This window comes from Lotus japonicus, chromosome 6 (assembly GCF_012489685.1).
Source record: "Lotus japonicus ecotype B-129 chromosome 6, LjGifu_v1.2".
In the NCBI taxonomy this organism is placed as follows: Eukaryota; Viridiplantae; Streptophyta; class Magnoliopsida; order Fabales; family Fabaceae; genus Lotus; species Lotus japonicus.
Window position 1 is genome coordinate 10833089 of NC_080046.1, and position 71480 is coordinate 10904568.

The window sequence follows — 71480 nt, forward strand, 5'->3', positions numbered from 1 at the left end:
AAGGTTGATCGGATCCTAGAGAAGACTAAGAGAGTGAATCTTAGTGTGAGCTAAGTCAGTGTAATTGTTAGTCACTTGTAGGTTTCAAGTGCAGTTGTAACTCTTACCTGATTAGTGGATTGCCTTCATTCTAAGAAGGAAGAAATCACCTTAACGGGTGGACTGGAGTAGCTTGAGTGATTTATCAAGTGAACCAGGATAAAATCCTTGTGTACTTTTCTATCTCTTATCTTTAGCACTTAAGTTCTCGAAAGATTTGTTAAAATCTTTAAGGTGGAAGCTTTATCTTGAAAACGTTATTCAAACCCCCCCTTTCTACCGTTTTTCATACCTTCAATTGGTATCAGAGCGCAAGTTCTGATTACCACACCTAATAGTGTTCAGTGATCCGGGCCGGTGTGAAAAACAATGGCTGCTACCACCAGTGAAACTCAAAGAGATGGTTACAATGCAAAGCCTCCCATGTTCGACGGTCAAAGGTTCGAATATTGGAAAGATAGACTGGAAAGTTTCTTTCTAGGTTTTGATGCAGATCTCTGGGATATTATTGTGGATGGCTACGAGCGTCCAGTTGATGCAGATGGCAAGAAGATCCCAAGGTCAGAGATGACTGCAGATCAAAAGAAGCTGTACTCACAACATCACAAAGCAAGAGCAATTCTTCTAAGTGCTATTTCCTATGAAGAGTACCAGAAGATTACAGATCGTGAGTTTGCAAAAGACATTTTTGAATCTCTGAAGATGTCTCATGAAGGAAACAAGAAAGTCAAAGAATCAAAGGCATTGTCTTTGATCCAAAAGTATGAATCCTTCATCATGGAGCCAAATGAGTCCATTGAAGAAATGTTCTCCAGATTTCAGTTGCTTGTAGCTGGCATACGGCCTCTCAACAAGAGCTACACAACAAAAGATCATGTCATAAGGGTCATCAGGTGTCTTCCTGAAAGCTGGATGCCTTTAGTGACTTCAATAGAGCTCACGAGAGATGTTGAGAATATGAGTTTAGAAGAACTCATCAGCATTTTGAAATGCCATGAGCTGAAGCGTTCTGAGATGCAAGATCTGAGGAAAAAGTCTATAGCCTTGAAATCCAAATCTGAAAAGGCTAAGGCTGAGAAGTCAAAAGCTCTTCAAGCTGAAGAAGAAGAATCTGAAGAAGCATCAGAAGATTCTGATGAAGACGAGCTGACTCTGATCTCCAAGAGACTCAACCGAATCTGGAAGCACAGGCAGAGCAAGTACAAAGGCTCTGGAAAGGCAAAAGGAAAGTCTGAATCCTCAGGCCAGAAGAAGTCATCAATTAAGGAAGTCACATGCTTTGAGTGCAAAGAATCAGGGCAGTACAAAAGTGACTGTCCAAAGTTGAAGAAGGATAAGAAGCCAAAGAAGCACTTCAAGACAAAGAAAAGTCTGATGGTGACATTTGATGAATCAGAGTCAGAGGATGTTGACTCTGATGGTGAAGTCCAAGGACTTATGGCTATTGTCAAAGACAAAGGAGCAGAGTCAAAGGAAGATGTTGACTCTGACTCAGAATCAGAAGGAGATCCTAACTCAGACGATGAAAATGAGGTATTCGCTTCTTTCTCTACCTCTGAACTAAAACATGCCTTGTCTGATATCATGGATAAGTATAACTCTTTATTGTCTAAGCATAAGAAGCTGAAAAAGAACTTATCTGCTGTCTCCAAGACTCCTTCTGAACATGACAAAATTATTTCTAATTTGAAAAATGATAATCATGCCTTGATTAATTCTAACTCTGTGCTTAAAAACCAGATTGCTAAGTTAGAAGAAATAGTTGCTTGTGATGCCTCTGATTGTAGAAATGAATCTAAGTATGAAAAGTCTTTTCAAAGATTCCTGGCTAAAAGCGTAGATAGAAGCTTAATGGCTTCAATGATCTATGGCATAAGCAGAAATGGAATGCATGGCATTGGCTATTCCAAACCAATTGGAAATGAGCCTTCTATGCCTAAAGCTAAATCTTTGTATGAATGCTTTGTTCCCTCTGGTACCATATTGCCTGATCCTTTACCTGCTAAAGCTGTTAAAATCCCTCTTAAAAAGGGATCTTTCTCTATGTCTAAAAATCATGCAAAAATTCCTTTACACTATCATGTTGAGAAACCCAAGGTGATCAGAACCTCTGGGGTAACTAACAAGAAAGGACCCAGAAAGTGGGTACCTAAGGACAAGATTATCTATGTTGCAAATATCCTTGATAGCTCCACTGAAACACCAATCATGGTATCTGGACAGTGGATGCTCGCGTCACATGACGGGAGAAAGGCGTATGTTCCAAGAGCTAAAACTTAAGCCTGGAGGCGAAGTTGGCTTTGGAGGAAATGAAAAGGGTAAAATTGTTGGTACTGGTACTATTTGTGTAGATAGTAGTCCATGCATTGACAATGTGTTATTGGTAGATGGCTTAACACATAACTTATTGTCTATAAGTCAATTAGCTGACAAGGGTTATGATGTTATATTCAATCAAAAGTCCTGCCGGGCTGTAAGTCAGATCGATGGCTCTGTTCTGTTTAACAGCAAGAGGAAGAACAACATTTATAAGATCAGACTATCTGAGTTGGAGGCTCAGAATGTGAAGTGCCTTCTTTCTGTTAATGAAGAGCAGTGGGTATGACATAGACGGTTAGGGCATGCCAGTATGAGAAAGATTTCTCAACTGAGCAAGCTAAACCTTGTCAGGGGCTTACCTAATCTGAAGTTCGCTTCAGACGCTCTTTGTGAAGCATGTCAGAAAGGCAAATTCACTAAAGTCCCTTTCAAGGCAAAGAATGTTGTCTCAACCTCAAGGCCGTTGGAACTTCTGCATATCGACCTTTTTGGACCAGTGAAAACTGAGTCTATAGGTGGCAAGAGATATGGGATGGTTATCGTTGATGACTATAGCCGCTGGACATGGGTAAAGTTTCTAACCCGCAAGGATGAGTCTCATGCTGTGTTCTCTACCTTCATTGCCCAAGTGCAAAACGAGAAGGCTTGTAGGATTGTGCGTGTCAGAAGTGACCATGGTGGAGAGTTTGAGAATGACAAGTTTGAGAGTCTGTTTGATTCCTATGGAATTGCACATGATTTCTCTTGTCCCAGAACTCCTCAACAAAATGGTGTTGTTGAGAGGAAGAACAGAACTCTTCAGGAGATGGCTAGAACCATGCTCCAAGAAACTGGCATGGCTAAGCACTTTTGGGCAGAGGCAGTAAATACAGCATGTTACATTCAGAACAGAATCTCTGTGAGACCAATTATGAATAAGACTCCCTATGAATTGTGGAAGAACATAAAACCCAACATTTCTTACTTTCATCCTTTTGGTTGTGTTTGTTATGTTCTTAATACTAAGGATAGATTGCATAAATTTGATGCTAAATCTTCTAAATGTCTATTACTTGGTTATTCTGAGAGATCTAAAGGTTTTAGATTTTATAATACTGATGCTAAGACTATTGAAGAATCTATTCATGTTAGATTTGACGATAAGCTTGACTCTGACCAGTCAAAGCTAGTTGAGAAGTTTGCAGATATGAGCATAAATGTTTCTGACAAAGGCAAAGCTCCAGAGGAAGCTGAGCTAGAGGAAGATGAACCAGAAGAAGAAGCTGGTCCCTCTGATTCACAAACTCTGAAGAAGAGCAGAATCACTGCAGCTCATCCTAAGGAATTGATTCTGGGAAATAAGGACGAACCAGTCAGAACCAGATCAGCCTTCAGACCCTCTGAAGAGACCTTGCTCAGTCTGAAAGGATTGGTGTCCTTAATTGAACCCAAGTCCATAGATGAAGCTCTTCAGGACAAGGACTGGATTCTGGCCATGGAAGAAGAATTGAATCAATTCTCCAAGAACGATGTTTGGAGCTTAGTGAAGAAGCCTGAGAGTGTCCATGTAATTGGAACAAAATGGGTGTTCAGAAACAAGCTGAATGAGAAAGGAGATGTACTCAGAAATAAGGCAAGGCTAGTTGCTCAAGGCTACAGTCAGCAGGAAGGAATAGACTACACAGAAACATTTGCTCCAGTAGCAAGACTAGAAGCAATCAGACTGTTGATCTCTTTCTCAGTGAATCACAACATAGTTCTTCATCAGATGGATGTAAAAAGTGCCTTCCTAAACGGTTACATTTCAGAGGAAGTTTATGTTCATCAACCCCCAGGTTTTGAAGATGAGAAGAAACCAGACCATGTGTTCAAATTGAAGAAATCACTCTACGGTCTGAAGCAAGCTCCCAGAGCATGGTATGAGAGACTCAGCTCATTCCTTCTGGAGAATGAGTTTGTAAGGGGTAAAGTAGATACAACTCTCTTTTGCAAAACTTATAAAGATGATATCTTAATTGTGCAAATCTATGTTGATGATATTATATTTGGTTCTGCTAATCAATATCTATGCAAAGAATTTTCTGAGATGATGCAGGCTGAATTTGAGATGAGTATGATGGGAGAACTAAAGTACTTTCTGGGAATACAAGTTGATCAAACACCAGAAGGAACATATATCCATCAGAGCAAGTACACTAAAGAACTTCTGAAGAAGTTCAATATGCTGGAATCCACAGTGGCCAAGACTCCAATGCATCCAACATGCATTCTGGAGAAAGAAGATAAAAGTGGTAAAGTATGTCAGAAGCTCTATCGTGGCATGATAGGTTCACTTCTATATTTAACTGCATCTAGGCCAGACATACTATTTAGTGTCCATCTATGTGCTCGTTTCCAATCAGATCCAAGGGAAACCCACTTAACTGCTGTTAAGAGGATCCTAAGGTATCTGAAAGGCACCACTAACCTTGGCTTGATGTATAAGAAAACATCAGAATATAAGCTTTCAGGTTACTGTGATGCTGATTATGCTGGAGATAGAACCGAGAGAAAAAGTACTTCTGGAAATTGTCAATTTCTAGGAAGCAATCTAGTCTCATGGGCAAGCAAAAGACAATCAACCATTGCACTATCCACTGCAGAGGCAGAATATATCTCAGCAGCAATAAGCAGCACTCAGATGCTCTGGATGAAACATCAGCTGGAGGATTATCAGATCCTTGAGAGCAATATCCCAATCTATTGTGATAACACTGCTGCAATCTCATTGAGTAAGAATCCTATCCTACATTCAAGGGCTAAGCATATTGAGGTAAAGTATCACTTTATTAGAGATTATGTACAGAAGGGCGTACTTCTTCTGAAGTTTGTTGATACTGACCATCAATGGGCAGATATCTTTACAAAGCCCTTAGCAGAGGATAGATTTAATTTTATTCTGAAAAATCTGAACATGGACTTTTGTCCAGAGTGAAGATGGATCAGAACCTCTGACTATGATACTTCTTGATCAGAAGATGTCTAGTCCAGAAGGTAACTCAATCAGAGTGTGCGTACCCATTGGTACTGACTCTGAAGCTGAGACAGCAACACGTGTATCAGTATTTCTGATGCATAGTTCCTTGTGCCCGTGTGACAGTCTGTCATGATGCGTGTAGATGTGCTTCTCTCCTATGTGTGATATATGTATTTACTGTTACTATCTATCTTTAATTTTCAACCGTTGATTTTAAATTGCTTTTTGAATCAACAACGGTTATTTGTCAAAACCCACTATACACACACGATCTCCTTCACTTTCGGTTTTACTCTCTCTCTCTTCTGCAATTTCAAAACCGCTTACCCTCGATTTCTCTCTCGCTCTCTCTTCATCTTTCAACCTTCATCTTCTACCTAAACCTTCAACCGCTCCAAAAATGGTGAGTCAAACCAGAAGAGCTGCTGCAGATGCAACCCAGTTCCCTCATATGGTAGTTGGTCAAGCTACAGGTCAAAGGGGTCCTGAGAATCCGAATCAAGATCAAGGTCAAGCTCAAGAGCAGATTATTCCGATTGCAGAACGGGGCTGTGCCGTTCACTGCGTATATGCTCCTGAGGAACTTCAAGTACTGGCAGAATGGAGATTCGACCTCGACAATATTGCTACAAATGGGTATGATCTTCGTCCTGAAGTCCAAGTTCAAGGCTGGGAAAATTACTTCAACAGGCTTCGAGGACCGGTGTATGACAAACTGATCAAGGAATTCTGGAAGCACGCCGACTACGATGATACTCAGGTGGTATCTCACATTCTTGGAAGGAAAATCATCATTACAGAGAAATCCTTCGTAAATCTGCTGGGTCCAGCAACTGCTCGTGGGTATCAATTTCAACTGACAAAATCGAAGCTGAAACCCAACACCAAGAATACAATCAACAAAGCCCTGTACACCTCTTACAAACAGGGCAAGACCGATTACAAGGTACTGGACCTTCATCCCAAGCTCAGAATCTGGCACAAGATTCTGCTCAACTGCATAAACCAGAGACCAAAGGGAAGTTCCCCAGACTACATCAACTTCAACCAGAAGGTGATGTTGTTTTTCATCCAAGACAAGAAGAAGATCTGCCTTCCCTACTTCCAGTTCTCCTACTTGAAGGAGTGTATCCGGAAGTCTAGGACTACTGCCTCCATCAAGTCAGCAATCAAGTATATCCCTTTTGGGAGATTGTTGTCTGATCTCTTCATTGAGAGTGGCCTCATTCAAGATCTGGTCAATGCTGGATGCACAGAGGATCTGACCACCATTGTCAGTGATGTCTTCACTGCAAATTCTTTGAAGAAAATGGGTCTAGTCAAGAAGAAGATTGCTCCTGCCCATGAAGACACATCTTCTGAAATCAGAAGTAGAAGGGTGCCTCTGAATGACTACCCTCTGTGGACACAGGCAGACAATCCTGAAGCCATTAGGTGCTATGTTGAAGACCTAAGAGCTCAAGGCTATGAAATTGATCTCGATGAATTCTTCAGAAGACTGCCGCCAGCTCCAGAGTTTCCTTCTCCTACCAAGAAGAAAGTTCAGAGGAAGACGATCTTAGAAGAATCTTCTGAGGAATCAGATGTCCCTCTGACCAAAGGGAAGAAGGCTGGTCAATCCAAGAGAAAACATGATGAAACCAGCAAGCCAGATGATGGTGATGATGGTGATAATGAGGATGGTCCTCCTTCTCCTAAGAAGAAGAAGAAGCAGGTCAGAATAGTGGTGAAGCCTACCCGGGTGGAACCAGCTGCTGAAGTGATCAGAAGGATTGAAACTCCTGCAAGAGTGACAAGATCATCAGCACAATCAAGTAAGTCTGCAGTTGCTTCTGATGATGATTTGAATTTATTTGATGCACTCCCCATCTCAGCCATGCTCAAACAATCTTCAAATCCACTCACTCCCATTCCTGAGTCCCAACCAGCTGCACAAACCACCTCTCCACCACATTCTCCAAGGTCTTCATTTTTCCAACCTTCTCCTACTGAAGCACCTCTCTGGAATTTGCTCCAGAACCAACCCTCTAGGCCAGATGAACCAACCTCTCCCATTACCATCCAGTATAACCCATTAACTTCTGAACCCATCATCCATGAACAACCAGAGCCCAACCAATCAGAACCTGGACCCAGAACCTCTGATCACTCTGTCCCAAGCGCATCAGAACGTCTGGCTCCCCGAACCACTGATACAGACTCTTCCACAGCCTATACACTTGTATCCTTCCCAACCAATGTTGCTGACTCTTCTCCTTCCAACAACTCTGAATCCCTTCGAAAATTCATGGAAGTTAGAAAAGAAAAGGTGTCTACCTTAGAAGAATATTATCTCACTTGTCCAAGCCCTAGGAGATATCCTGGCCCTAGACCTGAACGTCTAGTAGACCCAGATGAACCTATCTTGGCCAATCCTTTACATGAGGCAGACCATTTGGCTCAACAAGCTCACCCTGCCCCTGACCAACAAGAGCCAGTTCAACCAGAACCTGAACCAGAACAATCTGTGTCTAACCACTCCTCAGTGAGATCACCCCATCTTCTGGTTGAAACTTCAGAACCTCACCTTGGAACCTCTGAACCAAATGCTCAAATGTTTAACATTGGCTCTCCACAAGGTGCCTCTGAAGCTCACAGCAGCAATCACCCAGCCTCTCCTGAAACCAACCTCTCTATAATTCCCTACACTCACCTCCGACCCACATCTCTCTCTGAGTGCATCAATATTTTTCATCATGAAGCTTCATTGATGCTACGCAATGTGCAAGGTTAGACTTATCTAAGCGAGAATGCTGAATATGTGGCTGAAGAGTGGAACAGTCTGAGCACTTGGCTAGTGGCTCAAGTTCCAATTATGATGCAGCTCCTGAATGTAGAGGGAAGTCAGAGGATCGAGGCTGCAAAGCAAAGGTTTGCTAGAAGGGTGGCTCTTCATGAACAAGAACAAAGACATAAGCTACTTGAAGCTATTGAAGAAGCCAAACGAAAGAAAGCACAAGCAGAAGAAGCTGCACGTCAAGCAGCAGCTCAAGCTGAACAAGCCAGATTAGAGGCAGAACGACTTGAAGCTGAGGCTGAAGCTCTTAGATGCCAAGCACTTGCACCCGTAGTTTTTACTCCTGCTGCCTCTGCTTCCACTCAAGCTCCTCACGCTGCTCCGCATGTTCCTTCCAGTTCTACACAGCCAAACTCGTCCAGACTCAACATTGTGGAACAACGTCTTGACACTCATGAGTATCTGCTAATTGAAATGAAGCAAATGATGATGAAACTTCTGCGTCGATCTGATAAACCCTAGCTTTAGGATCTCTTCGTTTTTATTTTTTTCTTCTTTACCTTGTTTTATTTCGTTAACCTCTGGTTCTTTCTTGTTAATCTTTACTTTGCTCGTTTGTGATTATCTATGCATATATATATATATCTGACATTATGTTTGCAAAATCTTCTTATTCATAATAAACTGCGTTTACATCATACAATTTTTTCTTTTTCCTAAAATCCTAGAATGGAGGATCCCTCCTCATTCTTCTGCACTCCTGGCGCTGCTCTGACCTCTCCTTCTCCAGACGCTCCAGTGCATACTGGATGTTGTTGAGACTGTCTTTTAGCTCATCCCTCTCCAAAATCTCTTCTGCAGTCTTGAGCTTCTTTTCCAAGATCTCTTTTTCTTCCAGCAGCTTTAGCTCAAGCTGGCTGAGTTCTTGCACTTCCTCCACGAAGGCAAGAAATTCCCTCAAGACTTTCTTCAACTCTGGACGCAGGTCCTCCTCCAGCAGTGTCCGTGTTAGCTCTGAGATGGTTGTTGTACCCTCTGGATGCCTAATGTTGAGGAATATGTCCTCTTCAAAGGCTCTCTTTCTCAGCTCCTCTAATGCGATCATGTATGATGCCATTTTTCTCTGTTATGATGTTGTGAAGCTTACCCCTTTCTCCAACGCTTTATATAGGCTTCACTTTTTCTCTGAAAGTTAATGCTCCTACAGTTTCTCGAGGTTAAGTTCTTGGTAACTGATCCTTGTCTTTACTCCCTTGGCCGGTGGTAAACCGTTCCTCCTATGCATTAACTCTTCTGTTTATTTCGCCTAACTCTGATTCATGCATCGTTTTAATTTTTTTTAAACTTAGACCTTCTCTTAGGGGGAGTACCTTGTACTTCAAGCTAAGTTTTTCACACCCCAAGCTTTTTGCTTATGACAAAAAGGGGGAGTACACCCAGTTTTTGATGTGTAAGATGTGTTAGTGTGATTTATTTTTCTTTTGGAGAACTTAAGAGTTCCACCTTTTTGACCATAGATGTGTCACTGGGAAAATACAAGGAATACATTTCACTTCTTCTGAAGTGATATTAGTTTGACTCTGATACCCAAGACTCTGATACCTTATCGTTAAGTTTGATTACTTATGCGCTCTGATTACTCTATTTTCATCTATGTCATAAGTTTTTCACTCTGAACTCTTATATCATTTAGCTCAGAATCTAGACTTTACTAACATTTTCATCAAGTATTAGATTCAGGGGGAGCTAAGCTCAGAATCAAGCAGTGACTATATTCAGAATGAGCAAGATAAACTATTCACATCATGATAAGTTTTATTTTATATCCCTAAACTCTGAGTGAATTCAGTTTATTGTTTAAGAATTGTTCATCAAAAATCTTAGTTTTGTCATCATCAAAAAGGGGGAGATTGTAAGATCAAGTTTTGATCTAGTAGTACAACTCTATGTTTTGATGATTACAAGTTAACCTTTTGATATGAACAATTGTGGTACTCTAACGTGTTTTTCTGAGTGTGCTATTTACAGGCTCTGCCTCTATTCAATCTCACACAAATCAGAAGCACTGTGCTTAAAGGGTGTCCCAAGCAATGCTTTCGCATTGACCATGTTCAACATGAACAGTGGAAAAGCTTCAGAAGTTCTGAAGCTACACAAACTCTGATGTGGACTCAGTCACTAGAAGCTCTGAAGATCCAGAAGTTCTGATAACCTAGAAACACTGAAGGTTCAGATGTTTTGATGGTGTAGAAGACTCTGAAGATACAGAAGCTGAATAGTGGAAACTCTGAAGTCCAAAAGCAAGAAACTCTGAAGACCATGTACTTCCCTCTGAGTTCAGAATCAGAAGATACAATGGTCAGAGGATATGTGCTTTCCCTCTGACTCTGATCAACCGGCTTCACAAGTTCCAACATAAAGCTTTCCCCTGATCAGAAGTCTCATAGGTTTAAAGGTCAAGTCACTATCCAAGTACAAAAGCAACTGTACCTTCCTGACGACCTACCTAACAGTCTCAGACATAGCAGAAGCTGGATTTTCCAAAACTGCCCTCCAACGGTAGCATTTCCCATGCAACGTTCAACCCTAATCCTTGGAGTATAAAAAGAGGCTGAAGACTGAAAGAAGCGGCGAGAAGAATTCACATACGCGCAAGACATATTCAAATTCTTCTAAGCTTTCTTTCATCTGAAATTCATTGAGTTTACTATTAGCTTTTTAGAAGCAAATCTCTTGTAAACAATTCTTTGATAAACAGTTTGTTTAGTTCCTTTAGGAGATCAAGGTTGATCGGATCCTAGAGAAGACTAAGAGAGTGAATCTTAGTGTGAGCTAAGTCAGTGTAATTGTTAGTCACTTGTAGGTTTCAAGTGCAGTTGTAACTCTTACCTGATTAGTGGATTGCCTTCATTCTAAGAAGGAAGAAATCACCTTAACGGGTGGACTGGAGTAGCTTGAGTGATTTATCAACTGAACCAGGATAAAATCCTTGTGTACTTTTCTATCTCTTATCTTTAGCACTTAAGTTCTCGAAAGATTTGTTAAAATCTTTAAGGTGGAAGCTTTATCTTGAAAACGTTATTCAAACCCCCCCCCCCCCCTTTCTACTGTTTTTCATACCTTCAGCAGTAACATTTGTCTTTGATTTCCTTGATTTGCCCATGATTCTCAGGTAGTGAGGTTTAGGGTTCAGAGAAAGAGAGGGAATATTGAAGAGAGGAGTATGAATGAATGCAATGCACACAAAGAGTTTGAAAACCGTCTGTGTAAGTGTGTGGGAGATCGTGTGTGAAGAGTGCGTATAGTGGGTTAAATGGTAACCGTTGAGATTTTAAGAGGTAAAAAGTAAAAGCAAAATCAACGGTTGTAAAATAGATAGTCTGAAAATAGCATAGTGGAGGAGAGTAGGCATCATCATTATAGCAGATACACCACGCGACTCAAGGAACTATGTCACAAATGAAGTGACACGTGTATTGTTGCCTACCACAGAAGTTTAATCAGTGGGTTAAGTGCTTCTGATCGAGTACCTTCTGAAAAGGGTAACATCTGATGACTTCAGAGGTACCAAGGTCAGAAGTTTTGAGGAAAACCTTACTCTGGACAAAAGTCCATGTTCAGGTTTTCAAGAATAAATAAAAACCTATCTTCTGCTAAGGGCTTAGTGAAAATATCTGCCCACTGATGGTCAGTATCAACATACTCTAATGATAGAGTGCCCTTCTGAACATGATCACGAATATAATGATACTTTACCTCTATATGCTTTGCTCTTGAGTGTAGAATGGGATTCTTGCTGAGTGAGATAGCAGCTGTGTTGTCACAGTAAATAGGAACCTTCTTCAGAGACATACCATAGTCCTCCAGATGATTCTTCATCCATATGGTTTGTGTACAGCACGTGGCAGCTGAGACATACTCTGCTTCTGCAGTTGATAGAGCAATTGTGTTCTGTCTCTTGCTTGACCAAGTGACAAGATTTGCTCCAAGGAAATGGCAGCTTCCAGAGGTGCTTTTCCTTTCCCCTCTGTCTCCAGCAAAGTCAGCATCACAAAAACCTGAAAGTGTATACTCTGATGTTTTTCTATACATCAAGCCAAGGTTAGTGGTTCCTTTCAGATATTTGAGGATCCTCTTAACAGCGGTTAAGTGAGTCTCTCTAGGATCTGATTGGAATCTAGCACAGAGATGCACACTAAACAATATATCAGGTCTGGAGGCAGTTAAGTAAAGAAGAGAGTCTATCACTCCACGATAGAGCTTCTGACAAACCTTAGAGGAAACTCCCTCTTTCTCAAGAATGCATGTTGGATGCATTGGAGTCTTAGAGATGTTGCAGTCACTCATGTTGAACTTCTTCAGAAGTACCAAGGTGTACTTCTTCTGATGGATATAGGTGACTCCTGGTCGTTGATCTATTTGAATTCCCTGGAAGTATTTGAGTTCTCCCATCATGCTCATTTCGAATTCAACCTGCATCAACTTAGAAAATTCCTTGCACAGAGAGGGATTAGCAGAACCAAAAATGATGTCATCAACATAAATCTGAACTATAAGAATATCATTTTTATAGGTTCTGCAGAAAAGAGTATTGTCACCTTTACCCCTTACAAACTCATTCTGTAGAAGAAAGGAGCTGAGCCTTTCGTACCACGCTCTGGGAGCTTGTTTCAGTCCATAGAGTGACTTCTTGAGCTTGTAGACATGCTCTGGATGTTTGTCATCTTCAAAGCCAGGAGGTTGCTTGACATACACTTCTTCAGAAATGTAACCATTGAGGAAGGCACTCTTGACATCCATTTGATGGAGAATGATGTTGTGATTCACTGAGAAGGAGATCAGTAGCCTTATAGCTTCAAGCCTTGCTGCAGGAGCAAAGGTCTCAATGTAATCAATCCCCTCTTGTTGACTGTAGCCTTGAGCCACCAGTCTTGCCTTGTTTCTTGTTACTTCTCCTTTTTCATTCAGCTTGTTTCTGAGTACCCACTTGGTTCCTATGACATGGAAACCTTTGGGTTTAGGCATTAAGGTCCATACATCATTCTTGGTGAACTGATCTAGCTCTTCTTGCATTGCCAGAATCCAGCCTTTGTCTTCAAGAGCTTCATCAACTGATTTGGGCTCAATGAGAGAAACAAGTCCCTTTAGACTCAGAAGAGTCTCTTCTGAAGGTTTGAGCATAGACCTGGTTCTGACGGGAGCATCTTTGTTGCCAATAATCAGTTCTTCTGGATGAGAGACAACTATTCTTTTCTTCTTCTGAAGCTGATCAGAAGTTGTTAGAGCAACTTCAGATGCTTCTGCCTCTGGAGCAACATCCTCTGAGCTGTTCTTTGGTTGATTTGCTTCCGAATAATCAATGCTTAAATCTGCAAATCTTTCAAACAGCTTTGACTTTTCTGAGCCAAGCTTATCATCAAATCTAATTTGGATAGATTCCTCAACAGTTTGATGAATAATATTATAAATTCTAAAACCTTTAGATCTTTCAGAATAACCAAGAAAATAGCATTTTAAAGCTTTAGAATCGAATTTACCCAACTGCTCCTTAGTGTTGAGCATGTAGCCAGTACTTCCGAATGGATGGAAGTAAGAGATATCAGGTTGTCTTCCTTTGCATAGCTCATAAGGAGTCTTCTCCAGAATTGGTCTGATGGAGATTCTGTTCTGGATATAGCAAGCAGTGTTGATTGCTTATGCCCAGAAGTGCTTGGCCATACTTGATTCTTGCATCATGGTGCGAGCCATCTCCTGAAGAGTTCTGTTCTTTCTTTCAACAACTCCATTTTGTTGGGGAGTGCGAGGACAGGAGAAGTTGTGAGAGATTCCTTGAGAGTTGAACAATTCTTCAAAAGCTTTGTTCTCAAATTCTCCACCATGATCACTTCTGACAGTAATCACTGAAGTTTGGAACTCCTTCTGAACTTGAGTAATGAAGTTTGTAAACATAGTGTGTGTTTCATCTTTGTGCCTTAGGAACTTAACCCATGTCCACCTGCTGTAGTCATCTACAATGACTAACCCATACTTCTTTCCTCCAATGGATTCAGTTTTCACCGGTCCAAAGAGATCAATGTGAAGTAGCTCAAGGGGTCTTGTTGTAGATACCACATTCGTTGCTTTAAAGGGCTTCTTGGTGAATTTTCCCTTCTGACAAGCTTCACACAGAGCCTCTGATGAATACTTCAGACGAGGCAATCCTCTGACGAGATTTAGCTTGCTGAGTTGAGAGATCTTCCTGAGGCTGGCATGCCCTAGGCGTCTGTGCCAGATCCATTGCTCATCATTAACTGACATGAGACACTTGACCTTCTGAGATAGCAGTTCAGAAGATTTGATTTTGTAAATATCATTTCTTCTCTTCCTAGAAAACAGAACAGATCCATCTGTTTGACTGACAGCTTTGCAGCCGGTTTGATTGAAGATCACATCGTAACCTTTGTCAGCAATTTGGCTTATGGAGAGCAAGTTATGAAATAATCCTTCCACCAGAAGTACATCATTGATAACTGGAATTTTTCCATCTCCTATGGAACCTTTTCCAATGATTTTTCCCTTCTGGTTTCCTCCAAAGCCAACGTCTCCTCCTGACTTAAGCGGTACTAGCTTTTGGAATATAGACTTTATGCCCGTCATGTGTCGCGAGCATCCACTGTCCAGGTACCATGACAGGTGTCTTAACTGAGCTGCATAAGATGTCTGCAACAGGAATAATTTTTGTCTTAGGTACCCATATCTTGGGTCCTTTCTTGTTAGTTTTCCCAGAAGTTCTTGGAACTTTGGGTGCAACAGGAGGATAATACATAGGAACCTGATTATAATATTTAGACATGTCAAGTTTAAACTTTCCCTTTGGTTTTACCACCTTTGGTGTAACCTTTTCTAGAATGACAGTGCCAGCGGGAACGAAATGCTTATGCAATGGTTCGCGTTTGGGCTCAGATGACTCATCTCTCATGGATTGAGAGTAGCCAAGGCCACTGTTCCCATTTCTGCTTATGTCATAGATCATTGAAGCCATAAGACTTTTGTCTATGCCCTTGGCTAGGAACCTTTGAAACGCTTTCTCATATAATGTCTCATGCTTAACATCAGATGATGCAAGTTGATCTTCTAGCATGACATTTTTAGCACGAAGAACAGAGTTGTCATTTTTAAGAGAATAATTCTCTTCTGTGAGTTCAGAGACTGACTTCTCATGAACCTCTGATGAACTGGTTTTAACAGCATACTTTCTTTTAAGCTCTTTATGTTTACTCACTAGAACATCATGTTTCTCCATTATTTCAGATAAAGCAGTTCTTAGCTCAGATGAAGAAAAATTAGAGAATACCTCACCGTCATTCTCAGAGTCTGAGTCATCTTCTGAAGCTTCAGCACCTCTGCTGGTGGTAGCCATCAGAGCCTCCACAGCTTCATCTTCTTCTGACTCAGCTTCATCAGAGTCAGTTGCATCGAAGGTCACGAGAGCTTTCTTCTTGAAGACTTTTCTTGGTCTCTTGTCCTTCTTCAGCTTGGGACAGTCACTCTTGTAGTGCCCAGATTCCTTGCACTCGAAGCAAGTGACTTCCTTTCCAGATGATTTCTTCTGACCAGATGAAGATTCATATCTTCCTGAACTTTTCTTTGGTCCTTTGCCTTTGCTATGTCTGTTCTTCCAGAGTTTGCTTAATCTCTTTGTGAAAAGAGATAGCTCTTCATCACCAGACGCATCTGATAGCTCTTCAGAGGAATCTTCCTCTTCTGCCTGATAAGCTTTCGCTTTGTCAGACTTTGACTTAAGAGCAATAGATTTGTCTTTCTTTTGAGGCTTGTCCTCTTTGAGTTCAATCTCATGGCTTCTGAGATGACTCACGAGTTCTTCTAACTTCAACGAGTTCAGATTCCTGGAGAGTTTCAGTGCAGTGACAAAAGCCCTCCACTCCTTAGGCAAACTTCTGATGATCTTTTTGACATGATCACCAGTAGAGTAGCCCTTATTTAGCACTCTGATTCCAGCAATCAGAGTTTGAAACCTTGAGTACATCTCCTCAATGGTTTCACCAGATTCCATCTTAAACTGCTCATATTGTTGTATGAGAGCAAGAGCCTTGGTCTTCTTGACCTCTTCATTTCCTTCATGCGTCATGACCAAGGAGTCATAGATGGATTTTGCTGTTTCTTTGTCAGAGATCTTCTCATACTCAATATATGATATTGAGCTGAATAGCATAGACTTCGCCTTGTGATGATCCTTGAAACGCTTCTTCTGAGCGTCAGTCATTTCAGAACTGGGGATCTTCACTCCTGAAGCATCTACTGGATCAGTATAGCCTTCCATGACCATATCCCAGAGATCTGGGTCAGTGCCAAGGAAATAACTCTCTATTCTATCTTTCCAGTACTCAAACTTTTCACCATCAAAGATAGGTGCTCTGAGTTGGTTGTTGTTGTTGTTGTCAGCGGAAGTATTGGCTTGGGCCATCGTTTGTTTTTCACACAAGGTTCTGGATCACTGAACACTGTTAGGTGTTTAAAGCAGAACCGGAGCTCTGATGCCAATTGAAGGTGCGAAAAACACTAGAAAAGGGGGGGGGGGGGGGTTGAATAGAGTTTTTGAATAAAGGATATACTTTTTGAACTTTTTCCAAACTCAAAGATAAGAACTAGGTGCTGAGGGATAAGAAGTGAAGCACGCAAGTATTTTATCCTGGTTCACTTGAGATAAAAGCTCAAGCTAATCCAGTCCACCCGTGAAGGTGATTTCTTCCTTCTTCTGATGAAGGCAATTCACTAAAATCAATGAGTGTTACAACTGCACTTTGCTACCTGCTAAGTGACTAACAATACACTGATTTTCTCACTAGTATCCTCTTAAGAAGCTGATCTACCGATCCTCTTAAGACTAGCTAAACACTGAATCAACCTTGATTCAGTCCTCTCAAGATCCGACCAACCTTGGTCTCTTAAGGAACTTTACAAAGTAATGTAAAAGGTTTCGGGTTTACAAGAAATGCTTCTAAAAAGCTAATAGTAAACTCAGATGTTTAAGAACAGTGAAGAAATAATGCTAAGAGATTGGTTCGTATAAGTTGAATGATTTCAGCAAAGTTTCTTAGCTTCTTTCTTCTATCTTCAGCCTTTAAATACTCCAAGGCATATGATGTAGCCGTTGCTAGGGTTTTGTCCGTTGGAGTGGCAATCTTGTAATATCAGACTGCTAGGCTGCACGAAGTAGGTGGCGGACAGACTGAGGCTTGTACGATTTTGTACTATGACAGCGACCTGTCCTTTCACCAGCTGACTTGAGATCTGGAGAGCTTCAGATGAACGTTGGTGAAGCTTCTGATCATAGTCAGACGGAAGCTTGGATCCTCTGACCTTGCAACTTCTGCTTCTGAACAAGTTCCTCAGAACTTCTGAACGTCAGGGCTACAATAGCTTTGGTCTTCAGATGCCAACTTCTTTCAAGTCTTCAGAACTTGAGTCTTCTACTTCTGGACCGTTCCGTTGGAACATCTGGTCTTTAGAACTTCTGACTCCGGTTCTTCAGTACCTCTTGAGAGCTTCCATCTTCAGAACTTCTGAAGGATTTGCCACTGTTCTGAACGAACATGATAATCTTTAGAGCTCTCTTTGGTTCTTCTTCTTCTGAATGAATAGGCTTGGGTCAGATTCAGAACCTGTTTGTCACAACTCAAAGAGACAAACGTTAGGGTACCACAATTGTTCATCATCACAAATCTTAATTGTAATCATCAAAATATAGAGATGCAACCACTGATCAAACCTTGATCTTACACTTCTTCCATCATCTCCACCAACATGTTCTCGCACTTCCTGGCATAACGAATTTTCTAATAGAAAAGTTTTGTGAATCAAATTATTAATAAGCCATTTAAATCCATCATTTAAAGCCTCTAGAGCATAACCAATATCTCTTTTGGCTGCAAAACTAGAAAGAACAACAACATGGAAGAGATTCAAACCCTAAAGCCTTGATTCCCTCGCATGGAAAGCTCACATTGTCGTAGTTTTTCAATGCGGAAGGAACCTCATCGCAATCATCTTTTGTATCTTTGTCTCGAGCAATTTCTGGATCGAAAAGGAAGTCATCGTCTTCAGTGATTTCCTGGATCGACAATGTTAGAGAGTGATGGAGTGGAGAGAAAGATAAAAATATTGTAGAAAGAGTGATTTTCCTTCCTTAGTCCTTACTTTATGTGGCGTTGTTTGGAGATTCCAAAAGTTTATTTGCATTGGCCTAGAAAAGAAGTTGAAATAAAGTCTCCAAACTATCGACCATATACTCAACCTAACACACCCTCTCCATCTCGACCAAGCCCTGCACCTATAATAACTTCAAGGTTGAGAAACCACCACTCAAACCATGAATCTTCACCCCCATGCAAAGGACCTCCAAGTTACCATCACAAATCCACTTGAAGCCCGCTTTTTCAACCTGGACTACTTCACCCACAACCATCGTAACCCATTCACACCACTCTGACGACACTCGTGAGCCATTCGATCCAAACCATCTTAATCGTAGCCTAGGGGAAGCATGATGTCCAATTTTGTACATTTTGATATCCCTTTAATGGAATGACTTAATTTTCAAAAATTTAAAATATGAGACGAAAATTGCTCATTTTCAACGTCAGTAATCTCAATCGCATAATCACACAATAGATGATGAACTATAAGCACAATTAAATGTATGTTTGGTTTCAATTCTAACACTATTAGATATGGATCCGAATTCAGATCCTCTCCTGCTGCACCATCCAGCAAGTATAAAATGAGAGAGGATATACATGTGATTATCACTTGGTTTTTTCTTAAATTAATTATAAACATTGGATTGTAAAATCAGTGGCTCAAAATGTGATGGAGGGGCTGGAGAGGATCCAAATTGATATGGCTAGAGTACCTTCTCTTTCATTTAGAAATTCATTAAGAAAACTAGAATAAAAAAAAATAACATGAAAAAATAAAAGGAAAAACCTAGTCTACAATGTTCCTAACCCTAAGGTTTCGTTTGGAAGGACTGAAAATGTGGAGAAGAAAAAATTGATCAATTAAAAATTACATTCCAATGTATTTTCTCTTTTTCAGTAGAGTAGAATGCAAAAATAAATTTTAAAATAGGGCCCACAGTAAATATTTTCAAGGCTGGCTTGGTGCGAAAACTAGGTGGATAGGAAATATTTTGTATGATTTAACTCAAATACCCCGTCATATTTAGTATTAAAAATATTAAAATTAATAAAAATAGTAAATATTTTTACGGTCCACATTAACTATATTATTCGAGAAAAAGTTAATCATTATATTTTAATTTAAATTTAGGGTAAGTAAGTCATTTTAATCCTACATTATTCTTTTCTCTTAATTACTTTCTTTTAATTTTCTTACATTAAACAACCTAAAAAAATATCTCCCCACAAATGCGAAGCGACACCGTTGCCATCTAGCCTAATAATGTAGCGTGCGCTCGTTGTGATGCAGATACTTGGATCATGTTTTTTTGTTGCTGTTCAGATTCTAGGACCTTGTGGGTTCATTGCCGAACTGTGTTACCTCCTCTCTCATGTCAAATTGGGGTTTATACTTGGTTTTAGGGGTTGCTGCAACAGAACCACAAACACTCTTGGAATCGCGGTGGTGTGGTGAGCGTGGCGATGGCGGAACAACGTGTTTGGAGAGCAGCGGTGGCCCTTAAAGCATGTTTTGTTCAATGTAATCCTCGACGTTGCTAGCCAGAAGCAACACCTCGGTGCACCCACTCGCACATGGTGCACTCGAGCGTGACAACGACATCTATGGCTCCTGTTGCAGCAAAATTCCACCTTGCCATTGATGGAAGCTGGAGCAGCGGTCTTGGGCGCATGGGCTGTGGCGCAGTTTTGCGCACGACGAATGGAGTTTGGGTCTCGGGCATCTCGTTTAACTTAGGTAGGGTGAATGTTTTTTTGGCGGAGGTCATGGCGATGGTCATGGCGATGGACTTAGGTCTGGAGCATACTCTTAGCCTTGGGTTTAAGACTGTTATTTGTGCCTCTGATTGCTTGATTGCAGTGAACTTGCAACAGTATGAGAATGTCAATTTTTATTGGGAGAATGACACGATTAGCCGAATACGACAACTTATGACTAGATTCTCGAGTGTGCGATTCGCCTACATCCCACGCGAGAAGAATAACACTCCAGATTGCTTAGCTCGTCAAGCGGGAAGTACAATACTCAACGGTGTGTCTAGAAGGACCCCTCCTTTTGTCTCGGCGTCGTTGTACCCGGAGACTGTTAGCTAGTTTTTCTATTTTAATGTCTCTTATAACAACACAAAACAAAAAACAACCAAAAAAATCATCTCATTCTCTAGGCTATGTTTGGATTGATGGAACATAATGGAGCTGAGCGGAATGGAATAAAAATTTCATTCCATTGTTTGGATATTTTATGACGGAGCGGAACAAAGTTACCACTGCATTGTTTGGATAATGGACGGGGCGAAATGGGTTATAATTTTTGTTATTCCTATATTACCCTTTTTTTTAGTAAGCAAAAATATATATCTTCATAAATAGATGGGGAAATAGACAAGATTCAACACCCCTCCTCAAAGGGAACAAAAAGCTGGCTAAATAAACTGAATAAGCACCCTAAGCCACAAAGCAAAAAAAAAAAAGAAGGAAAAACAGATGAACCCCAAGACCTGGAGAAGAAAAAGCCCTCAATGACTAAGAGAAAAACCGAATAAGCACCCGAAAGCCTCCGAAAGCCCACCCGACAAAAACCAAACCCCGCAAGGACAGGGAAAAAACCAGCCAAAAGCCCAATATATCCTGCAAGGGAGAAAAACCAGAAGGGGGCGCAGCAACACCCTCACCAGAAAGTTAGAACAAGACCCAAAAAAAACACCCAGAACAACCCAGCACACCAACACCACCCTATATTACCCTTATTTTAAAATAAAAGACAAGCTGAAAAAGCAATTGAAAATTGGTAGCCAATATTCAATATCTTATGATCTGGTGTGTCTAACAACTGGAACATGAATGCTCCTATATTCCCATCGAGTAGTGAAGACATGAACATACCAAGTACCAACAAGTTTCAAATTTACATTGTACAGAACTCAACATCTTTACAAACTATGACAATCTGGTGTCTAACTTGGTTAAAGCTAGAGGAAAAACTTGAAATGGAAAAAGAGTTGTCCATGTGCCCAAGAATATCTGCAGCATGTGTGATTTTATTTAAATGAAAACTGGTTGGTTTGTACTTGCATTCGCATGATATTGTTCGAAATTGACTTCTTTTCATAGCTATGACCTATGGATTAGGTACTCGTTTTACAATTTTGGAGAAAATGAATGTTATTAATTTTATATTTTACAAAAAAAAATCGTGTATAGAAATATTGCCTACAAAATATTTGATACAGGAAGAATCAAAAGATTCAATCTTCAATGGCAAAAGCAAAGCAAAGGAGAAAGCCAGATTGTTATAGAAAATTAGGGCCACCAACTAGGAGAAGTTATGTATGGAGGTTACCATGGGTAGAATAGTATTTTCATAATTTAATTAAGTGATTAGTTTTTCTTTCCATTCATTTCCATCCAATTTTGGAGGAGCAAATATGAAGGAAAGTAATGGAGCATGATGGATCTTGGACCACTGCTTACCACTCCCTTCCATCATATTTTAAAGGCTTAATTGCACTTTTGGTCCCCCAACTTTGGCCTTCCTGTGAAAATCGTCCTCAAACTTCAAAATTAGTTTACACCCGGTTGCAAAATTGGTTTTCCGTTAACTTCCGTCTAAAATCTAACAGAATATTCCGTTAAAAATGAATTTAAAAATAAAGAAAAATTAAAATTGAGAAAAAAATAGTATTTTAATTGAAATCCAGAAATACCCTCACCACCAACCTAACATCTCACCTTCATCGTTCTCTTCCCTTTCTCAGCCCCGCTCTCTTCTTCTTCTTATTCTTCTTCTTCCCACTCAACCACCACACTACCACCACTCAACCACTGCACAACCACAACTTTCACGCCGCCACACTCTGTTCTTCTTCATCCCTTCTCAACCCCACCGATCCCAACATTCAAATCAACTACGAAATCCAAATTTCTCCCAGCAAACACTCCCAAAAGAGAATCAAACCCAAAACTCACAAAGATCCCTTCCCCCTTCCATCTCCAAACCAACATTCACAGCAAAACCAGGAACTAAAATGATCAAGACTTCAAACCAGGAACCTCAAACACCAAACCCTAAACCATAGCCACAGGCCCCAAATTCCAGCTCCATGTTCTACTGCCGTGAGAAGCGGCGTCGATTTGGGTTTTGTGGGGGATGGGCGATTTGGGTTGATGATTTCGTCAAATAGAGGTGGGGGTGAGGGAAGGAGTGGGTCTCGATGATGGTTCACGGCTTGGCAGAGGCTTCAATGATGGTTCATGGTGTGGGTTTGGTTGATGATACAGGTAGTGGGTCTCTTGCACATAAACAACGATGGAGAAAGGAAAAAGCTTGGGAAGGATGAAGAAAATATAAGCGGTGGTTGAAAACAAGTGAGGAATGAGGAGGGGAGGAGGAGTGGTGGTTATAGAGTGGGGGACTAAAAATGCAACTCACTAAATGTTATTTATCAAAAAAGTATTATTTTTAGTTAAAATTAATTTAGAAATGTCATGTCATCATTTTCAGTTAGTTTTTAGACAGAATTTAACAGAAAATCAATTTTGCAACCGGGTGTAAACTTCAGGGTCGTTTTTTGCTAATTTTGAAATTTTGGGACGATTTGCGCAGGAAGGCCAAAGTTGGAGGACCAAAAGTGCAATTAAGCCTATTTTAAATAAAACAAACAATGAATCACTCACTTGTTCCCCACCACTCCACTCCACTCCATCCCCCTCCCCCAATCCAAACAAAGCCCTACTCTCTTTTCTTTATTTTCTTTCCCTTTTCATTTCCTTTTCCCTCACTTTTTTTTTACACACCATCCATAACTGAGAGGAATTGGGTTTGGGGCCCCCCCTATGGGGCTCCGCGCCCCACCCTTTTTTTTAAACCCAAAACTGCCCTAAGGATTTTTAATTTCCGTATTCACTAAAATAGAATACGGAAGTTAAAATTCCGTATTTTATCTCTGACAGACATCACATTTTCCACCATTACTCCTCCCTCCACCAACCCCTTCACCATTACTCCTCCGTCACCAACCCCTCACCAGCCCCCTTAACCCCCTCAATGCCTCCAGACAACCCTCTCTCTCACCCTCTCCTACCTCACTTTCATTCTTCCTATCACCACCACCAACTCCTTCATTGGCCAAGCTCTCCACCATTGGATGCAACAAGATAGCATTTGAGGTAAGTGTTGTTGGTTGTTTGTTGTTATGTTGTAAGTTTAAGTAGTTGAAGTGGTTAGATTAAGTAGTTTAAGTAGTTAGATTAAGTAGTTTAAGTAGTTAGAAGGATGATGTTTTGAAGTTCTGAGACGCGATAAAATACGGAATATAAATTTCCGTCGTGAATACGGAACAATACGGATTATCAATTTCCGTATTCGATATGGATTATAAAGTTCCGTATTCAATATGGATAATAAAGTTCCGTATTCTCTTGCAGGGATGACAGTATCATTTTTCTTTCGTGAATCACAATTGATTGAAGTTGGATTGCACAATGGTCAACCTGAAGCGAGGAGAGCGTCGGAGATCGAAGATTGAAGAGGAAAAATGAGAAGGTTGGAAGAGAGCGCTGAAATGGGTTTGAAAAAACCCTCTGTCGTTTACATACTAATATAATACGGAAAATTAAATTCCGTATTCAATACGGAAGATAAATTTCTGTATTCTATTAAAGGGGGTTTTCCAGTAATTTCCCCACTTTAAGTGGGGCGCGGAGCCCCAAAGGGGGGCCCAAACCCAATTCCCATAGCTGAGTTACTGATCGAAATTGGAGGTTGAAGAAGAAAAAGAATGAAGAGAAACCCTCCTCTTCCATGATCTCCCAAGAAGCTGGAACAGTGTTCGGAGTGATGGCATTCGCGATTGAACCACACGCGCCAATGGTGGAACACTATGAAGGAAGCAATGTCATGCATACAACGTTCGCTGGTTGAAGGGTCAGTCTTCATACTCTTCTTGTGTTTCGGATTTCAGTTTTCACCGCCATGGTTTGGTACAGAAGGGGAAAGTTCGCTTTTGATGGATTTCGGAGCTTAACTTCCAGGGTTTCTCCTCACAATCCAATTTTTCGTTGTAATTCGAGGATTTGGCAATCTGGGTATTCGAATTCACGTTCAAAAGGAGCTATCTTTAATGAGTTCTGTACGTTTTCTTCAATTTCTCAGAGATTAGGCACAAGAGCTGTGGGGTTTAACAGGAGGTTTTACTATGTGGATGCTTACAATGTGCAGCATTTCAAGCCAAGAGGGCCAAGACATTGGTTACAGAATCCTAGACAAGTTTTGATTGTTGTGATGGTTGGTTCAGGGGTTTTGATCACTTTGTATGCTGGGAGTTTGGAAACAGTTCCTTACACCAAGCGAACGCATTGGATTTTGATGTCGAGACCTATGGAGAGGAGGCTAGGGGAGATGGAGTTTGAAAAGGTGAAGGCTGGTTTTAAGGGGAAGATGTTGCCTCCTACACACCCTGAAAGTGTGAGGGTGAGGATGATAGCCCAAGATGTCATCAATGCGTTGCGGAGAGGGTTGAGGAAGGAGAATGTGTGGAGTGATTTGGAGAATGGAAGGAAGGCACTGCATGTGTTGGCTGGTAATGAAGGAAAGGTTGAAGGGAAGTGGCACAGAGAGGATGAGATTCTTGATGACAAGTGGGTTCAGCAGAGCAGGAAAAAGGGTAAGGAACAAGGGAAAGAGCCTGACACATCTCATTTGGATGGATTGAATTGGGAGGTTTTGGTGGTGAATGAGCCTCTTGTTAATGCCTTCTGCTTACCTGGTGGGAAGATAGTTGTATTTACTGGTTTGCTTCAGCATTTTAGAAGTGATGCCGAGATAGCAACTATTATAGGACATGAGGTATAGCTGTGCTTGGTTTAACTACTTGTTTTTTGCTGTTTAACATGTCTAGGAGGCCTAAAGCTTATACATTAAAACTTGCTAATTTATTATTCTTCACTTAGTGGGATAAGACTTTTGTTTTTGTTGTATATGCAGAATTATCAACTTATGTGGCTCTTCTTGTTAATTAGGTTGGACATGCTGTGGCACGACACAGTGCTGAGGGGGTTACAAAGAATCTGTGGTTTTTCATTCTGCAGTTAATTCTTTATCAATTTGCCAGTCCTGATGTTGTCAACACAGTGTCATCGCTTTTATTACGGCTACCTTTCTCCAGACGGTATACATCATTCATTATCTCTCTTTCTAACCAATTGAATTCTTGTGCTGTTCTTTGATTTTACTAGACTCATTTGAGGCAAACATAATGTTTGTCATGGAGTCAATAGCTTTTTACAATTTTCCATCAATTTGACTGTTATAACTTGAGTACTTATATTTTTCTTAGATGTGAAATTTAATTTGAGCTGGATATCACCATTCTGTGAATAGTTGAGTTTTTGTTACTTTACATGAATACAAGCTAAATTAAATAGAATTACTCAAATCTAATAAAATTAGGTATCTATATGCATTTTCAAGTTTAGTATCAGTTTTACCATGGTAAGAAGACAACTCTAGTTGATGGATACATATTGAACGGTGCAGTTGATATTGTCTGCAGTTTCTATTGTATAATAAATAATTGTCCTTTCTAATGAGCTGCTGAATCACAAAGGAGTAAGATATTATTGATTTCTTGATTGTCCTACGTGGGATTTGTGCAAGTATTTCTAAAATCGGAGTGATTGCCATGGTTCCAGGTATCTGAACTCTGAACACTGACAAAAAACTGAGCCTTCACTTTGCTACCTATCATTAAGGCATAATTATTTTTTAGAGAACTGTCATTAAGGCATAATTAACATCTACATTAATAAATAGACTTTGATTCCAAGTACTAACCCAGACTAGTGGATTGAGAAGAAGAGCAAATGACAGATGGTATGACTCGTATGAGTGCTCGGCTTAGCTGTCACATAACTTGTACACATTTTCTGTGACAACTCTCAGAAGCATAAATTCCGTGTTTATAGGTATGCATCATGATAAAATCTTTCAGATAAAGAGCATAGCTCTGCTGTAGTGTTTGTTTTCACAGGAAACATGGAATCCAAGAAAATGAATTGCAATTACTGATAAATACTAAGGTGCATTTGCGAGAGCTTATTTGAGCTTATTAATAGCATAAACACTTAAGCTGGTGTTTAGTTAAGCTTATGAAAATAACATATGGCCTACCTATAAGCTTCTTTCATCTTATTCTGATTGCCTTCTTTGATTGACTTATGAATAAGTCCTTATTCCTACATATGAACTCTTTTGACTTATTCCAGCAAGCTTCTCGATTAAGCTTATGAATAGGGGCTTACATAGTAAGTATTTACTGGCAAAAATGCTTGCTTCCTCAATTTAGCTTATGAATAAGGGCTTACATGATAAGTATTTATTGGCATAAACGCTTAATTATTCTGTAACAGACACAGCCTAAACACAATTTTTGGGAGTGAGCAGTCCAAACCTAACTAATTCATTTGAATAAGAATGCTATGTTCTTGGAGTTGTCTTTGTCCTGTAAGATTTGAATCATATTCAATGTTAAAGTAATTTTGGTGGATTTCAAATCAATTTTTAAATTTAATATTTTATGAGCATGACTTGACATGTGAGATTTCATCCGATGGGCAAGTTATATTATATTTGGCTTTTTTTTTTCTGGTTGGAGTATGGATTGGTCCAAAATGAAAAGGATATCCAGAACGATGATTTTGTAGAATTTCCTCTAAAACTTTTTTTCAATTTTATTTTAAATATTCATTAATATATTAATAGGTTTGTTCACACTGCTTTGTGAATGCATTGATATCAATTTCTTAATATTCATGTTTGACATGACTACTTTTGTTCATTCTCGATTGCACTTGTCTTCGGGCATGTACTTTGAATACTTAGCAGTATCTGCTCTGGTTCTTTCTGCCTGTCAATGTTGCTCCATTCAATTTATACTTTAATGATTGTTTTCAAGTTGCTTGTTCTGGTTCTTCTTGGTAGATTTTTATGTTGAAATGAAAGGTGGTTGTAATTATAAGTTTTTTTTTTATGTAGACTTATTTGGATTACAATTTTTTGTAACTAAACCAAGTTATTTACTATTTTTCAGGATGGAAATGGAAGCTGACTACATTGGGCTACTATTGATTGCATCAGCTGGCTATGATCCCCGGGTGGCACCTAAAGTCTATGAAAAATTGGGAAGACTCACTGGCGAGTCTATGCTTATAGATTACATCTCTACTCATCCATCTGGAAGAAAGAGAGCAGCATTGCTGGCACAAGCTAAGATAATGGAAGAAGCACTAACTATTTTTAAAAATGTTAGGGCAGGACGTGGGGTTGAAGGATTTCTTTAGGACTGCAGCGTCACCGCCTCTACTAACTACAATGCGACTGTTTCTTGAGCTTGTCTAGGATGAATTTTTTTTTTCAGTATAATTTTGTCAATATTTTCAACAAACTTTGTATATTTGTTTGTGTTCAACTGTTCATGATGTGGATTAGCATCCATTAAACTGACAATGCCCTCTTCACGCTTCTCTGAATCTAAAGATTCTGTTGTACAGGATGCTTTTGTACAAGGAAAAAGGAAAATGTAATTTTTTGAGCATAGTAATGATGATATTACCTAACACACTTACTACTCAATTGAGTCTATTGAATCCACTTTCTTCGTTGCTAACCTCAAACTACATCATTTTTATACATGTCAAGTTTACTTAGTGCATGTTTGGTTCTCCTTGGGGAACCTCTGAATCGATTATAGATGGACGAACGTGTGGAGCCAACCACTTTGACATGTTGGGGTGCTGCCATCAAGAAATGATCAAATTTCCATAATCAATTTTGGGGTCAAGCTGGAGAGCCTAGCTTCTTTGGTGGGCAACAATCAATTTTCGTAGTATGGAGGGTGTTCAGGTATACCCTTTACTCCTTCCCTTTATAGCTGAATGGTTGGAAAGTCTATCCTGAAAATGTTGGATGCAATCTTTTTAGACATGAACTTAGTCTTGTAGAAAATCAATGTGCTAGTATTAGCTTTCAGTATTGATTTTTGTGGTCTAGATTTTCTTCTCATTACTTATTTGCCTGCTGTCAAACTCTAAACTTCTTATTTGACTATGCTGTTGTATCTGATTACTTATTTTCCTATGTTGTCTTGGAAGTATTAATGTTATTGTGGTGCTGACATTATGGTCTCGACACCACTCTGTGTATAACCATTGGAACTACATGATTTTTCCAAGCATTATTCCTGAAAATTCTTGATAATGTGTCTCCACTCCAGTACCTATCCATTTACATTGGTCGATAGTAGGATATAGACCTCAGATGAATGTTTTCAGTTTTCTATTCAATTTCCAAATGGGGAAAAGCTTCCTCTTGCTAACCCCTTTAGATAAGTAGTTTAGAGTCCTTGGTGGATTTGACGAATGTTTGATTTGCCAAGGGAGTTTGGAGAACTTCCTCATGTGATTTTAGCTGTTTCTGTTGGAGCAAAGAGGGCAAGGCTTTTTTTTTTGTCTGTGAGCACAGTATGCTTTCGGTAGTAGTGGAATGGCAGAATTGAGAGTTCTTAATGATAAAAATTTAATGTTGCTTCTTTTATGAGAAAGTTATCTTATGAGTCTCATTATGGGGCTTACTGAGACACAAGCATGTCTTATGACTTTGTTTCCTTGTTTTTTCATTTAGCTTTCAGTCTAAAGACTCAAAGGATATCTTATTCATTCCTCTGCAATTGTTTGTTACTGTCTTATCCTATCCTGATTCCTGAAATGTATTTTGCTCTTAGGAAAGGATTATAAACTTATGTTAATGGTACTTACTAGTTACTATTATTAAGTATACGGTGCAACCACGTAAATTTTCTGCACAATTATATACTGTATTGCCTTCATACAGGATTTTCTTCTTATAAGCTCCCATCATATAGTTGTGATATAAAAATTGCTGAAGAAAAATAAGAGGCAACTCAATGGGCCTGTTTTTAGAGAATAAGAGGTTGCTAAAGAAAATGGCTAGGGTGTCAAATTGACAAAACTGTGAGACATAGTTATGGATATCAGAGTTAGGGGCTTCTTTCTCTTGTTGATTGACTCTTGCTGCCAATCCTGTTTTCCATGTCAAAGCATCGAAATTGTTGTCATTTCATCCGTGAATACCTGGCCTAAGATTTCCTCAAATTAATTAATTTCAAATCTCAGCACCAAAAAGCAGATCTGTTAATAAAGATTCTGCCCCTTACTCAGTTTCACATTTTACTGCCCAAGCTGGGGGTTTTGAACTAGTTAGTTAACTTAAGGTGGTAGTTGATGACTTAATGATAGTAATGGCAGTTAATGGTTTTTTCAGTTAAGCTTAATTGGTTAGTTAGTTATACTTCAGTTAACACTTACACTTAGGTTAGTTACTCCAAGCTTATTGCAACTATTTGCATATTTCATTATACTGTAACCACACACTAGTCAATCAGTTCAGCATTCTTTCCAATTTCTCTTCCTGCATCCCAACTGGTGGCCTAGGAATTGTCACACATGCTCAGCTAATAGTATGAGTATTTTTTTTCACACGTTATTTACACACTCAATAACTTTTTGAAAACTTAAACTTTTGAAAGTATAATTTTTTTATTATAAATTACACTTTCAGTAGCAAAACTTGAAATTGTGTTAAAATATGTACAAATGTATAATGTATAAAGTAGCTCAAATCAATTTCTATACTTTTCTTCATCCACTTACATAATTCATATAAATTATTCACTTCAAGTATCTCAAATACTTTAAGACAAAGTTGCTTTTGTGATCCTGCCATAATGGTTGGTCAAACTCTGGTCTAATTGGTTCAAAACATCATTCATCTTTTACTAATTATGGCTGTGTATTTTCCTGAATACGACAAAGGTTATATCAGGTGTTCCATAGTAAATAGACCAGGCATGTGAGAGGGGTGCCACATCTCATACAGGGAATTAACCCAATTTGGTAAAACACTTACAACCATTCCTCTTAATGACCATGCACCTCCATTCATAGTGGAAGTTCTAAATTTAGCCATGTTTGGTAAAACAGTTGTATTGTATGTTATTATGTTGACTAAGTCTTATTATCAACAAAAAGGAAACCTATGATACTAAATATGGCATTTCCTTAAGCATATCCAAACTATTTAAAAGCCAAGCTCTTAGGCCTTTGTATTTGATAACAATCTCCATTCTCAGTGTAATTCCAAAGCCAGAACAAACCCATTCTCATAAAAATATACAAACATTCTACAACAATGGCTGATGATCCACAAGATGTAGCTGACAGGGAGCGCATTTTCAAGCGATTTGATGCCAATGGCGACGGCAAAATCTCTTCACAGGAGCTTGGTGAAGCTCTTAAAGCACTTGGATCAGTTACCGCTGAGGAAGTGCAACGGATGATGGCTGAAATTGACACAGATGGGGATGGCTTCATTTCATATGAAGAGTTTATAGATTTTGCTAAAGCTAACCGTGGCCTGGTGAAGGATGTGGCCAAGATTTTTTAAGTTCTTTTTTTTTCGTACAATTACAACATCATTGTATTAATCATTTATGAATCTATGATAATGATAGGTTGATTATTGTTAGCCTCTTTATGTGATTGGTTTATCTTGTGTGCTTTATTATGAACCATGGTCCTTGATCTTCACTACGAGGTAGTTGAGATGCTGTAATCATAAAGGGGGCCTGCACTGCTTTATAACAAAATGCCAGGGTAGTTGTGTATCAATATCTTAGTGCATCTTGACATAACCCATCTTTTGATTTAGGATAACTTTAAAAAATAAGAGGTAATAATTAAGCTGTTGAATGCTCTCGTGTGAATATTTCTTATATTTACTCATGTTGCGATTTGGTGTGTACAGCAGATATTGAAACATAAATTTATCAAAAGACAAACCTTGCTTAATATATTACCTTAATTTTCACCTATTCTCACCATTTTTCTGTGTTTCTTTTTAATCTTATGCTACTTTCTGGATTTAGGAAATCTTGGAGAGTGCATGTTTGGAAATCGTTTGAAAACTAAGTGAAGACAAAATCATGGTGGACAAAAGCAACTTCCTTTACCTTTAGCTTCTATCGACCATGATTTTGGTTTCACTAGGAATTTGATCCGAGTTTCCAAACATTCATCAAGTAGATGAGAGGTCTTCTCAATATGAGAAAGCACTCTAAATCAATTAAGCTATCATCCGAATAGCCACTCCACCACCATGTATAAATGCTCTTCATTGAAATGAAAGCTACAACCCCATCCCACCTAAAACATGCATGCTTTGAGAAGGATCAGATAAAAATCGTAAGGTATAATTCTCCAACATGAATTGAACATGAACCACAAACAAAGAATGAAAATCTATAACACTTTACCCTTTGAGAAAGGGAATGGTAAAGGGAAGATATCTACACACAAATAATCTTCACCTGAGCTTCTATTTCTATTTACAATTTCAAATCCCTCGCATCTAATCTTTAGCACTCTAGTGAGAATCATGTCAAAAAATAAAAAAGTCATTTCAGGGTTCTCACAATGTTTTAACGATCATAGAGATAATCGTCATCCTCAAACTCAGAAACTCCTAGCATTGCCAAGGCCAAGTGACTTTTCATCTCATTGTTTGTTTGTTGTAATTGTGAATAACAATCAATCACGCAGCCATTCGCGAGAAAACTGGACTTCTTTCTTTTGCAGAAAATAGGTTCTTCTTCACCTTTCAGTATTGCAATAATCTCATGTATGCCGGGTCTCCTGGATTCTTCATTTGTGACACAGGCAGCTGCTGCTTCAATCATTCTACCCATTTGATTTGAGAATCTCAAACTGCACTTTAGTTGAGGATCAAGCAACTCTTCAATGGCTCCTTTCCCCTTCTGCAGAAAAGGTTTAGCCTGCAAATGAATATCGGATTAGACGTGTCAACAAGACCACACCAATTTGAAATTATTATGCTTAAACTTCATGCAGTGCTGAAATTACTATACTTAAACTTCACGCAGTGCTGAAATTACCAGCATTAATGTTGTCATAAAGGCCAAACAATTGGTCTGAGTTGAATACTATAAAGGATAGACACGATTCATTCACTATGTTAAAATTGCAATGCACATAATTAAACTCTGCATTAATATCATTTATCCACTCAAAAAGTAAGCTCTTGATGCATTTCAAAATATGCAGCACATACACTCTTGCTAAACACAGTTCGATCTTAGTAAAGCGAGTGATTCAAGATCGCCCACAGCCTTCATTATTCTGACTGAATTTTATAAGATTTTACTATTTAAGAGACCAATATAATACACTAAGACATATTAGAAATATTAAAACACATTAGAAAGATAACATTTTTCACGGTTTTAACCTATATTAAGTCTGATTTTTTTTCTAAGTTAGGTCTGATCTTAGAACTAGATAAAATGAACAACTTTCGATTTCCTTTCAATTTTTAATAGGAGTAATCAGTTAGGCTATCACATTGTTTTGTGATCTAGAAGCAACAAACTAAGGTGAAATTGACACCATAGCTTTAATGCACTATCAGAAAGGAGTATATTGTGATTTATACTAACAATGCTCTGTTTATTCTCAACCACAAACCACAGAAGGAATGAAATCTACCATCTTATAATCAGGAATTACGATAACTTTGCAAGAATTAAAGCATTAACTCACCCATAACACCAAGTTCTCCTCTCCTGCAGACCTTCTTGCTTCAATTGGCTTCCGGCCAGTAATTAGTTCCAATAAAACCACTCCAAAAGCATAAACATCTGTCTTATCCGATACTTTCCCATGTTGGAAATATTCAGGAGCCAAATATCTATTAGGAAAGCAAAGTTATAGAAAGTTTAGATTTCAGTAATTACAAAATATGAAATGAAATAAATAACAGAAACAAACCAAAACTTTGAGGAATCAACATGAAGGGCTTAAGTTTATACCCAAAAGTTCCTTTGACAGTTTTGCATAGGAAAGGAACCGAAGGTGCTGAAGTCCATGTAGCTAATCCGAAATCACATAGCTACAAGATTACAAAAACAATCAGATTGACTTGTATCATTGTATCAGACAATCTCCACAGTACTAAGTGCATGTTTGAGAATCCTCTACAATTGATTCTAAAGTCAGAATCAACTATGGGGAGAAGCTTCTGAGAGTAGTTTCTAGGTACCAGAATTGATTCTGAGGAAAGAGAAGTTGATCCAAACATGCTATAAACACAAGTATACAATTAATTCACAGGAAAACGTCTCACCTTGGGAGTCTTCTTAGAAGAAAGCAGAATGTTTGAGGGCTTAATGTCCCTGTGAACAACACATCTCTCAGTTCCACTATGCAGATAAGCCACAGCTTCTGCAATCCCAATTGCAACCTTGTACCTCACAGACCACGGAAGTGGTGAACTACCCTTCCTCCTCCCTGTGAAACAGCCATGTTAGAATCAGTTAAATCCATCAATTTCAAATTCAAAACCTCACATAACATGATCCACAGAAATTTTGAAAACCCACATACCATGCAAGTGACGCTCCAAGCTCCCCCCTGAAACATACTTGTAAACCAAAAACAAACCCTCCTCAGGGTCAATACAAAAACCCACAAGGGGAACCACGTTTGGGCTATGAAGTGAGCTAGCAATCATCAATTCTCTACAAAAAGCCTTGGCAGATTCCTTGTCTTCCTTATCCAACTGTTTAATAGCCACAGCAGTTCTCAAAATCCCAACTCTTCCCCTAAAAACACAGCTCAATGCCCCTCTTCCCAACACTCTACCTACACAAACCATAACAAAAGGAACCACCTATGATTAAACAACAACAACAACAACAACATAACACCACAAAAACCGAAACAAAACAAAAACAAAAAGAAATTACCTTTAGAAAAATTCCTAGTAGCAGAAACAATTTCACCATAGCTGAACCTGATCAAAGAGTGAGCAACAGGTGATATGCTCTTCTCCAACGACTCAATTCTCCTCCATTTCATCTCCCTAGCACGAGATTCACTCACCCCATTATCCAAATTCACCATCAAAACCGTTGCAGCATTGGAAGAACTCATGTTCAGGGACTCCAACTCCACCTGAGAACAAAAGCTGAACCTGAAAGAAGAATGAACCGATTGAGGGTCAGCATTGGGCAATTCCACTCCACCGCAGCCACCAGATTCCGCAAGCAACCAAGCCTTGTTGTGCTCCAAACTCATCTTCTTCTTGTCGCCGTCGCCGCCGTCGTTTTCGTGGTGAATAAGGTTCCTGTCGGAGCTTCCCCGGCGGCGGGAGGGGTGGGAAACGCAGGCGAAACTGAAATCCCAGATCATTTTTCTCAAAAAGTTTCGAAATTTGAGCTTCTTGAGGTCACTGGAGTGATGACCTGTAATGGGTACAAATGCTATAGAAGATGAAGAAGAAGAGTGTGGTGGAGTGTTTTGAGCATTTGAAAATTCTCTGGAATCAGTGCAAGTTTCTTGGGAGAAACCCATTTGCAAATTGCACAGAAATCTAGAAATTGAAAAAGGGTAGAGTAAAACACACACACACTCTCACACAGAGTCACAGAGAGAGAGAGAGAAGAAAAACATGGAAAAAGTGAAAAAGCTAAAGGAGGTTTTGCTTGTGGGGTGGGAGAGAATTGTTTTTGGAAAGGAAGAGAGATGGGAAGGGAAGGAGTGTATAAATAATAATTGAAGAAATTTGGATATTTAAAGTAATGGTGAATGGTGCATGCTTTGGTTTTCAGATCAGAGTGGGAGAAGGTGGGAACTGAAAATGTAGGGATGGGTTGGGTTGGGTTGGGTTGGGTTAGGAGGCATGAAGAGAATCTTTGATGTTTTTAATTGGTGAAGGGGACAGGGAACTCACAAGGCAACATCATTGGCTTGACAGAGGATTTGGCTACTTTAAACTTGTACTATCATAGTAATTGTTAATTGATAAACTAATTATTGAGATTTCTAAGATATTATTATAATTATAATTATAATTTACCAATAAGATAAGATGTTAGCCTAATAGCTGAAAAGATAATTTTCCATAAGAATGATAAAACAAGTTCAAATTATAGCTAAATCATTTACTAAGATGGTCAACCATAGTAACACACTCTAGAACTAGTTTACACCAGTAAAAACTAAAGTAATATTATAATTTACTACTATCATATATTTTTTTGTTTAAAATTACTAAATTAATGTAGAATTTAAATTATTTTCTATAAAGAATAAGATGGAGTAAAGGATAAGATGGGGTCTTTATTTCTCTTTAAAGGCATATTTATGACTGTTTTGACCATCATAAATTTTTTTGCGTATTAAATAAATGAAAGTCATATTGAAAAATAAGATTTTAAATGAGAAAGCATAAGTTATACTACTACTACTATCTTTTAATTACGACTTAAAATATAGTGAAAATATTTTTAAGTCTTCATTAATTTAGTAATTTATCACAAATTAAACTATTTGTGTGTGAAAAAAGACAAATAATGAAGTATGAGCATCTGAATAATCCTTTACATAAACTTATAAGCATGTGAGTCTCATATGTATAATATTTTTTCTAGTCAGGCAATGAGTTTAATAAAAAAAAACACTTTGATTTTTATTACTTAACTAGACCCATTTTTAAATTTGTAATTTTAATTTAAATGTTGTTCCCACAGATGATTACACCTTGGTCACCTTTATAACCCACAATAGCTCGGACGTTATATGTGTAGACGCCCATAGTTAAGGAACTGTTATTTCAGCAAATGATTAGACCTTATTGCCTTCATGAACCACAGTAGCTCGAACATAATCATCATTGTCCAAATCAAAGTTAATGGCCATCCAAATTATCGAGATACGAGCCTACCAATAGTTGATGGTCGCGCCAACGACTCAATATATACCTTGGTTGAATGATGGTGCTAGTCGCCCACCAAACAACTGAGACACGAGAATATTAGCCCAGACACATTTAACATATCCCTTCAAGTAACCAAGATATGAGAGCATCAACCAACTCATCTCATGAATTCCCCGAAACTGCCGACAGGTGAAGACTTTTTAACAGACTTTCCAAGACATCCGAGAAATAACCGAGCCACCCACGCGAACAAGGTCAGTAGGAGCAACACCTGATTGTGACACATATTGTCACAGTACCTCAGTGAAATCAAGTAAGGGAACTATGGTAAACTATGAAGGAACATCATTCCCGCCCTTAGAACCACTGACCCGCTTGTCAAATATTGGACGCTGCACTCAAAAATGGGCTGGCAACTAGCCCGCTTAAATCCTCACAGAATTTGGGGAACATGCACTATATCAAAGGGACCACAATGAAGGGTTTTGATCGCGGGTACGAGGTGGTTCTCAATACCCCTCGATCCCCACGCTAAAGTAGACATGCGATGTTGGCACGAACATTGTGCCTTTAGCAGGCGCTCGACCTAGACACTCCCCATTGTTGTAAGAGAGGTTGTGTGAGACATTGATGTTATCTTAGCCTCCCCGATCTATTTAAAGAGATTAAGAAGAGAGTGAAATGTATGTTTTCTAGTTCTCAAGTTCTTCAGTGTTATCTGATCACATCCTTTGCTTACTTGGGCATTAGAGTGTCCTCACATGCATCACCAGCAGGAAGGCTTCAACCTCATCTCTAACGTGAAGAGTTCCGAAGCTAAAGTCTACCACACCAAGCATTCACCGTTTCCTGATTAAACACGTGTATAAGTGACAGGGCCGACCCTGGGCCTGTGCAAGCAAGCCCACAGCCCAGGGCCTCCAAAAAGAAGGGGCCTAAAAAAAAATCCCATTAAACTTTCCCCTAAAATAAAATTTAGTTATAATAATTAATGTTCAAGATGTTATTAATGACTTGAGCTGGTCTAGTGTTTAGTAACTATGTATGTTACTTTTATGTACCGGGTTCGAATCCCACACAAACCAACATAATGGTTATGTTGAAATTTCGAACGTTAAAATTATTAGGGATCCATTTTTATTATTTGTCTGTGACCTCCAAAATGTCGGGACCGGCCCTGATAAGTGATTGGTTGGATTTAGTCCGATCAAATGTTTAGTATGTAAAGTACAATGCTTGATACATGCTGTTATTGTACTTTACATACTAAACATTTGATCAGACTAAATCCAACCAATCACTTATACACGTGTTTAATCAGGAAACAGTGAATGCTTGGTGTGGTAGCTAGTTAAATATATTTATTATCATTATTGGTTTTCTCATGGAGTGCAGGGGATCGATTATGGGTATTATCTTAATCCCTTCTGCTTTCGCAAAAATAAAGATTAAGAGAAATTGTCTTTTAATTGTTTTCAGGTAAAGAGGTTTTTTATTCTTCTTTGCTAAGTGGGAAAGAGACAAAATCAAATGACACAAAGGTATACGTATGAGTAATATATAAAGATAATAAAAACAAATACACATATAGTGGCGTCTGGGACATAGATTCTAATTGCTTGGTTCTTTGAACGGGACATGGAAGCAAGATCAACAGGCTTGTACACATATGCCACTGGCTTTGCAGTTTGGTGACCATCCAACGGTTCCCGACCCCAACAACCACCACCCATGAGGCCATGACAACCCAGCTTCGCTAGCTTTGTTTTATATCTCGAATTTTAATTAGTTAAGCAAGACATTGTTTAATTCCATGATATGGAAGGTTAAAAAATTGTCTTCACATCACGACACAATTGTGTTCCATATCATTCATGGGGCAATTCCATATGGTATTTTATCATAAATCATGTTAAAAACCGATCTGAATCATGTTTTTACGACTAATATTTTATCCATATTATTTATTATTTACAATATATTTCATATATATGTTAATTAAAACTATTTTACCGGGAAGTTTTTTAAAGTTCAGAACTATATCTTTCTTGTCGTCACTAATTTATGTGATATGAACAAATAAGTGATTAATTCAAGTGGTATGTGTCTAATTTCTCTTAATTAATATCTCATATTCAAATTTTATAAATGAAAAAAACATATTCACTAAGAGAATAGCCCAACCATGCATGTTGTTAATCTTTTTCACTCAAATAAAGGTTTCTCTCATGTTCAAAAAATAAGATTGTTTCTCATGTATTAGAAAAAATTCAATTTTTTTTTTGTCCCGGGTAGTATTAGATGTGATTATAATATTTTGCAATGATCAATTCATTTGTAATAAATCAAGAGAATGGATTGAATCGAATACAAATAATCCGTACCGGTCATTAATAATGGCAACACGATGCAAACGCAATATGAGTAATATCATCACTTAAAAAGTCTCAAATTGGTTTCAAGCTATCTTTCAAACATGATTGTGAAGCCTGGTTAGTTCACGAGTGGCAGTAATGGGTCATTGGGTCAGTTGAGACTTGAGGTCTAGAATAGTCAATTAAGGCATGCAATGAGAGGAGGACCATCCTGATGTGTTGGCATGACACTTGGGAAAGTGTCGGTACCCGAATCAAACCTACTAATTAAGAATATGATTTGGGAGTGATTAATTAGGACAACAACTTTCTCTCATTCATTAAAGTCGTCGTGGGAAATTATTAGAATTAATTCTAATCATAGAAAATAAACCATAGAACTAATATATGCATATTTACCCATCGATTTAAAAGTCCAAAATGTGCATTTTTTTCAAAACATTGGATCATGCACATCTATTTTATTTGGTTAAGTATCACATCTAATTATATTTAAATATCTATTTTTTTTGTTAAGCATCGATCACATCTATTTATATTTAAATTGTTTACATAAATTGATATTTAAAAAAAATGAAATTCAATTCTTACTCAATAAAAACTAATATGAATCTGGTTCTTTATATTTTGGATATTATCCAAAATTTAATTAGAGTTATTTAATTGACAATAGTATATATAGTCAACTTTTATGTTTGAGGCTGAAAATATTATACACGACTCATTTCCTAGCTAGATGTAGATATATAGGTTTCCTACAACTTAGTTTTGAAGACTGGGTACTCATTAAAATGTTTATTGCCTGTTTTGTAGTTTACTGACTTGTTTTATAATTTTTCATTATCTGTCTAAACCAAAATGAGGACCTTCTCCATCTAATGCATTTTTTTAGAAACCTTTTCTAAATTACAAGAAAGTAGGAAAGAAATAGAATAATGTTCTAGCACGTAATATGTTGAGAGGTGTCCTGACACACATAATAATTTAATTGAATACTTGGCCCAAAAAGTTAATTGAGTGGATGGATCATTTAATTTTATAAATTTCTGTCAAATATAAAATTTAGGCTTAAATGCAGTTTTAATTCCCTTAGTATATATCATCATGATTGAGTGATTTTAGTCCCCATATTTTTTTTTGGCAATTTTGGTCCTCCTAATATTCTAATTAAATGAGATTTGGTCCAACCATGGATTTATCTTCAAATTTTTAACCGCCGTGGCAACTTTTTAGAAACGTGGACCATTAAAAACTGTCACGTGACTGCAACCTTGTTCTTCTAGGGGTTGAATTTGTCACCCATTTTAGAGTAGGGAAATACGGAAATGTCATATTCTTAATTACTTCGAAATCTCACTTTCCAAAGTACTTAGCAAACTCACTTTCCTAATTAGTGAATTTATTTGTTTAAGTAGACCAATGATATTTAAGATAAATGATTTAACACAAAATTTACCTAACGTCGTTTAAATGTAAGAGTATAGATTATATTGTAGGTCAATTAAATATACTTGTAAGTTAGGAGCTCTTAGAAGTAAATTTTTTGTAAAATTGTCTAAAATATTACAAATGATGTGATATTAACACCCCCTGTTTTTAAGTACTTAGGCTTCGTTTGGTAGAGAAGAGAGAGATAGAGAAGAGAGAGTAGGGAAGAGAGAAGTTGAGTAGAGAGAAATATAGTGGATTTAGAGGTTGTTTGGTATGATAGAGATAAAAGAGAGAGAGAAGAGAAAGAATGACGTGTAAAGTTATATTTTGTATAAAAGTACAATTTTATCTTAACATATATAATATTAAAAATAGAGATAGTGATAACTTTAAGGGCAAAACAGGAAAGAAGAAAAAGTAGCATCACTTTATTGATTTCTCTTCAAATTGAAGAGACACCAAAAAGCATCCCATCTCTCTCTCCACGGTCCCTCTCTCCTCTGTACGATTCATACCAAACAAGGTTGGTATTGCCATCTCTCTTCCAATTCTCTCTTTAGCATCTCTCTCTCACATCTCTATGCAAACAAACATAGTGTTAGGGAACTTAGTTTCTGAAGTACTTAGGGAACTTAGTTTCCAAAGCCATTACAACTAGAATTAACACCCCATGTTTTTAAGTACTTCAGAACTTGACCTCCCGAAGTACTTAAATACGTGAAAGTGGACGCATTGCCTGATTGTAATGTGCTTCGGGACTTCCCTATCCGAAGTGCTTCGGAACTTGAGATCCCTAATGGTCCTGATTGCAATGTCGCTAAGTTCTTCCATTACTCCTCACTTCATCATCACTCTTCTTCTCCTTCCCTTTGTAACCCTCAATCCTGCTTGACTTGGATTATTTATGTTATTTTGCTTGTCTTGGATTTTGTAACCCTCTTCATTATTGTAGGCTTTATGACTTGGTTTCACTCACAACTTAGGAATTTAAGTTTTCAAAGTACTTCGAAATTTAAGTTTCCAAAGCACTTCAGATGTATAAACTTCGAAGGGAACTTATGGCATTTTTTTAAATGTCTAGGGTGCTAGATCCTATCCATGGGGTGACAAATCTAATTCCCGCTCTTCTAATCTTCTCCACCAACACTTGCGACCTCATCCCTTACGACACAACCGCCGTACCAAATTTCATTGACCCTGCGACCTTCCTCAACCCAGCCCCATGGTGAAACTTCAGCAAACCACCATACCCAACACCTAAACCAGCGCCGCCCTTGTAGCATCGACACAAACCATCGCATCACCGTCATACTGCACCTCCACCCAATCAACATTGCAAGATAGAAAACCAGTCACACGATTGAACAACCCTGTTCATACTGTGAAGTCTTGGAGTTAAAGCTATTGCAGAGGAATTGAAGAGCTATTTGGTTTTGTGAACCCAACCTATTTGTCTTGATCTGTGTCTACAACAAACATATCGTTTTATTTATAAGCCACATCCAATTTATTGGTCAATCTTGTCCAGGTCAAGCAGTACTCTAAATTTGAAGTTGCTATACTTAGTGTGTATCTCCAGGTTAGGGTATTGCGTGGGCATTATGATGCTGCCAACTAAGAGTCTTAGACACTCAAGTAGTTAGTAAATGATGTAAGTCATCATTAAATATGCGTTGATAAATACAGATAATTTACATACTCATGTATCAAGCATATTAGGACATAATGCACTCATTATGTGTTGAAAGAGAAATTCGAGCAACAAATTCGTTTAAAGACGCATTCTAACATAGTTATTATGATTGAAGTCAACATATTTTCTAAAGAGTGAGAGAAATAGATTAATTTTTTCAAATAAGATTAATCAAAACAAATGGGTTAGAGTGTGTCTTTGAAAGAACATGTTAACATGCACTCCCTATAGAAAAATTGTAGAATTAAGCAAATGCTAATTTTGATGATGAGTTAGTCTTTGTTGTCGTTTGCGCTTGTCATTCAGCATGAACCCTTTATTAATTTTCTATCTAACCATCGCTAATCACACTTTACCCACTTGATGAATATCTGAATTATTTGGATAGATATGTTTAACAACTTATATTACATTGCATTTGCACTTGGTTATTGGCAAAGGCTTTCCGCTTGTCTTACAATGGAATTAAGCCACGAACTTTCTTCTTGTTGGGTTTTATTTTGTCAAGCTACATCTATTTACAAATTTTACGAAGTAAACAATTTAGGTTTGGTAATGTTTCATTTTCCTTAAACATCTCCTAAGATTCAGCGGATCTTCTAAATATAAAGTGACTGTGTACTACCGATTAGAAAAATATGATATTTCATTCATTAATTCACCAATTATAGATGTTTCAACAAATGAACTAGTACAAACTACTAAAACTATCGCATTTCGTGACCAGTTGTTTATGCTTAGTGTGAACACCCTTAATGAGGGAATTAGGGTGTGCTTGTTTTTCAGTTGGGGCATCCAAAAGTATTTTCAGGTCTTATGTAACTTTGTGCCACTATGTTTGGCAAATTAAAAACCACATTCACCAAACTCACTTTTAGCCCTAAACGAACTTTCATCTCAACTCTCCAAATTGTCACTTCTACATTCATCCAGCATACTTTCAACCCCAAACTCTATTTTGAAATTAAAGTATTCAAACATAAATCGCATTACAACTAACCCACATTGATCCAAACTCTGTTTTGTAAATCCACATTCACTCAAACTCTGTTTTGCAAACTGAAATCCAAACACACACTTAGTCATTACTATTGATGGTGAATATCATGGTCTCTCCAAGAAATAACAAGAGCGGCATCACACCATCACACCCAACAGGGAGACATTATAAAAATGACTGGCATGCCTATCAAGTCATAAGGATTAAGGAAATTAAATTTGACAAGTTAAGAAATAACCTCTATCGTGTATCTTACTAATGCATCCCCACTTTAGAGTACAATCTTATAGATTAAGGAAATTAAATTAATCTTATGATAATGCACTATAATACAGCCATGAGCTAAAATAAGGAAGTGCCATTAATAGTATGTCTGGCACTCTGAACAAAAAAATTCGACCAAACATAACCATTTTTTATGTAAAAGACTTGAACATTAGGCAGGTGGGTAACTATATGATCCTAGATTCCTAGTATGATTAAACAACTATGCTAATAATGAATAACTTTAAATGGATAATTATTCCAATACTTGTGTTTGGAATTAATTTCTTTAATATTGTTGGATCCATGTGATTTGATGCATTTCTTTGCAAATATAGGTAAGAGCATTTACCCTCAGCCTCACGTTCACGCAAAGTGAACATCAAGAAATTCGTGAACCACTCAAGGAAGGAAATGGTTATGGACATGGTAGCTTTTCACGAATTCCCACAACAATCAGAAATATGCCATATATTCAATTTGGCGTGACTAGATTCTCTAGATAAGTTTTTTCTAATGGATTCTTAATTATATAGTCACTTGCATGAGTTTACAATACATTGTTATATTTGAAGTGCAGTCTAGCTTTTAGAAATGAAAACTGGTATTGCCGTATTGGGTTGCTTTCACATTGAGCCGGTTTGAAATTGTTTTTTGTTTTTAAAAGTAGAAAATTTAAAAACCTGTTTGTTTTTAAAAAAGTGTTTTCGAAATCAATTTCTCAATTTCAATTTTTAAAACTAAAAAAACAGACCTACTGAATGGAATTTTTAACTAAACAAACATACTCTAAACTAGTGACGCAGCATAACTCAATTGGTATTTCCTATAGCTATTTCCTATAGATATTGTCAAGAGATGCAGTTGTGTAAAGCATCAATCTCCACCATTTTAAATTCCTTCCCTAAAATCCATACTCTAAGGTTTAAAACAAAACTTAGGATAGCTATATTATCATTCTGTAGGTCATACATTTTAGGCAGTATTAGGTTTTAGCATTAGCCAGCTGATATAATGCCTGAACATTAAAAGTTAAGTTGAACTAAGTCTGCAGTTTCATTTATTATCTATTATCAAATCGTCTTGATATCAAAACCTGTTCTCAATCAGGTAAATACCACTTTCAATAATGTGGTCAGGGCCTCACTAAATTTTGAAACCCTATGATAATGATAGTATAATACCCTATTCTGTTCTTTGCTTTTATAATTCTCACATTAAATGGATTGAAGTATTCTGATGTTCAAACTTCAAAACCATGAGTATAATTTTCTTTGCAAGCATGACCCTGGTGAGGTAAGTTGCATTAGCACTGATTGGCAAAAAAAATTCACCGATCCCTTATGAGAAGGTTTTTTCTCCCTTTCCTGCCATCAAATCCATACCCTTTGGTCCTGCAGAGAGTAAAGGTAAATCGTTAAGGGTCACATATCCAGTTGAAGTGCAGCTGAGTTAAACATTCGGATTCAGCAAAGATAAAACACTGATTAGCATGAGCGTAACAATTTCCAGTGAATACAGTAGAATTTTGGTCAAGAGTGTTAAGTGGAATTTGTAACAGAAATTAAACAAAAGTCTATTCAACAAGTAGTCTATGACATAATGACAAAGACCGTATGGTATTCAAGTAACAATAATAATTTCACCACTGACCACAGTCACACACTAAGGTGACGCCAGAAAAAGAAGAGTGCTTCATCGATACCAAACACCACATAAGGTGATAAGCCTTCAGTTGGAAAGATATCATGCAAAAGAACAAACTGATTTGTCAAGCCGTAAAGAGGCGATTTTGAAGATCAGTAGACCACAGACCAATTCCAATCGCTATCATTTTTTAATATACATCCATAACAAGATTATGATCTCAAATAGTAAATACAGTTATTACCTCAAAAAAATGAAATACAGTTATAGACAAATACTAGAAGCACAAGGTGCTCACGACCAATAACAATAACCTTATTATATTTAGCTTAATCCACACAAGTCAAGGAAAGATAAAACAGGCCAATTAGTAAAAGTAGAACTGAAGTTTTCAAGCAGAGTTGCCAAAACTAAATTTATGTATAAATGTGACACTGCCATGATGCCTCAAACATGGTAGTCAAAATCTGGATTTTATCCCAAAATCCTATGATCATGCAATTATTGAGTTTGATAGTGACTTGGTGGAATGAAAAACCCTAATCCAGCTAAATCTCAAAATCGCAGCAAAATCTTGAATAACGATTTGGAAAAAACCCGGATATGAATCTGGTTTATAACTTGTTTCCTTATTTGACATTATTCCACTAATAGTCTAACCCTAAAATTTTAGTTGCTTCTGCTTCAACCCTACAGATTCTTCCGCAAGTGAGATTGTTTATCATCTTCCTGGAGCTCCATCGGTGAGATCCCAATTCCTTCTGTTCGTGTGTTCTCGGTTTTCCAGCGAGTTCTAGGTTTATTGTTCCTTCCTACTCTGTTCCGCAAGTTCTCCAAGGCACATTTGAAAGATTCGACAGCTAGATTCTACAATTAGAACATTACCATTTACTATTTAGTTTAGGTGTTTAAGTTTTATGCCTTGTAACTCATTAAAAAATGATCTATGGTGTTGGAGTTATTAACATTTTAAGTGCTTTATGGCGTGTGCATGACATTCTTATGGAATATGAGTTATGATTTGTGAGTGCAACTTTATTTTAGTGTTTTTAGTTATTTAAAGTTCTTTTTCTTATTTATGTTATTTTATATGCATGTTTGTGTGTGTGTGTGTGTGAGAGAGAGAGAGAGAGAGAGTGTACATGCATACGGATTTTGCAAAATCTTTATGATTACATTTAAAATTTCCACCCCCTTCCTGATTAAAGACAAAATCCTGATTTTGACTACCTACCATGGTCTCAACTCTCAACCTCTTAAAATAAAGCCTATGTATTATGAAAGTGATGAGGATTGAGGAGAACTCATAGACAAAGTCTAAATGATTTCAATAGAATAGAACATATATTATAAGACTTGAAGGGTGTGCTCATTGACACCTCAACAAGATCACTCAGATAATCATTTACAGAAACTGCAGGTCCATAAAACCATTTTGACAAAATAAATCTACTCACTTCATATCTCATATGTTCAACTGCAACTTTTTTTCTCACAAGTAAGGGTAGCAAAGACCAAAAAGTGTGAAAATCAAAGCAGTAAGGCATAAATACCCAAAATTCATAATATAGTTAAAATCAGAACATTTGACGAAGAAAAACCTAGGGTGGTAAATAGATAAAGTTTTTGATAATATATGCCCCCTGAAACCAAAACCAGCATAAATTTCATCCCTGCTTTCAGAGTATTCTATGAGATCCCAGTTGGATCTGTTTCAGTAACTATATGCAGATATGACGCATATGCAATTAAGAAACAAAGTATTATATTGCTCAGCAGAGACAAAGTAACTACTTCAGATGTCTTTTCCTTAGCAAGTCTATACATACACATATATATGACATAAGATGAAACTAAAAATCTCAATTCAGCATAGATATTAAGATATACAATTATAGCAAAACCCAACTAACCTAATGCGATTTCCACTTTCTCAAAAGCTCTTCATACACAAATTCTTTTCTTCCTTTGACAAGGCTGTGTTTCAACTTAGACAATGTGGAAGAGGTTAGCTTGATCCCTCTGCCAATCATATCCTCAGCATACTTAACCGCTTCCGGGACCCTATCAAGATCCCTAAGCCCTACAACCAGTAAATTCGCGGTATCCTCTAAATCCCTCCGGTAATGCTCCACCTCGCACTTCCAAACTTTCATCGCCATGAAGGCATCCCTGTTATCCAAGTAAATCCTAATAGCGGAGTCACAGTTAGGCTGGTCCGGCACACACTCATTCTTCACCATCTCACTGAACACCCTGCTGGCATCCCTCAATTTCCTGCCCTTGATCAAGAACCGAAACATCAAGTTATAAGTCAGCGAATCCGGGAAAGCCCCTCGATAAACCATGTCATCCATCATCTTCCTAGCTGTTTCAAGATCATTGTGATAGAAATACAAGGCGAGCATGGAATTGTACATCGAAGTTGTCGGCTGCAAGGTCGTCTTCCTCCCCAACATAACCTCCCAAAAGAACTCAGCCATCCTCACATCATGATCCTTCACACACTGCTCAAGTGCAGCCTTGTAGAACCTCAACCCCGGGTAACACCTTCGATCTCTCATGGAATCGAAGAACTTAACAGCCTCGCGAATCCCATCAGGCCCCTTAATCAAAGTACACAAAAATGAATCATAAGCAGGCTCATTGGTAGGGTCCCAACCACTCTCAATCACCATCTCAGCAAAAGTCTCTTTAGCACCAACAGCATTCCCTTCCCTCTCCCACCCTTCCATCAAAATGGCATAGGTGTCACCATCAGGCCTAATTTCCTTCTTCACATCCTGCAAATAGTCATAAGCCTCTAGGGTTTTCCCACCACTGCACACAGCACTCATGAGCGTGTTCAACGCCACGACATCCCTCACGCACCGGTAATTCTCCATCACCTCGAAGGTGGAGATAGCATCCCCGGGGAGCCCCGCCGCGACATAGCTGCCAAACACGGAGGCAAATGTGGCTAGCGAGATGAGCCCAGGGCGCTTGGCCATGGAGTTGATGGCGTCCCACATTGCGTCGAAGAGGAGATTCTTGCCGAGGACATCGACGACGAGGTTCCAGGAGTAGGGGGTGTGGTCATGGAGGAGGCGGTGGCCGGCCCACCGGAAGAACTTGACGGCATGCGAGGGGATGTCGTAGGAGAGCTTGAGGACGTCTTCGACATCGTTTTGGGTGACCCTGATGCCGGAATCTTCTAGGGCTTTCTCGACGGCGACGGAGGGGGTGGTGGAGATGATCTCGAAGAGGGTTTGGGTTTTTGGTGACAGGGTTTTTGGTGGCGGTGGTGTTGCGGAGAGTGGCATGTTGTGGCGGTTGAAGAAGGTGAAGGAGAAGGAGAAGGAGAATTCGATTGAAGAAGAAGAAGAAGAAGAAGCAGCAGCAATTCGAGGTAATGAACAACAACAAATTAAACAGGTTCTTCTTCTTCTTTCCCTTTACTGGACTTGTTTTTTTAATGTTTGCTTTCTTACTAGGGACTAGGGAGTATAAGCTTTGATAATAGTAATTCTAATAAAATTAAATATTATACAATGTTTCGTTATACTCTGTTATTTATAATTTTGTTAAATTAATATAATCTTATGTTTCGTGAGATATTAAATAATGAAAGATAGTATAAAAATAAGGATGGTGTTAATGGAGGGTGAAGATGTTGGCGGCCGAGGTGGCAGCGACGGTGATGACAATGGTAGTAATGGTGGTGGTGATTGAGTTTGGTGGTTGTGACCGTGGTTGTAGAGGTGACAATGATGATGCAAGTGGCGGCAGTGGAGGCGGTGGTTGTAGCAGTAGTGGTGGAGAGTAGTGTGGTGGTGGTAGTGTCGTACCAGGGGTTCGAGTGGTGGCGGCGGTGACAATGTTGGAAGGTGATGATGGTCGTGGTGGTGGTAGCAGTGGTGGTGGAGGGTGGTGGCGGCGACAATAGTGACGATAGCGAGAAAGTGGCAGCGCCGGAGCCGGTGGTGGGAGGAGAGGCGCCTGCAGTTAGGGGTGTACAAGACCTGGCCTTACCCGCCAACCCGTCCCGGCCCAAGTCTTTAGGGCCGAGTTCAACCCGGCCCGATTATTAAAAGAGACCGGGTTCGGGTTGATCTTCGAGTTACCCAACTTCGGGTAGGGTCGGGTTCGGGTTGACACTCGGGTCACCCGGCCCGTCCCACATATATATTTTATTAAATTTTAATTTGTTATAATGATTAAAATGTGATACATGGTGCTCAAATTTATCTTACCATGTAGATGAAATTAAAATGTTTAACATCTACCTTATGAATTAAATAAACGTTGGTCAAACTATGGACACTTTCATGCTCTAACAAGAGAAAATCATGTGTGTGTATTATGCATATGTGAGACAAGTGAAGAAATGATCAAACAAAATGTAAACATCTCAAGTACAATAGATTATGAAAGAATTGGATCATTTCAAGTTATTTATTCTAAAAAATAGTTCCAATTTATAACTCTTTTAGTATGTTATTATCTTTAAATTTTACAAATAATATCAAATAGTCTTAAACTTATTGTCCCTCAGGCCAACCTGGTCTCGTCCTACATAGACCCGTCCTAAATTGGACCCGCATAATGTCGGGTTGCTTCGGGTTTAGGGACGGGTTAGGGTATATGAATTGGCCCGATCAACATTTAGGGCCGGGTTATGGTTAACCAAAACCCGTCCCAACCCGTCCCTTGTACACCCCTACCTGCAGTCACAAGCATCTCTCTGCAATGTCTTCACCACCACCGCAACAAAACCCATATCTGAGCTCCTCCGCTGTCAAATATATGTGGCAGTAGTGGCAGCACCACCACCCAACCCATCCCCTTTCTTTCTATCTGACAATTAAACAATCAGAGGAGTGCTTGTTCTTCACTACAACCCCATAACGACCTGATCTCATGCCCGTTACGAAAAACTCCCACAGATATGAAGCAAAAACAACTGAAATGCTACAGATTCAGCACATCAAAGCAAGATTTCAAGAAACCTTACCTCCACCTCTTCATTTCTTCTCTTTTTAGCTCAAATCTACAACACCATAGCCCAAATCTGAAGCACTTCTATGTGTCCGACACTTTGCATGTGGGCAGAATCGGCAACGACGGAGAATGTGGTGGTTGTTACAGTGGGTGCAGACGCGGTGGCAGGGTTCTGACATGACGGTAGTGCTAATAGGAGAGAATCATAGGAAGAAAATGACGGAGGGGAAAGAGAAGATTGATGAAGCTCACTGATCCCGGCGGAAGCATGACATCATCACCTCCGGTGGAAGCTCACCGGAACCACGACGGTGGGTGCTTAGGTTCTCATCGATGGAGCAAGGGTTATGGGAGAAGGGTGGTGGAAGTTGTGGTTTTGATGTGGTTGTTGTGGGAGAAGAATTAAAAAAATTAAAAAAAAAAAGCAACTAACCGGGAAATAACCTGGAATAACAAGTCAAGTTAGGTTTGTGCAACCTTACACAAGAAAAAAGTTGTGTACGATAAATGAACCCTCAAACAATGAATAAATTCATAATGTATTGTATAAGTTTATATTATCATGTCTAATACGACGCGAGCATCAATTTGGTACCACCCTGAGACACTCTCTCACCACTCAAATTTAACGCAGTTATGTTTGCAGAAAATAATTACACATCGTATACATAAGTGTGAAATAAAAATGATACATTCCACAATCATAAATGTTGAAAAATAAATGGCATGAGAATGTAAAGGAGTGATACCAAAATTAATGCCGAGAAAAATCTGTGCAAAATTAGAGCGAAGGTTCCTCTAAAATTATTTACAGATCGTGGTTCCTACATTGGAGTAATTCCTGCGTAAAAACAAATCTAGCACATTGGATTTAGGCACAACTAATTAAAAATCTCCAATACATTGAATGAAAAAAAAAATCAACTTTTAAAATGGTGATGGTGAGAAGGAAGTTGATTATGGTGCCACCCCCTACAATATTCATGGCATCCCTTAATATCATTTTCCCCAAAATACCTTCGATCTCTCATGGAATCGAAGAACTTAACAGCCTCGCGAACCCCATCAGGCCCCTTAATCAAAGTACACAAAAATGAAACATAAGCAGGCTCGTTGGTAGGGTCCCAACCACTCTCAATCACCATCTCAGCAAAAGTCTCTTTAGCTCCAACAACATTGCCTTCACTCTCCCAACGCTCCATCACGATGGCGTAGGTGTCACCATCAAGCCTAATTTCATTTTTCACATCTTGCAAATAGTCATAAGCCTTTAGGGTTTTCCCACCACTGCACACAACACTCATGAGTGTGTTCAATGCCACGACATCCCTGACGCACCGATAATTCTCCATCACCTTGAAGGTGGAGAAGGCATCTCTGGGGAGCCTCGCCGCGACATAGCTACTGAAGACAGAGGCAAATGTGGCTAGCGAGATGAGTCAGAGGCGCTTGGCCATGGAGTTGATGGCGTCCCACATTGTGTCGAAGAGGTGATTCTTGCCGAGGACGTTGACTGCGAGATTCCAGGAGTAGGGGGTGTGGTCATGGTGAAGGCGGTGGCCGGCCCATCGGAAAAACTTGACGACTTGTGCGGGGAAGTCGTAGGAGAGCTTGAGGACGTCTTCGACGTCGTTTTGGGTGACCCTGATGCCAGAATCCTCTAGGGCTTTCTCGACGGCGACAGAGAGGGTGGTGGAGAAGATCTCGAAGGGGGTTTGGGTTTTCGGTGACAGGGTTTTTGGTGGCGGTGGTGTTGCTGAGAGTGGCTTGTTGTGGCGGTTGAAGAAGGTGAAGGAGAATTTGAATTCGAATGCGATTAATTGAGTTTACATTACCAACATCCTGAGGAACTAGAACGAAACCCTAACAACAAGACGCACTGAGAAAGAAGAAGAAGCAACATCAAGTCAACAACTCGAGGTGATGAACAACAACAAATTAAACATGCCCTTATATTATACAACGTTTGGTCATACTATGTGTACCTTACAATTTTGTTAAATTAATATAATTTTTATGTTTTGTGAAATATTGAATAATGGTAGATAGTATAAAAGTAAGGATTGTGTTTGTGGATGGTGAAGATGGTGGTGGCCGGCGGTGATGACAACGGTCGTGGTGGTGGCGTGATGGAGTTTAGTGGTTATGGTAGTGGTGATGCTGAGTGGTGGTGGCGGTGGTTGTAGTGGTAGTGGTGGTGATGATGAGGGTGTTGGTGGAGAGTAGTGTGGTGGTGGCAATTTTGTACGGGCGGTAGTAGCGGTTCGCGTTGTGGCGGTGGTGGTGATGTTGGAAGGCGATCTGATGATGGTGGTGGTGGCAGTAGTGGTGATAGTGGTGGTGGTGGAGGGTGGTGGCGATAGTGATGGTGGCAGCAACAGTGGTGGTAGCACTGGTAGAAGGTGGTGATGATGTAGTGTTGGTGGCGGTGAATTAAATATTTTCATGTAGATCATACATCACACTCTTATCAGCCTTATTTTTCATCTATAAGATAGATTAAATAATTTATCATTTCAATGTATAAGAGTGAATTGATGAATAAACTTATATAATACAAAGTTAGCACCAAACAATGGATAAATTCATAATTGTTGTATTAGTTTATAATATCATGTCTAATACGACATAATAATATGCATCAAGTTTGGTACCACCTTCACACACTCTCTCGCCACTCAAATTTACCGCACTTATGTTTGCGGGAACTTAATACACATTGTAAACATAAATATGGAATACAAATTATATATTCCACAATCATAAATGCTTAAAAATTGAAGGCATGAGAATGTAAAAGGGTGATACCAAAATTAATGACGAGAAAAATCTATGAAAAATAAGAGTGAAGGTTCCTCTTAAAATAATCACAGTTTCTGGTTCCTACAATAGAGTAATTCATGTGTAAAACATAAACCTAACACATTAGATTTATGAAGAACTAATTAAAAACCTCCAACACATTGAATGAAAAATAAAAATAGTATACTTTTAAAATGGTGATGGTAAGAAGGGAGTTGATTTTGGTGCCACCCTCTACAATGTTCGTTGCACCCCTTAATATCATTTTTCCAAAATACCTCTTTCATAACCATCATTTTTCTTATCTCTAGCTTCCTACAAACCATTCACCATCTCTCAACTCATTCACCATCTCTTTCCCCTTAATCTCTCACATTCTCCTCACTTCATCTTCCTCACAAGTGGAGAACAAGAAGAGCTTTGGGATAAGCTTAGCAGTCATCAAGCTTCTCCTCCATCATCTCCATTACATCTATTTCATTTTATTGACTAAACTGTGTGAGGTACGAGTTTTTTTCCCCACATTTCTAAATTGCGAAATATATTTTCAACCTTCCACACTTATAATGTGTGGGTACTTTCTGCACATTGTAAGCGCAATGTGTATTATTAAAGACAACTTATTCTTCTACCGCACTTTAATGTGCGGTATTATTACACATTCCACACTTATATGTGAGGAAGAAAAATAATGTTACCACACTTTAAAGTGCGGAATAATACATATTCCACACATATATGTGTGAAATAAAAAACTTTTGTCATACTTTAAGTAGCGTATCTTTAATCTAGGCTTCTACACATTTAGTTGTGGAAGTCATTTTCTGAAATATTGACATTGAGCGTTTTACATGTAGTATTGTCATGAATATGGTAGTGTAAGAGGAAGTGGATAAGGTGTGGATAAGGTGCGTAATGTATCATGTGACAATGACCAACATAGAAGGGAACGACCGAATGCTAAATGTGTGGATTGTGCATTTGCACCGAGAAATACAACTGATTATATAATAGTTAACCTTCTTTGTGCTTCGTAGATATTTGAAACTCGACATGATCTGTTCGCGTGAGCTCATTTTGTAGGGAAAGATAATGGTTTTGTTGTTGTTACTACAAGGTCGGATTTTAGAAACCTTAAGATGAACAAACTTCTAACATTAAGGTGTGAGCGGAGTGGTAAGAACATGCTGTACAAGAAAAATTTGACACACAAAAGCTCAAGAATAAGAAAATGTGAGTGTTCTCTTAAGCTAAGAGGAAGATTTGGGAAGATAAGAGGAGGTTGGAGGCTAGAAGTCTTATATGAGTTTCATAACCATGAAAGAGCATAGGCATTACTTAGGCATGCATAGGTTCGTTGAAATAAGGGCATACTATGCCACCTACTATTCATCAATGGCGGGGATATTGCGATCCATATTGGATGAACGACCTCATATTTTGAAAACATGAATCAATGCAAACAAGAAATTGCAGTTAAACAATTTGGGTTGCGCGCCTAGTTTTATAGACATTACTACAGTTTGAACATAAGTATAATTTGTAATTATGTGTTACTGAATAATCCTGAATTATGGTTATGGTTGTTTAGAATTTGGAGGCATGTTTTCTGTCTTTGTAACAACAAATAACATTCTATCACAAGACCTGAAAAATATTCCACATATGTGTGCAGTGATAATTGTTTTTCGTACTTTACTTTGCAAAACATGCTTTTAACGTCACATGCACATGTGTAAACATACTCCGCACTTTTCTATGTTGAAATATGTCTTTATTTAATATCTACACATCTCTATTTATTCTTAATCTTTGTTTCAGATATCAAAATTATGTTGAGACTAAGAAATTGTAAGGCATTTCAGAATCTCTAATTCTTGAGACAATTATCATTGGACAAAAGTTAATGCAACGTACTACTAACCATCTCTCCGAGAGCTACACCAACCTCCTAAGGTATTTCTCCATAGGGAGAGTTATTATTCACTTTCTTGGTTCCTATTTTAATATTCTGAGCACATATCCCATGAGTTCCATTATTTATTAGAACTTGATGATTGATATACCTCGATGTAGCATTAATTGTTCACAATCCAAGAAAGTTTAATAACACATGGTATGAGATATGATATGTAACTTACCTCTGTATCGCGTCACCAGTTGTTCTTCATCACATAAAGCTTTTATTTGTATTCTCCTTTGGTGTTGGGTTAAACCAGTTAGGCCATTAGTAGAAAAATACTTTTCATATTTAAAAAAACTTACCGTCTAGTAGAAAAATACTGATGTTGGTATAATGTTAAGTAAACAATCAGCTAGAATGTGTAATAGTACATGATTGATAGCAGCCTTTCAGGCTTGCTGTCCAACACAGAGAATCTGGATTCGTAGTACTCAATGACACCTAAATACTCATTATTTCACGCACAACATCAGGAGGTAACATCATACTCAAGCGAGCTAAATTCCAAGCCTCATTAGTCCACAAATCAGAGACCTTATGAGTGCTATCCGAGATATGAACAAAAGGGAGTTAATGACATAACTTCTTGGAACCCAACCAATCATCATACCAAATAGATGAGCCATCATTGCCAAGCTGCGGATGAAACCCATCACACACAAGCTCCATTGCTCCAGATATCCCCTTCAAAATGTAGGAGTCCACATTCTTATAGATCCCTGCAAGAATTGATTTCTCCACCAAATACTGTTGTGAAAGAGCCTGAACCCACGACTTATGTTGTTCATGCAAGAAGATATCCACCAATTTCCCAAGCATAGCTACATTGTTCAATTGTGCATCTCTCAATTCCAGCTCACCATGCTCCTTAGGAAAAGTTACATCATGCCAATGCACCAAGCTCCAACCCCAAGTTTGACCACCCTTTGACCATAAGCTCACGAATCCGCTTATACACAAACTAACTGGGGTAACCAAAGAGTTTTTATAGTCTACACAAGGAGAGAAGACAACACTGATTTAGCTAGACAAAGCTTCCCAGATCTATTCAAAAGACGAGTCTTCTAAGAGGCTAGTCTTGCATTCACCTTATCCATGAGGGGTGCAAAAGAAACCTTATCGACTTTCCCTTCAAGAGAGGTATACCAAGGTATTTACAAAGATTACTAGCCCATTGTATACCCAAAATAAACAATAGCTCTTGTTAGACTTGAGGACCCACAATTTTTTTAGCAAAACATCCTTGACTTCTCCAAGTTCACCCTCATGCCTAACTCCTCACAAAAATCTTTCAAAACCTTTGCCATGACCTGCATCTACTTCTTGTTTGCTTGGCCAAAGAGCAACACATCATCTCCAAAGAAGAGGTGAAAAACACTAATATCCTCTCGCGTAATCCGGATAGGACGAAAAACTCCATCATCAACAAGTTTCTGAGTTTGAATCGCAAGCCTCTCCATGCAAAGGACAAAGAGGTAGGGAGATAGAGGGTCCCTATGCCTGAGGCCTCTTTGAGGGGAGGCTTTTAACCATTCCACAAAATGGATATAGAAGCATACTGAACAACCCACATAATTAGATCAACAATAGTTTGATGGGAATTCCAAATCATATAACGTCATATGCTTTCAGGGCTGGCCCAAGGGTAAAGTCACCCAAACAAGATCTTTAGGCCTCAAAAAAAATATTTACTAAGAAAAAAAGGCCTCAAAAATAGTTTTTTACTAAGAAAAAAAGACCCAAAAAAAACCATCCATTAATACTAAGTCAAAAAGATCCAAAAAAAAATGCATCACTTAAAAGTAGGCTTTATGCCTTATTTTGTGTTGGGCCGGCCCTCTATGCTTTCTCCAAGTCCAACTTTAGAGCCACTAGTCATCCCTTTCGCTTGTAAGTATGAATTGTGTGTGCATCACCTCTTGATGAGCTAAGACGATATTGTCCTTGGTTCCAAGCCCAGAGATAAAGTTGACTTTATATTATTGATCAGATCTGGTTGCCAGATAATTAATACAATCTCCGCGAATATAATATAATATAATATAGTTTTATATAATATAATATAATATAGTTTTATATTAATATAAAACTATATTATATTATATTATATAAAACTATATTATATTATATAAAACTATATTATTTTCTTATATTTAGACTATAAATAGCCAAGCACATGAGGTTAGAAATCCAAAATTTCTTCTAACACAGCAAGTCCTTGCTTTATTTCCCTCAGTCTCACACTCTCACTCTCAGTTGATCAATGGAGTCCTCTCAGGTGAAGCAGAACGAGGCGGTTCCTGCCCTCTCAACCCAATCACCTCTACCTCCACCACCTCCCAATTCACGGGCCACCCCACACCACCAACCAACACCACCATCTTCTGCTTGTGCCCCTGCTTATCATCAATGTACTTGCGGTTTCGTCCACCACTTCTCGCCAAACATCACCCTCTGTAAGTACATCATTTCCATGCCCATGCATTTTGTTTGATTTATCAGAAATAATTGTGATTTTTTAAAATTTTATTTTGTAGCTCCGGCCACCCCTTACCAGCCACCATCACCAGCTGCAACTGCTCCTTGTAACTACACACTCCATTTCCATGCACATTTTGTTTTATTTTCTTAGGGTATGATATTAATTTTTTTATTTCCATGCGTCCACCCCTTAATTCTTTTGCAGCTGCGCTCACCCAGCAAGATGCACCATCACCTACAGCTACTGCTGCTGCTCCTGCTCTTTGTAAGCACCATCACCATCACATTCAGTATTTATTTTTCTTACAAAAATGTCTTTTATTAGGGCTCTTTGTATGTACCAAATAGTTATTTACAGCTGCTTCTACTGCCACCCCTCACCATGAACCATCATCTAGTTTTCATGCTTTGGCTCCATTTCCATCTCCATTTGTTTGATTTTTAACCTTTTTCTTTCCATTTTGCAGCTGGTGTGGTCCCTCCTCATGAATGTATTTTCAGTGGCGGCCACCGTCCAACAATCACCACTCCCTGTAAGTTCTTCATCTCCACCCCTTTGTTTGTTTTAGCAAAATTTGAGATTTTTTTTTTCTTTTTCAAAAATTTTATTTTGAATTTTTTTTGCAGCTCTGGCCAGCCCTCACCATCCACCACCATCAGCTGCTACTGTTCCTCGTAATTACTCACTCCATTTGCATGCCCCTTTAGCTTGATTTATTAGAAATTGAGATTTTTTTTACGTAACAAAAATGTTTTTTTTTCTCAGCTGCTGCTGCTGCTACTGCCACCCCACACCATGAACCATCATCTACTATTCTTGCTCTTCGTAAGTGCTCCATTTTCATTCCCATTTGTTTGACTTTTTACAAATTTGCATGTTTCATATTTGTGTGTGGCGTGGTTATGTAATTTTGGAGCTGCAGTAACAACTCACCGTGTTTAATATTTTTTCTTTAACTTTGCAGCTGCAGACACCCCTTATCATGAACCATCACCTTCTTCTGCCATTGCTCCTACTCTTGGTAACTACTCCATTCCCATGCGATTTTGTTTGATTTTGTTAGGGTTTGAGTTTTTTCAATTAAACTTATATATTTTTTATTTTGCAGCTGTGTCCACCCTTCAGCCTGCACCATCATCCACAACTGCTACTTCTTCTCTATGTAAGTGCCCCATTTCGATCCAATCCATTTTATTTTGCAGTTATATATGTTGTGATCGATCTCTTTCAGAAGCCTCACCTTTTTGAATATATGGTGTTATTTATTCTTTGAAAAATTCCAGCAACGCATTCTCCAATATACTCTCTCCTATAGTTACGTTAAAAATTCATTTGAGATCCACTATATCATTTGTGTCCCACTTTCAATTTGGTGGGTTGTACTCATTTTGACAATACTCACATGAATTCTAATCAACAAGAGAAAGTGTATTCAGAATAATGTGTAAGTGAGTCTGCTTCTAGTTCTCTTCTTATGTTTTTCTTGGGTGTTTTGCAAGTTTTATGTTGGTGTGGAAAAAAGTTAGTGATTGCCCCAAATATTTTAATTTTTCACTAGAGAAAATAGGTTCATTAGCATAGAATATCTCTAATCTTGTTGATTGATCTTATCAGGTTTTTCTATGCTGAAGTACAAGAGTAGGTTGAATATGCTTGTCCAGAAGTTAGACATCTCAGATCCTAAATTTGATACTGTTTGTGAGGGACCTGCACATGCTCCAAAGTTTAAATCAAGCGTGTGGGTAGATAATACTTGGTTCAAATCACAAACCACTTTCTCTAAGCGGAAAGATGCTGAGGAAGATGTCTCCAAAGTCGCTTTAGAAGAACTGCATGCAAGATTACATGCTCAGCAAGAAGTCTCTAAAGATAAGGATGATGGACGCTCTCTTATTTTAGAGGTATGTTGCAAAATATTTTTTAATACTGTTTTCTCAAATTGATTACAAATTTCAAGCTATGTTAGATTGCTTATTTATATTGCTTGATATGAGTACAATTTTTTCCTTTAATTTTGTCTAACCCTAATACTTTGATTCAAATTGATTTTTTTTAATCATGTGTTTTCCAAAATTAGGAACTGTATTTCGTTGTACATTCTTATGCTTGTTTTCTGTTTATTTAAGATTTGATTTATTCAGATTTGGTTATCCTCTTCTCTAGCACCAAATGTTTTCCATAGATAATATACTATATTGGATTTGTGACTGGTTATGTAGTTGTATTTAAATTTATTGTGATCCTTATAATCTTGTTTAACCTTTTATACACGTGAATATTTGCATGCCCATTATAATCTAGCTTGCCCATTCACCTTTTCAGGACATGATGTGTCACATATAATTTACTTTCACTAAATGATTAAGCACCATTCTTGATGACATATATCCATATTTTGTAGTTTTAGATTGTCTTGTTAATATTATATTTCAATTGAGAATCCTTATGTTGTTACATCTTGTGATTGTTTTACAGAAGAGTCGACTTTCAAAAGCTATCTTGTATGAGTATACTCTTAAAATGAAGGTAGAAAAGCCTACTTACCATACTATTAGGCAAGAAGTTTTGCGTGGCCGTTTTATATCATCTGTAGTTGTCAATGGTATGAGCTATAAGGGTGAAGCCAATAAAAATAAGAAAGATGCCGAGCAGTCAGCAGCATGTGCTGCCATTCTTAAAATCCTAGGTATGGTTTTTCATGAGATTTATGTGTGTACGTAGAAGTTTCATTTAGCTATGCAGAGACTAATTCAGTGCATATAAAAAACAGGTGGATCTACTTCAGGAATACTCTCTGAGATATTGGAGTCAAGATCTATTGATTTTGCTGCACCCGAGCGAGACACTTCACAAAGTGTTGAGGCTACTGCTCCTGTTTCTGTCATAGCAAATGGCAGTGAAACAGATAGTGAAATTCCTGCACCTTCTCATATGCCTTCCTCAGCTGGAGAATTTCAGATGCCTGAACATGAATCATCCATTGGAGCCTCCATGCCACAAAACATGTCTCTCCAATCCGGCCAAGAGCAGTCTATTGGTGATGGTTCAACTTCGAGAAAGAGGCAAAGGACTGTAGGTCATCAAGTTGCTTATGGAAGTGCAACAAATGATGAACTTCCTCCGCCATCTTAAATGCCTTACTCAGATGGAGCCCGAAGATGAACCATCCCTTGAAGCCATCATCTAACCTGTAGGTCTTCAGGTTGCTGATTGAATAAACAGCGAAAGAACTAGAGGGATGTGTGCTTGTTACAGTGGCTGTTATGTAACCTAGCAAAGCAAGGCACATGGGTGTTCATTTTACAGTGGCTTTTTTGTACTTGTTGCAGTCTTTCAAATTTGATGTTTTTCAGTTTTTCTTTCAAATTGGATGTTTTCTTTGTTGAGTAGCAAAGCAAGGCACATGGATGTTTTTCATTTTACAGTGGCTTTGTTGTAATTTTTATTTGGTTTGTTAGAAAGGTCTTTTGACCCAGTAGGCACTAGGCACAGTGACCTTGGAGACTCTCTGGAATCTGGATAGAAGTGTTGGTTTATGTTTGAAAGCATGTAGCATTTCCTTTTATTTACTATCTCTTTTATACTCTCTTGAGAATGCATATTTACACCTGAGAGCAATTAAGCTGGTACTTCTGTTAAACTGAGTAACAAGTGCACTTAGCAATTAGCATATTAACCTTGATATTGATATATAAAATATGTGTTACAAACATTTCATTTCATTAATTAGTGTGAATCCATAATTAAGTATAATATGTAAAATTAGCCAGGTGTACTCAAATAATAGTGAAAAGTCAGATGTCAGAAGCAGTTGGCAAATTTTGAAGATTATTGAGGGACTAATTTGAATCAGTTCAGAAAGAGTTGGTCAATTATGTTAGACTGTCTCCTTGAGACAAGGAAAATGAATTGCTCTATTTTCCACTTAATGCCAGCTCTTGATTTTCCCCCTTGTCCCGTAAGTTGTTATTATTCTGCAAAATGAAACACATGGATGATGATCTTCTTCAGTCCGGGTCTACAAATAGATATATTCAAACACTTTCAAGAGGTGTGAGACATTGTGCTGCCCAAAAAAGAAATAAAATTAAAAAATAATAACATATATAAGATGCTGATTGCTGAAGAAGGGGGAAACTGAAGCTGGGTTTGGCACTTGGAATTCGTTATTGGATTAAAAATTCATATGCATAGAATCTGCTCAATTAAATTGTGGCTTGTCTTGTGGGCCAGTAGTGAATGGTGGAAATTTCTTGCATAAACTTAAGGGATTCAAGTGGGATAAACTAGCATGACAAAAAAAAAAGGTGTGATTATGTACTAGCGGAATAATTTATTGGCACATCATTATTGAGTTATTTTTTTTAAGCATTTGTTGGGAGAGCCTACACACTTAACGTGATCTCAGAGTTTCGAATGATTAGTCTCATGGTTGTCGGCTGTGGGGAAATCTTGGGAAATAAAAAAGTTATTGAGTTATTTTTTATAGGCAAATGTTAGTTGCTAATAATGTTAGTAAATTAGTCATCATCAGAGTTCGAACCCTGGACCCTTCACCCTCCCAAACTCTTATGTCTCCTACCTCTTATCACTTGAGCTAACATTCGGCATTATCAGGAGCTCAAAAGCGGATTTGGAGGCGACCCTTTTCGTCAGTTTATACATCTTTGTATTTGGATGTTGTTAGCTAGTTTTGGTTTTTAATTTGTTAATTTTCCTCTTGTAACAAAAAATACTTATAACTCTATTACTTTGTCCCTCAACTCTTGTGAATGGAAAAAACCTCTTAGTCAATCTCCTATACCGCTTAGTGCAATGACAATATGACGAGGAATTAGTCTCAAGACTATCAGAGTTGCAGATATACCATGGTTAACACCAAAAACTAATTACCTAGATTAGTTCACCATATTTAACTTGGATATGCTGGCAGAATAATTTATTGGCACAGGTAGTTAATCATCAATTAACAAAATAGTTCACCATAAAAGTGTATTTAACTTAATGACCTAGGTTTGCATGTTCTTATTTTGCTAAGATCAGGTTTATTCTATTTATGTTGACATTTTAGAGTTAGTTAATGAGGAAGTTCAATGATAAATTAAGGATGTATGTCAAATTTAATTAAATGAATCGAATACAACCTTCTAACGCTCCAGAAGCATGTAAAAGTTTTTTATGTTAGTTATTGTTCTTCAAAAAATCAATGTTAAATAATATTCTTGATCTTTTGTGGTGGTGTACAACTCTGAAAGGATTTCCCTGCATAGTTGTGTAGCATTAACATAGTAGAAGAAGTACTTGAAAACACTCTCGCCCTCAAGTCACTATAAAAGTAAAGAGAGAAGCATAAAATTGTAGAGGAACAATGAGTAAATGAAATGGATAATCCTAATTGAAATGAATGACCAAAATGAGATATTTCGAAAAAAGATAACGTATAAAGTCTGATTAAATTTTTATGTAGCAACACTTAAAAGAGCCAATGAGACTATTTTGTAGCTAGACTTGAACAGCTTTAAAGCATTTCAGTATGAATTTGTCTATATGGTCATAGTAATTGATAAAGTAAAGTGATGATAAGCTTGTTAATTACTTAGTTTTTTTGCTTTGATTCACAAGTCGTACCCATTTTACTTAGTTCAATATATAGTAGATAAATGGAACAAATAAAATAAGTTATGCCAATCAGTGCTGTTAGCATGTTGAATATAACTAGTTCCAGACAAGACTGCATAGAATGTTAAGATGCAGTGCAAAATAGAATACAAGTCCACGTGCTTAAGGGATTGAAAGGAAGCATGTAAGAAGCCACCTCAGTCCTCAAGTAGCTTCTTCATCAAAGAGAGAGACGTGGGTATTGCGAAGGATCCGGCGACCCTTATGCTGCAATTTGCAATGTTTTCATCTCCTCTGCTTCCAATCCAATGCATTAACTTCTGCCAGCTAACAATCCCAATATCATGAAGGTCAATTAAACAGCATCATTGAAATTCATAAACACACATCAATATTATTTTAGTATTAGATTTTCATCTCTTGTTTCCCTATACTTAATATCTCTGTCAGCACCAACACAATTTGCGTGTGGATAAGACTGAGAACACAAGTTCGAATATATAGAAAGTCATTTGTTGGGAGAGACAGCTATTGTTTTTCAAACGGGCCGGGTGGAGACATCGATCTAAAACAAAAGCAAAAATATACATGTTTGGAAATCCTTCTAGAATTGATTTCGAAGCCAAAATCAATTCAGGCGAAACATTGATGTGATGCGACTTGTGAGTAGCTTCTGGTGCAAGAACTAATTCTGATGAAAGAGAAGCCGATCAAAACATACTAATAAAACATAATTAACTTGAGTTGTTGACATCTACAAATAGGCCTCCCTCACTAGTTGTCATTCTCATTGTTGACCTGCCTGAACAAACCATAATTGTATTTTGCAATTAGTTTCCCTTCACCTCTCTAATGGCATTGGCCAAACACCAAATTACACATGATTCAATCAACATGGGAAGCAAGGTTCAAACTTGTGTTTTCAATGAGTACCACCACAAATCTCTGCTTGAAGAGGAAGGTGGCTCACAGAATACCAATGGACTCAGCAATGATTCAGCTATAACCCATTCTTCTCCTTCTCTATGTGGTACTAGCAATGATGGGTATGTTTATCATAAGAGTACAAACTATCAGCTTGAAGAAGCAGAGTCTTTGATTGATTTCAAAGACAGTGGGAAAAGCAATCTTATGCAAGCTAGTGGATCTTTGCTTAGCTTTCAGAAAGAGCACTGTGTTTGGGAGAATGATTTGCAGCATCAAGGGTATAACCAATGGAACCAAATTCAGTTAGGAACACAAGAATCAGTCTTGAAAAAACGCCCTTCTATGGTATTGCTTCCTCAATTAAGCTAGTCCTTAGAACTTCTTGTTTTTTCCTGAAATTAGAATGGAAATTGATGTCAATTTTGTTGTTTAAAGGGAGAGAACATGAAAGCTGTGAAGAAGCAATGCTCAACTGAGAGTATAGCACCAAAACCAAAGTCAAGCTCATCCAAGGATCCTCAAAGTGTGGCTGCCAAGGTTTGCTTCAATCCGAAGTTAATTTATGTTAGATTTGTACAAAGTTTTGATTGCAAACTAAGCAAGATTAGAATATTGGGACTTAATGTTCATAGAATGTTTGTCTCACAGAATAGAAGGGAAAGGATAAGTGAGAGGTTGAAGATACTACAAGAACTTGTGCCTAATGGCTCCAAGGTGGGATTTCCTTTTTCGAAATAACTTTTAATTTATCTGAGAAAATTATCAAAGACTTTTGATTTAGATAGATGATTTAACTTTGATGGTGAATTTTGCAGGTTGATTTGGTTACCATGCTAGAGAAAGCAATTAGTTATGTAAAGTTTCTCCAATTGCAAGTGAAGGTGAGATTTAAAAGAATATCTTCTTCTCCTTCTTTGATGTACAGTTTTCTTACTTGCCTCAAACTAAACTAATGCTTTGAACTGAAACTTGGCAATTAGCTTATGACATGTTTGTTCTCTCAAAATTGTTCATGGTGCAGGTGTTGGCAACTGATGAATTTTGGCCTGTCCAAGGTGGAAAAGCTCCTGATATTTCCCAAGTAAAAGAAGTCATTGATGCCATTCTTTCATCCCAAAGAGATAGAAGTTCAGGCTCAAACTAGATGATTTGAAGATCATGAATTTTCAGGGAAATAATATCACACAATATTTCAAGCACAACTTTGCGTACTTAGAAAAACCTTGCTCTGAAGAGTTGGTCATTCTGAAGGGCATTTTAGCAAAATTTATATTAGTGGCGATGCGAGTGTTCAAATTGAGTGAATAGTCAAATTGATCCATAAAAGTGTAGGGCGTTGGCCAATTCATCCCTAAAAGAAGAAAATACTCATACAATTTCTGATTGTGTAATATCCAGCACCGAACACAAGATCAATTTGACCATTCACTGGCTTTAGACTAGATCAATAGTACCTTCCCTTTTCCTTAACGATTATGTATTGTATATTTGTTTATGTTGAGCACATTATTAATTAGCATGGAATAAAAAGATATCAATCACGCGAGATTCAAATACTATAAAATCATACACTGTATTTCAACTTTTATCTCAAGTAGCCATGATAGATCGCAACAGCTTGGAGGTTAGGGTGGGGTACTTTCTTAAATCGCTACTGAATATAAATAAGTTGGCAGTTGACAAATAGAATAGACGAATTATTTGACATTTAGAAGTTTAGATAAAACAAAACGTCCTTTATTTTTTCCAATCAGTTAGAGATTAATTCTTTTCGAAGCCCAGAGATTATCAAAGGTGGATTTGAGTTTTGCCTTTCCGCTTAGGTTCTTTTCCATATTTGATATGACCAAGTTTTGAACTCTTGTCAAAGAGTAGTGTTTGGTGGCTCGAATTTTTTCCTTCACAAATTAAATGGACGACATATGGTTTTATTAGCTTGCAAAGTTTCTCACTATCTAGTAAAGATCCTTTAAAAAAATTAAGCATTTATAGATAGTAACCATTTATAGATGTGTCGTTAGAATTTAATTTAATAAACATAAAGTGTTGAGAAGTTGTTTAGTAACTTATCACCGACACTCTAAAATAATTGGAAATATAAAGAAACTTAATCATAACACCTTTTTTGGAGGTAAGCTAGCTATGAGTGATTCTATGTACATTTGATGATCTCTTAGTTCCATATCCTTTATCAAAGGCGAGCTAAGAGCCTCTCCAATGGTAGTATCTAATGTTAAATACATATTCATATGAATATCTATTACTATTGAAGTACATATTCAATCCTGTTGGAGAATCGATCAAAGATTCCAGCACACATTCAATGTGTCTCAGTCAAACTCAGAGTTAATGCTAGGGTTAGCATTAATCACTCACGATCCAGAAGAAAGAGAGAAGACACTAAACAGAAATTAACAAAAAACTAAAATGAGAGAGAATGATTATTGCATTGTATTCAACACTCTGAAAGAGTGATTATTAATACTGATTACATGGAGGGTCACAAGTCATATTACTAACATACTGAGGGACCTAACTATAAACTCAAGACTCTCAATTATATCACATAGCTATCCCAGAATTAACTTCTATTTCTAATACTCCCTCCTAATTCAGAATGGTAGCTATTGACACAATACTCAGCTTCTTGCATAGCACACTAAACCTTTCAGCTCTTAATGGTTTAGTGAAAAGATATGCAAGCTGTTCTTCAGTAGGGCAATGAACCAGCTCAAGTTTCCCTTTAGTCACCTCATCTCTCAAGAAGTGAAACCGAGTTTCTATATGTTTACTACGACCATGAGCCACAGGATGCTTAGCCAAATCAATGGCTGACTTGTTGTCAATCATCAGCTGCATAACTCTTGAACCTTTCAATCCAATCTCTTCCATTAACATGTTCAACCATGCAGCCTGACAAGCACTGAAGGAAGCAGCTACATATTCTGCTTCACAGGAAGAAAGAGCTACAATAGGCTGCTTCTTGGAACACCAACTAATTGGTGCATCTCCACATAAGAATACATAGCCAGTAGTACTCTTCCTATCATCCTTATCACCACTCCAATCAGAATCAACATAACCAGTTACTGCATTTCTCACATTGTAAGCTTTCTTAGGAAACAAAATACCATGATCCAGGGTTCCTTTTATATACCTCAGTATCCTTTTAGCTGCTAAAAAGTGTGACTCTTTAGGAGCCTCCATGAATTTACTGACCAGACCTACTCCATAGCTTATCTCAGGCCTGCTACAACAAAGATATCTCAAGGAACCCACCATCTGCTTAAACAATGTGGCATCCACTGATTTTCCAGGATCTGATTTAGTCAAAATCACTCCACATTCAACTAGAGTTGTTACTGCATTACAATCAGCCAAGTGAAACCTCTTCAAGATATCACTAGCATACTTTCTTTGGCTCATGAACACTCCCTTCTCAGTCCTGAGAAACTCTATTCCCCGAAAATATGACAAATCCCCCATATCACTCATTTCAAACTCCAACTGCATTCTCTCTTTAAATCTTTTAATCTCAGCTTCATCACTGCCAGTTACTAAAAGATCATCAACATATAAGCACACAATGATCATTCCTGTCTTTCTAGTCTTGTTCACATACACACCATGTTCAGAAGTACATTTGTGAAAGCCAAGCTCATGTAGGAATGAATCAATCCTCTTATTCCATGCCCGAGGGGCCTGCTTCAGGCCATACAAAGCCTTATGAAGCCTATACACCTTATGCTCACTTCCTCCAATCTCAAATCCAGAAGGTTGATTGACATAGACCTCCTCATCAAGAGGTCCATTAAGAAAAGCTGACTTCACATCTAACTGGTGAAGTTTCCAGTCCTTTAAGCTTGCTGCTCCCACAATCAACCTCACAGTCTCCATCCTAGCCACTGGAGCAAACACTTCAGTATAGTCCAACCCTTCTTTCTGTTGAAACCCTCTAGCAACTAACCTGGCCTTATACTTAGCAATTGTACCATCAGGCTTCATCTTAGTCTTATAGACCCATTTTACTGAGATTGGTTTCTTACCCTGAGGTAATTCAACTAAACTCCAAGTCTCATTCTTCTCAATGGACTTGAGTTCTTCCTTCATAGCACCAATCCAATTATCATGTTTCAGTGCTTCTTCTATGCTCACTGTCTCAACATCAACATGAAATGCCAAGTGCACAAGATCACCCTCTTGTGTCACTGCATTGTCAGGAAAAAAAATATAATCATTCAACCTGGAAGGTACCTGTCTTGTTCTCTGACTTCTAGTCACATTCCCACTAGGCAGAATCTCATTTACTTGCTCAGGAACAGGAAAAACACTCTCACTAGTGTCATTCAAGACAACTGGTAAACCACCTTCAAATTCAGAGAACACAAACTTAGTTCTTGAATGTGAAGATTCTGTTTTATCATTATCCCAACTCCATAAAGCATTTTCATCTACAAACACATCTCTACTTATCACTATAGCATTAGTGATTGGATTCCACAGTCTATAAGCTCCAGTAGAGTGAAAACCTACTAACAACAACTTCTCCCCTTTATCATCCAGCTTCTTTCTCTTCTGATCTGGAACATGTCTATAGCACACTGATCCAAAAATCCTCAAGTGCTTCACATCTGGCTTGAGACCAGTCCAAGCTTCCTCAGGAGTTAAAGCCTTCAATTTCTTAGTAGGACATCTATTTAGTATATAAGTAGCAGCTGAAACAGCTTCTCCCCACAGCTGAGTAGGAAGTTTCTTGCTCTTCAACATACTCCTTACCATGTTATTAATTGTCCTATTTCTCCTCTCAGCCACACCATTGTGCTGAGGAGTATAAGGGGATATCACTTCATGGTAGATTCCAGCTTCTTCACAAAAAACCTTCATAGCTCCAGACACATACTCTCCACCACCATCTGTTCTTAATATCTTGATGAATTCACCACTTTGCTTTTCAACTAGAGCCTTGAACTTTCTAAACACATCATAAACCTCTGATTTCCTGGTCAACAAGTAAGCCCACATCTTCCTAGTATGGTCATCAATAAATGATACAAAGTACTTGTTTCCTCCTGAAGATTCATAAGGACCACACACATCTGAGTAGATAACATCCAGCCTACCCTTGGAAATCACTGGCTTACTCTCAGCAAAAGAATTCCTTGGTTGTTTACTCAACACACATTCTTCACATAGCTGACCAAAAGCCTTAATCAGTGGAAGACCACTAACCATACTATCATGATGTAGCTGATAAAGCCCTTTGAAATGTAAGTGTCCAAATCTTAAGTGCCATAACCAATCTGGACTCATATCCTTGACTGACAAGCACTGAGAAACATTAGTATCCAGATCAACTCTAAAAGTCTTGTTGGAAGAGAGTACTAATTGAAGAATTAACTTCTTCTTTGGATCAAAAATCAATAGCTTTTTCCCTTTTGTTTTCATAGAATAACCTTTTTCTATGAGCTGTCCTAGACTTATGAGATTATGCTTTACACTAGGAACAAACAATACATCAGGAATCACAGCCTGCTTGCCATTCTTCTTCCTGATCAAAACTCTACCCTTTCCAGCAGATGTGATCATGTTATTATCAGCAAACTTCACACTGCTAATTCTACTATCATCAAGGTCAGCAAACCAATCCTTGTGACTAGTCATATGAGAGGAACAACCAGAATCTAGGTACCAGGTACTAACATCATCTTTATGAGTACTAACAACTGAATTAATCACTTCAACACTGGGAATACTAGCAATTTTAGCAGGACAATTTTCATCAACATCAGCTGGGAGAACGAACAATACCTGCTCAGAATCTGACTCATCATCTTGAGCAGAATAAGCCTGATCATCTCCACTTGGCTTGCTTCCTTTCTTTTTGCTCTTGCACTCATAGGAATAATGACCAAGCTTTTTACAAGCATAACACTAAACGTCTTTCTTCTTGCTTTTTCCCTTCTTGGCCTTCTCCTTGTCCTGTCCTTTATCCTTAGAATCCCACTTCCTTTTTGAATCAGTATCTTCCTCATGGCTTGATGACAGTCCTGAATCTTTTCCCTTCCAAGTTTTTCCCTTGAAAGATTTGCCTTTGTCATTCCAATTCTTCTTGTTGGAATTTCCACGAGCATACAAAGCTTGCTCAGTATATCTCTCATTATCCCTCAGGTTCAAGCGCATTTCATGAGCCTCAAGTGACCCATGCAGTTCATCGATCTTCATGGCTTCAAGATCCTTAGATTCTTCAATTGTGGTCACAATGTGATCAAACTTCGATGTCAGCGATCGAAGTACCTTCTCAACAAGAATCAGATCAGTAATTGCTTCGCCATTTGTCTTCATCTGATTCGTGAGAGTCTGAAGACTGTGAAAAACTTCGAAACTGTTTCTGCTTTCTCCATGCGCAATGCTTCATACTGCCTCCTAAGAGTCTGCAACTTCACCTTCTTCAACTTGGCTACACCATCATAGCTCTTGTTCAAGATATCCCAAGCTTCCTTTGAGGTCTTGGCCGCCGCAATCTTCTCGAAATTGGCCGGATTCACACACTGGTGAATGATGAACAAAGCTCTCAGATCCTTCTTCTTCGCCTCACGGTGAGCTTCGGTTTGCTCAGCCGTCGGATTCGCCGGTAATGGATCGTACCCAGAAGTTACGTATTCAAGAACCTCTTGAAAACCGAAGATCACCTCCATCTGGGTATGCTAGCGATCCCAGTCGGTCTTTCCGTCAAGAACTGGCAGTGACGCCGGAAAGTTTCCATTCGCACCCGCCATGACTTTGAAAGACACGTCCACCTTCACCGTATTCAGAACCTTCGTCGTCGTCGCTTCTTGGACGCCGCCGCAGCTCGCCGTCGCAGCTCGCCGCCGCCTTCGCGTGTTGTTTGAGGTCGCCGGATGTCACCGAGCTCTAGATACCACTGTTGGAGAATCGATCAAAGATTCCAGCACACATTCAATGTGTCTTAGTCAAACTCAGAGTTAATGCTAGGGTTAGCATTAATCACTCACGATCCAGAAGAAAGAGAGAAGACACTAAACAGAAATTTACAAAAAACTAAAATGAGAGAGAATGATTATTGCATTGTATTCAACACTCTGAAAGAGTGATTATTAATACTGATTACATGGAGGGTCACAAGTCATATTACTAACATACTGAGGGACCTAACTATAAACTCAAGACTCTCAATTATATCACATAGCTATCCCAGAATTAACTTCTATTTCTAATAAATCCAACATGGCAAAGATGAGTATGTGAGAATAGATACTCTACACTAGACTTGAAAAGTGAGCTTGTATTTATTACAAGCACTTAAATATAATTAGTAATTAAAATAGAGATAAATAATAAATTATACAAATGTGATGTTGATGGTGGGATCCACTATAGAAACTTTTAAGAGTTGTTGGGTTGGAGTAAAAAGTTAGTGAAGTGGTATAGATGATGTGGTATTATGGGGAATTGTAAAAAATGAAGTGTAGATATTTTAGTGAGTATAATGGATGTAGATGCTCTAAGTAGATCAAAGTCACGATATAAATTAAGCGCAAAGAAATAATACCAATTAAATATGGATATTAAATTTGGGTTCAAGTCATCAATTATATCGTAAAATCAAGAAATTGTATTCACTACAAGAAAAAAGCTAATTACCAACTACCAAAAGTCGTAAGTAATATAGATTTATGGGCGGAAAATCAACTGTAAAAAGTTGTGGGTATTGATCTCGTCAGAAAATATTACCCATGGCTTTATCGTCGTAATATATTACCGACGAGTAATAGAGTACACGAAACGGGAAAAGAAAACCTTCTCATGAGACCAAAGTACTTCTTCAGTAGAACCATATAACTTTTAACTCTTTGCGCCCATCGTTGTAAGATCAAGTTTTGATCTAGTAGTACAACTCTATGTTTTGATGATTACAAGTTAACTATTAAGTATGAACAATTATGGTACTCTAACGTTGTTTTCTGAGTGTTCAAATGACAGGCCAAGATTCTGGTTCTACTTCACATATTTCAGAAGCACAATGTTCAAAGAGTAATCTCTGCAACGCTTTCGCATGTACTATCTTCAATCTGAACAGTAGAT

At 38.2% G+C, this 71480-nt stretch overlaps 7 protein-coding genes and 1 pseudogene across 7 annotated transcripts in view; 5 read left to right on the top strand and 3 right to left on the bottom strand.

The window, feature by feature from the left end:
• The first annotated feature begins 24052 nt into the window (after positions 1–24052).
• LOC130726454 (mitochondrial metalloendopeptidase OMA1-like) lies at positions 24053–27956 on the top strand. Its single transcript, XM_057577713.1, has 3 exons — positions 24053–25172; positions 25346–25494; positions 27415–27956. The coding sequence occupies exons 1-3, from the start codon at positions 24300–24302 to the stop codon at positions 27662–27664; spliced, it is 1272 nt and encodes a 423-aa protein (XP_057433696.1). The 5' UTR covers positions 24053–24299; the 3' UTR covers positions 27665–27956.
• A 2549-nt stretch (positions 27957–30505) lies between these two features.
• Positions 30506–31236, top strand: LOC130723445 (polcalcin Nic t 1). Its single transcript, XM_057574501.1, has one exon. It carries the CDS (start codon positions 30591–30593, stop codon positions 30843–30845), a length of 255 nt encoding a protein of 84 aa, XP_057430484.1. The 5' UTR covers positions 30506–30590; the 3' UTR covers positions 30846–31236.
• Positions 31237–31643: 407 nt separating this feature from the next.
• Positions 31644–35123, bottom strand: LOC130723444 (probable serine/threonine-protein kinase PBL7). Its single transcript, XM_057574500.1, has 6 exons — positions 34222–35123; positions 33860–34117; positions 33600–33763; positions 33286–33365; positions 33017–33164; positions 31644–32232 (listed from the first exon to the last, which is right to left on the bottom strand). The coding sequence occupies exons 1-6, from the start codon at positions 34826–34828 to the stop codon at positions 31879–31881; spliced, it is 1611 nt and encodes a 536-aa protein (XP_057430483.1). The 5' UTR covers positions 34829–35123; the 3' UTR covers positions 31644–31878.
• An 8866-nt stretch (positions 35124–43989) lies between these two features.
• LOC130726001 (pentatricopeptide repeat-containing protein At1g77360, mitochondrial-like) lies at positions 43990–48066 on the bottom strand. Its single transcript, XM_057577201.1, has 2 exons — positions 46518–48066; positions 43990–44351 (listed from the first exon to the last, which is right to left on the bottom strand). Exon 1 carries the CDS (start codon positions 47904–47906, stop codon positions 46518–46520), a length of 1389 nt encoding a protein of 462 aa, XP_057433184.1. The 5' UTR covers positions 47907–48066; the 3' UTR covers positions 43990–44351.
• Positions 48067–50504: 2438 nt separating this feature from the next.
• On the bottom strand, positions 50505–51410 carry LOC130724890 (pentatricopeptide repeat-containing protein At1g77360, mitochondrial-like; annotated as a pseudogene).
• Positions 51411–54223: 2813 nt separating this feature from the next.
• LOC130724201 (uncharacterized) lies at positions 54224–60438 on the top strand. Its single transcript, XM_057575377.1, has 12 exons — positions 54224–54342; positions 56586–56805; positions 56887–56934; positions 57036–57095; positions 57298–57363; positions 57458–57505; positions 57597–57656; positions 57796–57852; positions 57940–57993; positions 58446–58732; positions 59307–59517; positions 59602–60438. The coding sequence occupies exons 2-12, from the start codon at positions 56613–56615 to the stop codon at positions 59961–59963; spliced, it is 1446 nt and encodes a 481-aa protein (XP_057431360.1). The 5' UTR covers positions 54224–54342; positions 56586–56612; the 3' UTR covers positions 59964–60438.
• Positions 60439–63234: 2796 nt separating this feature from the next.
• On the top strand, positions 63235–64925 carry LOC130723505 (transcription factor bHLH139-like). Its single transcript, XM_057574577.1, has 5 exons — positions 63235–63722; positions 63813–63914; positions 64026–64091; positions 64193–64258; positions 64399–64925. The coding sequence occupies exons 1-5, from the start codon at positions 63303–63305 to the stop codon at positions 64519–64521; spliced, it is 777 nt and encodes a 258-aa protein (XP_057430560.1). The 5' UTR covers positions 63235–63302; the 3' UTR covers positions 64522–64925.
• A 5226-nt stretch (positions 64926–70151) lies between these two features.
• The window catches only part of LOC130724891 (uncharacterized), an 8088-nt gene continuing 6759 nt past the window's right edge, over positions 70152–71480 (top strand). Inside the window, exon 1 of the mRNA XM_057576159.1 lies at positions 70152–70278. Within this exon, the coding sequence (XP_057432142.1) occupies positions 70152–70278 (127 nt within the window). The remainder of the gene's footprint in view (positions 70279–71480) is intronic.

Coding starts and splice junctions, on each gene's coding strand:
- LOC130726454 (XM_057577713.1), top strand. CDS start 24,300: ATGGTTTGGTACAGAAGGGGAAAGTTCGCTTTTGATGGATTTCGGAGC. Junction 25,173..25,345: donor CAACTATTATAGGACATGAG/GTATAGCTGTGC, acceptor CTTGTTAATTAG/GTTGGACATGCTGTGGCACG. Junction 25,495..27,414: donor CGGCTACCTTTCTCCAGACG/GTATACATCATT, acceptor ACTATTTTTCAG/GATGGAAATGGAAGCTGACT.
- LOC130723445 (XM_057574501.1), top strand. CDS start 30,591: ATGGCTGATGATCCACAAGATGTAGCTGACAGGGAGCGCATTTTCAAG.
- LOC130723444 (XM_057574500.1), bottom strand. CDS start 34,828: ATGGGTTTCTCCCAAGAAACTTGCACTGATTCCAGAGAATTTTCAAAT. Junction 33,165..33,285: donor ACTGTCAAAGGAACTTTTGG/GTATAAACTTAA, acceptor CTTTCCTAATAG/ATATTTGGCTCCTGAATATT. Junction 32,233..33,016: donor AGGAGAACTTGGTGTTATGG/GTGAGTTAATGC, acceptor ATTCATTTGCAG/GCTAAACCTTTTCTGCAGAA.
- LOC130726001 (XM_057577201.1), bottom strand. CDS start 47,906: ATGCCACTCTCCGCAACACCACCGCCACCAAAAACCCTGTCACCAAAA.
- LOC130724201 (XM_057575377.1), top strand. CDS start 56,613: ATGGAGTCCTCTCAGGTGAAGCAGAACGAGGCGGTTCCTGCCCTCTCA. Junction 56,806..56,886: donor CTCGCCAAACATCACCCTCT/GTAAGTACATCA, acceptor TTTATTTTGTAG/CTCCGGCCACCCCTTACCAG. Junction 56,935..57,035: donor ACCAGCTGCAACTGCTCCTT/GTAACTACACAC, acceptor ATTCTTTTGCAG/CTGCGCTCACCCAGCAAGAT.
- LOC130723505 (XM_057574577.1), top strand. CDS start 63,303: ATGGCATTGGCCAAACACCAAATTACACATGATTCAATCAACATGGGA. Junction 63,915..64,025: donor CTCAAAGTGTGGCTGCCAAG/GTTTGCTTCAAT, acceptor TTTGTCTCACAG/AATAGAAGGGAAAGGATAAG. Junction 64,259..64,398: donor TTCTCCAATTGCAAGTGAAG/GTGAGATTTAAA, acceptor TTCATGGTGCAG/GTGTTGGCAACTGATGAATT.